The following is a 72,089-nucleotide window of genomic DNA, read 5'->3' as shown; positions in this document are numbered from 1 at the left end:
TGATTGTATTTGTTATTAGGTAAATTATTTTCTAAAGTGTTGTAATTTATATAGAATATGTTTATTTTTGTAAGAGTGTATTATTCCAATCACCATTGCTTAGAATAGTTATTCTTGTATCCGGTTAATGAACCATAGTAAGTTTATTCGTAATAATAATTACCCAGTTTAGTTTTAAGTGTACTTAAGAGACCTTTGGATATTCGGTGTTTTATAAATTGCTGTCTGGGAGTTATTTAACTTTCTCAGAATTCGTGTATTAATATTTTAAAATGTAACAGTTTTAATGAAAAAGGCAACAAGTGAGTTTGGAATTCGAGAGGTTGATTAACTTGCCAGTCGTAGTATATATGATATTATATGTATGGTTCCAAGTCAAGAGCCATATTATAATATACTTTTTTGGTGCCCACACTCAGGAGCCATGATCTTAAAATATATATATATATATATATATATATATATATATATATATATATATATATATATATATATATATATATATATATATATATATATATATATATAGCCAGAAGCTTGCTCCTTATTATATAGGGGAGATATGGGTGTTTATTTGCATGAAATAGTAAGAGGGGTCATCTTTATTTCAACAAAACCTGCAAAATATTATCTCTCTCTCTCTCTCTCTCTCTCTCTCTCTCTCTCTATATATATATATATATATATATATATATATATATATATATATATATATATATATATATATATATATATATATATGCGTAACAAGTACAGGTGCAAAAGAACCACAAAGTATAAGATTAAGTCCATACTAGTTTCGTGATACTTCTTCTGCAAATCCCATTTGCCAAAAGTCAAAACGGGTCATTTTGGATGACAGGTAAATATTTAGGCTTCGTTACAATTTCCTTAAATTAATAGTTAACCTTATCTGTTTAAATACATAACTAAAATAATGTGTATATATATATATATAAATATATATATATATATATATATATATATATATATATATATATATATATACATACATGCATATACATATATATATGCTCATAACATACACATATGCTCACTAGCATCCCAATTCATATACATAGATACTTACATCCCTCTAAAAATGTTTGCCCACATGATTAACATACATAGCCTATATGCATTTCTGTATATATAATGCTATCAACATAAACATATAATTACAAACACACACACTGTTCCTTTTCAACTGTCGAGTAGGCTCGCTGATGTTTCTTCAGCTTCGATGACATAAAACAAACAGGGTAAAGAATTCCTTCCTCATCTTCTTGCAAAGAGACAGATCAGATCCCGTTATCTGACGCATCCACTTGGATAAGGAATTTCTTGTTGCAATCAGGTGGTCGCAGTATCGGTTTCGAAGTTAATATGGCCTTTATCCTGTTGAAGGATTCTGGAACTCGCTGGTACAAATTTTTTCTTGGGGCTAGTTAAGTCCATCATGGGAGCAACTACAGCCAAAAAGTTCGAGCAAAAACGTCTGTAGAATCCTACCATCCCTAAGAAACGTTGTAACTGCTTCCTCGTTGTGGGGGGTGATGGTTTCATTATGACCTCGACATTAGCAGATACCAGGGCAATTAGTCCTCGTCCTACTTCAAATCCCAAGTATCGAAATGTTGCCTTTCCAAATTCGCTCTCTTCCAGGTTAATCGTCAGGTATACTCCTCGCAGCTTTTAAAATACCTCTTTCAGGATTCAGACATGTTCTTCCCAGGTCGATGAATATACCACAATATCGTCGAGATATACGCCTTCTCCTTCTATCGATCCTAGAAGGTTATCAACACACGTTGAAAAGTAGCGGAGCGTTCATTAGACCAAATGGCGTGACGGTGTCAGATATTGTCAAGTAATTGGTCGATGAGCGGCAATGGATAATTATCGGCTACACTGATCAAATTTAACTTTTGGTAGTCCCTACACGTCCTGAAAGATCCATCCAGTTTTTTTCACGAGCAAGCATGGAGAACTGTAAGTGCTAGAACTTTTTTCTGCTAATCCGTTTTGTAAAAAAAAAAAGTCCACTTCTTTTCTCATGACTTCTCAGTGATACTGCGACAATCAATAAGCGCATTGTTTGAATGGTCTTTCTGCTGTTTTGAGGTGTATCTCATACTTCGTCAATTTGGTTGGTTTCGAGACGTCCAAGACAAGTTCAGAGAAACTTCTAATTATTAGGCTTAATTCCTCTTGTTGCTCCTGGTCCAAATGAGTTAATTTATCTTCCAAGTTCCGAATGATAGACGAATTATTCAATTTGCTTACCGCCCCTACCTCATATCCGTTGTTATCTTCCATGGATGGTATGGTTTGCGCCATACACACTTGTGAAGCTTCCGTCTTGTTTTCGCTTAAGTAGGGTTTCAGAAGGTTAATGTCTACTTTCCTCTGACTTTTCCTTCTTCCTGGGGTTTCGATAACGTAGGTCAGGTCACTGATCTTCTCCAAAATCTTGAATGGTACTTGGAACTTGTCGGTGAGTGGGAATCTCCGTATCGGCAAGAAAACCAACACCTGTTGTCCTACCGAAAACTTTCTTTCCTTACTTTTCATATCGAACCTTTTCTTCATTTTTTCTTGACTCGTCTTAAGGATTCCTGGGGAAAATTTCTTTATCTCACCGATCCTTTTGTTAAAATTCCTGACATATTCTCCTTCCATTCCTCTTGGTCCTTCCATCTTTCTGCTAACATTTTAATCGGTCCTCATACTTCTCGTCACAATACCATTTCATTCGGGCTAGATCTCATGCTTTCTTGATAAGCATTACGTACCTCAAACAACATCAACGGCAGTCCAGTGTCAAAATCATTCCCCGTTTCATTGCAGAACTCCGTTAACATACTTTTCAAAGTTTGATGAAACCTCTCTAATGCACCTTGGGTCTCCGGATGATATGCAGTTGATAGTTGTTGTTTCACATCTAACAGTTTCATTACGCCCTGAAATAATTTTGACGTGAAATTCGTTCCTTGGTCACTTTGAATGATTTCCGGAATACCAAACTTAGTAAAAAAGTTGAGTAACTTCTCGGTGGTTATTTTGGCACTGATGTTCCCGAGACGTATGGCTTTTGTGTATCTCGTAGGTGGACACATCAAGGTTAACGCATATTCAAGGCCTTTTTTCATCCTTGGTAAAGGGCCTACAATGTTGATCATTACCTTGCTGAAGGGTTCTCCTCGCACTTCTATCGGGTGTAAGGGAGCTTTCTTAATGTAATCGTTTGGCTTACCAGCCATCTGACAAATGCGATATGCACGGCAAATCTGGCTCACGTCCTTATGCATGCCAGGCCAGAAAGTGTTTCATAATCTTCTCTGTCGTCTTCCCTATCCCCATATGCCTGGTCTCGTGTGCTACGGCGATCACCTGTCATCTCAACAGTGCTGGAATTAATATCTAACGGTATATCTCCTATTCGGTATTCCTAGGGATATCGGTGGGTCTATGCTTCCTCATAAGCAACCCATCCTTAAGATAATAACAGGCTGGAGACTGCTGTGCCTCCATCTTGTCCACCACAAGGTACAACAACTCTGTTAACGTTGCATCCTTCCGTTGTAATCCTATGAGCCTTTTCCTACTCACTTGTCCTACTTCTAACGCTGAGCTTTCTATTTCTTCCAGGTCCATTTCTTCTTTGTCCTCTTGTCCACTCGTCTGTCATTCTTCTTCTTTTGGGCTTACTCGGGAGTTTTCCTCTTGCATACCACCAAGGGAATCCTCTCCTTTGGTAAACAAATCCTCCAAGTTCGTCGCTCCTTCAATTTCTTTTTCTTCTTCAGCAGCCACTTCCTTCGTCATACTCCTAGTCGTCGCACAACTAGGAAGCAGATATGGATAGTCCTTTTCGAGTTCAGTTGTAGGACTATTCTTCAACGGTTTCTCTGTTACAATGGGACAAGACACAAATGGCGCTCCACCAACCTCATTACCAAGCAGGACGTCTAATCCTTCGACAGCTAATGAATCCTTTACTGCAAAATCAAAATTCCCGGTCACCAACTCACATGACAGTTTCATACGGCAAATAGGGGTAACCTCTTCATCTCCTATTCCCCTCAAAATAACAGTCTCCTGTGGGAGAATTTTCCACCAACGGCTGTACTCCTGGTTTCACCACAGTATGGTTACAGCCTGTGTCGCGCAATATCTTGACCAGGATTCGCTCACTCCCATCTATTGCCGCTAGCATACCTTCATAAATATATGGTTTAAAGGTATCCATGCTTTTTGGGTTTCTCCTGTTCTTCGTGTATACTTTGGCTGGTTTATTTTCCTCTTCGACCTTTCCCAATTGTTTCTTCATCTTTGCATTCTGTGAAGTCAAATTATCCTTATTCACTTGGGCGACTGCTTTCGGTTGGTTCGCCCAACATTCCTTACTGATAAGGCCTCTCATGCCACACTTGAAACAGACAATAATAACCTTCTGCCCATCTTTCACAATATTTGAAGGAGGATGATTAAATGATTGTTGCTGTGTTACTATCACATTCTGCTTAGGAACAGAACTAGTGCTACTTCCACTGTAATTGTTGAACTTGTTCACGTAGTTATTACTGAACTGGTTTCCATGGTTCGGCAAATACTTAACACTTTGTCGGAACGACTGTTAAAACTTCATGCCCAAGGAGGGTTTAGACAGATAATATTTTAATCTTCACTCAGCGAAGCAGCTTCATCAAGTTTCTTCACTTCTCTCTCACAAGTACATTCAAATATGTTCAGGAATTCCTCATAGATACTGTTCTAGTATTATCAATTCTTCTAAATCAGACATCTCCCTCACGTTAGCAGCCTCTGTGCATCTCTTAAAATATCGTCATACCTTATAAGCGTAATCCAGGAAAGTCATTTTCTCGTCCTTCCTCAAACTTCGGAACCTTTCATTATAATATTCAGGGTCATCTGATACAATTACAGCACGCTCCTTTTCACTTCTTGATACTCCTTTCTCTGGTCCTGAGATAAGGATAAGTAAGCACTGCGTCCTTTCCCAAAGGGCACACTCTGCAATAACAGAGACCATTTATCTTCAGGCCATTTCATTGTCGATGCGACCGTTTCAAAATGATCAAAGAACTCATCTGGAGACTCTTCTGTGAACCTTGGAATTAACCTCTGGGTATCTGACACATTAAACACGGGATCATGCATGGCAGAGGTCGCCTCTGTCTGCGTTGCCGACTGCGCATGAGCATTTAACAGCTCCAACTCCCTCGCATGTCTTGCAATCACTCTTGCCTCTTCCCTCACATATCTTGCGATTTCCCTCTCTTCTTCTTCTCGTCTTGCTTCCATTTCCTTCACACTTCGTTTTTCTTCTCTCTCTTCTTCTTCTCATCCTGCCATCATCTTCCACTTAATCAAATTCTCCTCCACTGCAATTCGTCAAATCTCAACCTCCACATCCCTATCTGCTTTCATTCCTTCCGTTTGTGGGTCAACTGGTCCTTGCTTCGCCACAAATTCTTCCTCAGCTTCCTCCAGCAGTTCACGAGCTGCAACAATATTTTCTTCCAACAGCTTCCCTGAGTTTATCAATGCTTCTAGGACTAGACACTTGATTTAGGCTTTAATCATTCCACTCGTTACATGGCCACCACATCCCATTAAAATAAGTCACCGAGCTTTAGTTACATTAGCTTCTGATAATTCCTGAAAATATGGCTTATTTAAAAACTCTTGGATATTAAACTGTACCATCTTGTATTTTACAATATTTAGTACCTCTCCAAAAAATATGTCCCAACAATACACAAAATCCTATGAACACTATATTGTTCCAACCTTTAATCAAACCATGACCCTGTTATGACCAATATTTAAAACAGACTCGCTTGATCCCAAGGGTCTGGCCACCAAAAATATATTATAAGATGTTCCCTTGTCTGAGAACAAAATATTCAATATCATATATATTATGGCTGGCAAGCTATACAACCTCTGGAGTTCCAAACTCACCTGTTTGTTTTTACATTAAATCCGCTATACTTGAAAATATTAATACCCGAGCTCTAAGACAGTTAAATAACTCCCAGACAGCAATATACAAAAACACTGAACATCCAAAGGTCTCTTAAGTGCACTCAAAATAAAACTGGGTAATTATTACTAAGAATTATTTAAACCACCTCTTACTTCGATTCTTTAACAGGATACAAGTGAGTATGAAATAAACATTGGTGATTGAAATAATACACTCTTTACAAAAATAAATATATTCTACATAAATTACAACACTTTGAAAGAATTTACATAAAAAGAAAAAGAAATCACTCGAAATAATAAGTCTGAACAAAACTTACATTTAGACAAAAATTTTATGCTCTGAAAATTGTATAATCACTTGACTCGAATTATTAAACCTGCATAAAACCTTAGAATAAGACAAAAGAAATAATACTTATGAAAATTATACAATCCCTTGTTTCACTAGAGATTAAATTTTACACCAACATTCAAGTTTGATACTTAATGAAGGTAGATAACCAGATCACGATACAAATACCTTTCATGTTTCTACACTACAGGGACAGTTACCAAATCTCTAAGAGAATTTTTATAAATACTCAATATGTTTAAACAAAACCTGTCACACCAAAACTTTGAGATTTCACGGAACAGTATTAAAACAATACACTGATCTAGTACGAGAGGGGTGTGAGAGAGAGAGAGAGAGAGAGAGGTGATGGCTATGTCTTATGGCTGGAAATATCTGTCTCATCTATGCATCCCTGGGATGGCTTATATATGAAACTTACCTACTTCCAGAGGATTCCAAATAGATCTGAAATGTGGATGGTTGGCCTAAGGATGTCAGTTATCAACTATATAAAAATGTCAAGAGAAGAACCTGGGTTTCAGGCTACTCTCCCTCTCAGCTGCTCCGCCCACCCACCGTTCTCTGAAAAAAAAAAAAAAAAAAAAAAAAAAAAAAAAAAAAAAAGATACAATCTAACACTAGGATTTTCGAGATCCTTCCAAAACACGTGGAAGACAAAGGAATTGTGCATTTTCTCTCAAGCATGAAGCAATAACTGATAAATATATAAAAAACATTTACATAAGCCCTTGTTCATATCTCGTATGGTCACATAACACTCTCAAACTGACTATGTAAGACTTCATAACCAAATATGTGAAATAAAAATTTAATTCTTAAAAACAGCGTAAATTTACATAAACTGACCTGAATGAAGAATAGAAATAAATTAACGACGAAAGTCTCACGTAATTTACATAACAAACATACCTACACGAGAGGAACTCCTCTGGCTATTCACCTCTTCAATGCACATATGAAAACAAATAAAATACATGAATAAACTACTGTATTTACTCTCCACTAGACCAGCTTCGTAAGACTACACATACACCGAGTAGTCTGGCCTATTCTTTCCACATTCTCCTCTGTCCTCATACACCTGGCAACGCTGAGATTACCAAACAATTCTTCTGTGCTCAGTAGGTTAACCATTGCACTATAGTTGTTCAGCGGCTACTCCCCCCCCCCCCCCCCCCCCATTACTCTCTAGTCTTGGGTAGTGCCATAGGCTTTGCAACATGATCTTCCACTGTCTTGGATTAGAGTTCTTTGGTTGATTGTACACTCGGACACAGTTCTATGTTTTCTCTTGTTTTTTTTTTCTAGTTTCATAGTTTATATATGAAAGATCTAGTTTAATGTTTTTACTGTTCTGAAGATATTTTATTTCAATTGTTTATTACTCCTCGCATAGATAATTTCCTTTTTTCCTCTCCTCACTGGGCTATTTTTCCCTGTTGGAGCCCTTGGGCTTATAGCATCTTGTTTCTCCAACTAGGGTTATAGCTTAGCATATAATAATAATAATAATAATAATAATAATAATAATAATAATAATAATCACAAAATTATTAATACTCAATCTATATCAATAACAAAAAGAATTACATATCAATTGTCAATATATATATATATATATATATATATATATATATATATATATATATATATATATATATATATATATATATATATATATATATAAAAGTGTGTGTGTATTAAAGTCAAAATACTGGGGAGAATCGTAGACTATCTTTTTCTAGATATAGATCACAGTCATATTAGATAGCACATCGACTATGCAGCACCTATGGTCACCTCACCGAGCGAGACTTAAAAAGCCTCCCTGGAAGTGGTACAAAAGGGTTGTGGTAGCCGATGAGGTAACGTCCCTGACTGGTGATCGCCAGACTGGGGTTCGAGTCCCGCTCAAACTTGTTAGTTACTTTGGTTGCTGCAACTTCACCATCCTTGTGAGCTAAGGATGGGGCTTTGGGGGAGCCTATAGGTCTATCTGCTGAGTTATCAGCAGCCATTGCCTGACCCTCCTTGGTCCCAGCTTTGGTAGAGAGGGGGCTTGGGCGCTGATCATATCTAATACGGTCCGTATCTAGGACATTGTCCTGGTTAATATGGCAATGTCACTGTCCCTTGCCTCTGCCATTCATGAGCGGCCTTTAAACCTTTAAACCTTTAAAACAATGCCATGAGACTCGTCAGCAGCTCTCCAATGTGGACCAGACTCTGCTTGTCAAGAGGCGAAATTAATCTACTTTCCCTTTCAGCTAGGATCGACGTCAGAAATTACAGCATCATATCCATGTCAATCAAAGCAGAAAGAGACTGCCCTCTGAACGACATACTCAAAAGACTCTTCCCCTTCGCGGAGGAGATTGATCCTCCAAAGACATATGCAAAGAGACTGCTGGATACCCTTAGAGAAATGCAAATGCAAAATCAAGCCTACAAGACAAAGGGGCAACGAAAGCATGATGGCTACATCATTACGGCCCCGTGGTCAACGAACCCCATCCAGTACATCTTTACCATCCTCCCAGCAGCAAGCAAAGCTCTCTGCACGCCAGAACAGCTCACAGCAGCGGCCAAAAATGCAATCAGCAACACCTCAGCCCCCAACATCTACTTTACTGATGAATCCCTTGATCGAAATATTCCTGTAGCAGCAGCAGCCGCTGCTCCATCAGGGTACAGAGAACACTGGAGTCTTTTCAATCATGCCTCCACCCTGCAAACCGAGCTAGTGGCGATTGCCAAAGACCTACAACACTCGGCCAGTCTACCTGGAGGAAATACAACAATCCACACAGATTCGAGAGTGGCCATTCTGGCTCTCAGCAACATAGAACCCACTGAAAATGTCTACCTAATCACATTTATACAGTATCTAGCCTTAGCTCACCAAAAGTGACAACAGGCAAATAACCTTGAATTGGATCCCCAGTCACACTAGAATCAGTGGCAATGACATGGCCGATCACATGGCCAAGTCTGCCCTGATGTGCCAGACAATCAGTATCACACTTCAACCCTCACTGAGAACCACCAAATGACAGCCGTTTGCAACATTATTATTATTATTATTACTATCCAAGCTACAACCCTAGTTGGAAAAGCAAGATGCTATAAGGGAAAAATAGCCCAGTGAGGAAAGGAAACAAGGAAATAAATAAATGAAGAGAACAAATTAACAATAAATCATTCTAAAATAAGTAACAACGTCAAAACAGACATGTCATATATAAACTATTAACAACATCAAAAACAAATATGTCATAAATAAACTATAAAAAGATTCATGTCCGCCTGGTCAACAAAAAAGCATTTGCTCCAACTTTGAACTTTTGAAGTTCTACTGATTCAACCACCCGATTAGGAAGATCATTCCACAACTTGGTAACAGCTGGAATAAAACTTCTAGAGTACTGCGTAGTATTGAGCCTCGTGATGGAGAAGGCCTGGCTATTAGAATTAACTGTCTGCCTAGTATTACGAACAGGATAGAATTGTCCAGGGAGATCTGAATGTAAAGGATGGTCAGAGTTATGAAAAATCTTATGCAACATGCACAATGAACTAATTGAACGACGGTGCCAGAGATTAATATCTAGATCAGGAATAAGAAATTTAATAGACCGTAAGTTTCTGTCCAACAAATTAAGATGAGAATCAGCAGCTAAAGACCAGACAGGAGAACAATACTCAAAACAAGGTAGAATGAAAGAATTAAAACACTTCTTCAGAATAGATTGATCACCGAAAATCTTGAAAGACTTTCTCAATAAGCCTATTTTTTGTGCAATTGAAGAAGACACAGACCTTATATGTTTCTCAAAAGTAAATTTACTGTCGAGAATCACACCTAAAATTTTGAAAGAGTCATACATATTTAAAGAAACATTATCAATACCGAGATCCGGATGTTGAGGAGCCACCGTCCTTGACCTACTTACAATCATACTTTGAGTTTTGTTAGGATTCAACTTCATACCCCATAATTTGCACCATGCACTAATTCTAGCTAAATCTCTATTAATGGATTCACCAACCCTAGATCTACATTCAGGGGATGGAATTGATGCAAAGAGAGTAGCATCATCTGCATATGCAACAAGCTTGTTTTCTAGGCCAAACCACATGTCATGTGTATATAGTATGAAAAGTAATGGGCCAAGAACACTACCCTGTGGAACACCGGATATCACATTCCTATAGTCACTATGGTGCCCATCAACAACAACTCTTTGAGATCTATTACTTAAAAAATCAATAATAATGCTAAGAAACGACCCACCCACTCCCAACTGTTTCAGTTTGAAAACAAGGGCCTCATGATTAACAGGGTCAAAGGCAGCACTAAAATCAAGGCCAATCATACGAACTTCCCGACCACAATCAAGGGATTTCTGTACAGCATTGGAGATTGTAAGAAGGGAATCACATGCTCCAAGGCCTTTACGAAAACCAAATTGCAAACTAGGGAGTAGATGATTACCTTCAGCAAACCTATTAAGACGTTTTGCCAGAAGACGTTCAAAAACTTTAGATAATATGGGAGTTATGGAAATTGGGCGGTAATCAGTGGGACTTGAGCTACCACAAACACATTTACATAGAGGAGTAACATTACCAATTCTCCAACTAGTGCTAAAAGCTCCTCTTCTTGCTAACTTGCGCAAAATAACAGATAACTTTGGAGCCAAGAAATCTGCTGTCTTTATAAAAAACAAAGGAAAAATACCATTTGGGTCTACACCTCCATAAGCATCAAGGTCCACCAACAGAGCTTTAATCTCACGAGATCGAAAAGCTAGACTAGTTAATTTAGCCTCAGGAAAACAGGAATGAGGAAGTTCAAGTTTTTCATTACTCTGTTTACTGTCAAAAACATCAGCCAAAAGGGTTGCCTTTTCCTTTGGACAGTGAGTGACTGAGCCATCTGGTTTAAGTAAAGGAGGAACTGTTGCATCTACACCAAAGAGTGCAGATTTAAGGGTAGACCACCATTTATGTTCCTGAGTTGTACCAGAAAGTGTTTCTTTTATGGTTAAATTGTACTCCTTTTCAGTTGAGGCATAAACTTTCTGAGCAAAAGCTCGAAGCTGAGTATAGTTGTTCCAGGTAAAATCTGATCTGTTACCCTTCCAAAGATGATAGGCCTCCTGTTTCTCCAAATAAGCACGTCTACAATCATCATTGAACCACGGTTTGTCCTTCACTCGGTACCTTAACACACGAGAAGGGATACGCCTATCAATTATGTTGACTAGATTCTCATTCAAAGGGACAACAGGATCTACACTATTATATAATTGTGACCAATTCAAGCACAAAAGATCATGTAAAATCCCATTCCAGTCTCCTTGAGATTTCATATAAATTTTACAAGAATATGATATATCAGGGACAGGCTGCTCAGTCTTCACTAATAATGAAATCAAGGCATGATCAGATGTCCCGACTGGAGAACCAACCTTACTAGTTATAACGCCAGGGGAGTCAGTGTATACGAGGTCCAAGCAATTACCAGACCTGTGAGTGGCTTCATTTATGATTTGCTCACAGCCTGATTCAGAGGCAAAGTCTAAAGCTCTTAAGACATGGCGATCGGTAGGAGAGATAGAACTTAACCACTCCCTATGGTGAGGTTTAAAATCACCAACAAAGACAAAAGAAGCCTTTCTATCATCTTCTTGTATCTTAGCCATAATGGTAAGAAGACAATCGAAGATAGAATCATCCATGTCTGGATTCCGGTAGATCGAACACAAATAAAAGTTGTTATGCCTGCCACAAACTTTTATTACCTGAATCTCATGACATCCACATTGATAGCAGGACTTATGAGAAGCAGGGTACTCGGTCCTAATATACATCGCCATTCCCCTGGCCCTAGGGATGGCATCACGTTTCAACATTATTGGCTTCTTAAAACCAGTTATAAGGAGCTCAGATGAGTGCCTCATATTAGAAACCAAAGTTTCTGAGCACAAAAGAATATCATACTATCTGGACGCAACTGTAAGGTCTTGGATATTTGCATGAAGACCACGAATATTGCAATACAGAAGACGACATTGACGAAATCTAGGATGTACTGGTCCCGGATTTTGCTCAATGTCTCCAGACAGCAAAAGAATTAATAGAAATAAAAAAGAGACATCATACTTAAAAACTAGATTAACAAGAATTATAACAAAAACAATACGTACAGAATTATAAACAAAGTGATTGATGATACCCATAGACTATAGTAAAAAGTCGGAAAACTGGTCAACATGGAGGAGCCGATACACCATGCAAGGCTAAATACCCTCCAGGATAGCCACTTCAACTGAAGGGAGGACAGTAAGGATGGTTTTCAGAAGAAAAAGAATCAGAAAAAGGAAAAGACAACCTCTTGATAAACCACCAGGCATCCATGGCCCTTCTATTAAGCCTTCCCAACACACCATTTCAAAAAAACAAGAGGAAGAAAAAAAAAATAAGATAGAATAGTGTGCCTGAGTGTACCCTCAAGCAAGAGAACTCCATGATGGATCCGGATCAGCCAAATGGTACATCGAAGCTACCAACCTAATTTTGTATCCTCTTGCAAGGAAAACTCCCCGCCAAGTTGCAGTTATTATTTGCAGACTGCTACTGGGATATCTGTGCATCTGGCAAATCATCATCGATAATGACGAGGCCCCAGCAGCACAACAGAGACCTGAAAGACCCTGAAACAACTTTTAGTAACTGACAGATGAACCTCTGCAACACTACTTATTGTATTGTCAAGAAACAAGCCTGCCAAGACAGGATTTCAACTCCAACATTCTTGTAGCTGCGACAACAATCGTAAAACACATTATTGCCAATGTTGATACATTCTCAGATTTTCTCCGCAGCTACCCTCACCCCAGATAACGCAATACCAGCACCAGTTTGAAAACTAAGTAACCCAACTTTGAATCATGCTTAGCATCTCTTTAGCTCTTCCTCTTGCAATTTCTCTTCTCTCTTTATAGAAGTTCAGGACTCCCAGCAAAACATTAAATCTGGTACAGGAATGTTTATTCCACCCTTTCTCTACCACTCATATCCGCTAACCCATTTCTCCTTTTCAGCTCTCTTCTACTCAAGCTGAAACTTCATACTATTGTTCATCCTAAAAACTTAAGCACAAGCTACTAAGGATGTTTTTTACTCGTTTTATAACAATATATCTAACTAAACTTTTCCTAACTCCTTCCCGAGCCCTTCAACTCATCAGTTCCAGGTTCCATGTTCCTCGTTCCTCTCTCCACAGCACTGTGATTGTGGGCACACTACTAGAAGAATAGTAGGTGCAAAGCGCTGCAAACTGCAGAAAATTCATTACAATTAGTTACCTCCTACACAGACAGCACAGCTTACATACTTTTACTTCTAAATACAAGGGCCTGTCTAATATACCGGGCAACATCTAAAGTTGGTGTTTCTAGATTCCCATTTCTGTTATTATTTCTCAATTTTCTTAACTCATTACAGCTAAAGATATGCTCTGTCGTATCCTCTACCTCTCTACACAACACACAGTCTATAAATATCATTCATGTTTCGATAATTTTCTTTTAATTCTAGCATATTCAACCTTTTTTTTCATAGCTATTACTACCTCATTAGAGTTAAGTTCTATGTAGTCTCTTCTGCCATTACTATTCACAAACCTCAGTTTGGTCATCTCGGCTTTCTTTTCATCTATTTTTCTTTTAATTCCATTTGCCCCTTTATTTTTTATTTATTTTTTGAGTTCTTGCATTTTATAATTTCTTCTTCAATTCTAATATCTTATTTATTTCATATTTCTATGATACTTTTCCCCTATCATTCTCCATGTGGTCCTCTTATTTGATCTTCCACTATCTCCTTAACTAGTCGTTTGTCATCTGATGTTATGATGTTATGATGTTTTTATACTCTATTCTATTTTTAACTGGCCAGATTCCTGTTTCTTCTATTAGCCCCCTGTAAGGTGTGGTAGCAACCTGTTCAAACATTCCTATCATAATTTTGTACTGTATACTCTCTATTATTTTAATTTCTTTTTCTTTTATTACACCCCATAACTCAATATTTGCAAACATTGTAGATACTATTAATGTCTCATAGATCTTTATTCTCACTAGCAATGCCAAATCTCCTACTCTGTTACTGTTTCCATGATTCCCAACTTCTTGTACCATGTATTCTATTTTTTCTAGTATCATTCACCTAAGTATTTATATTCCTTAACTGTTTCTATCCTTCTATTTCTAACCACTCCCTTCACCTTTTTAACGTCTTCTTTTTGTGTCTAATTGATAACACCGCAGACTTCTGTGGATTTGTGCTAAGCGTAAATTTCTTTAGTTCTTCCAAACTGTAGCAGTTGCTTATGGCTCTTTCTACTTTGTATCGATTGTTGCTAGGAAACATTATATCATCTACATAAATTAAGGCTTCTATTCTAATGTTTCTAATGAGGGTTATCGTTTTCTCACTTATTGAATTACCTTTGTCCGTGACTATTGAACATAATTTTGGTCAAAATACGGTTCCATGTTCTACGTTTCGTTTTATCCTAATTTACTCTGTATATCCAACAGGGCTCTTGATAATTGCATTAGCTCTCTCATTTAATTTATATATCATCATCGCATCATCTTTCCGTCCCATCATACTTAATTCCTTTATACAATCTTTCAAACATAGTTTATCAAAACACTTAGTGCTGCACCTCTCTCTCCAACTGAACGACGGGAGCCAGTGGATCCTCCCCTTTGTCACCTTCTTCCTTCCCTTTGACCTAAAAGAGGCAGGGGTGCCTCTAACAATAAAAAACGCTTATTGACAATAAATAAAAGTTGCTGATTAGCCTTAATGCACATCCTATCCCAAATCACCTACAAATTAAAGTTGCTGATTATCCTTGGCCCACATCCTATCGCAAATCAATTACAAATAAAAGTTGCTGATTATCCTTAGCCCACATCCTATCACATACCACCTACAAATAAAAGTTGCTGATTATCCTTGGCCCACATCTTATCAAATACCACCTACAAATAAAATTTGCTGATTATCCTTGGCCCACATCCTATCAAATACCACCTACAAATAAAAGATGCTGATTATCCGTGGCCCATATCCCATCACAAACCACCTACAAATAAAAGTTGCTGATTATCTTTGGCCCACATCCTATCACAAAACACCTACAAATAAAAGTTGCTGATTTTCCTTGGCCCACATCTTATCAAAAACCACCTACAAATAAAAGTTGCTGATTATCCTTGGCCCACATCCTATCACAAACCACCTACAAATAAAAGTTGCTGATTTTCCTTGGCCCACATCCTATCACAAACCACCTACAAATAAAATTTGCTGATTACCTTTGGCCCACATCCTATCACAAACCACCTACAAATAAAAGTTGCTGATTATCCTTGGCCCACATCCTATCACAAACCACCTACAAATAAAAGTTGCTGATTATCCTTGGCCCACATCCTATCACAAACCACCTACAAATAAAAAGTTGCTGATTATCCTTACCCCACATCCTATCACATACCACCTACAAATAAAAGTTGCTGATTATCTTTTGCCAACATTCTATCACATACCACCTACAAATAAAATTTGCTGATTATCCTTGGCCCACATCCTATCGCAAATCACCTACAAATAAAAGTTGCTGATTATCCTTGGCCCACATCCTATCACAAACCACCTACAAATAAAATTTGCTGATTACCTTTGGCCCACATTCTATCACAAACCACCTACAAATAAAAGTTGCTGATTATCCTTGGCCCACATCCTATCACAAACCACCTACAAATAAAAGTTGCTGATTATCCTTGGCCCACATCCTATCACAAACCACCTACAAATAAAATTTGCTGATTATCCTTGGCCCACACCCTATCACAAACCACCTACAAATAAAAGTTGCTGATTATCTTTGGCTCACATCCTATCACATACCACCTACAAATAAAAGATTCTGATTATCCTTGGCCCACATCCTATCACAAACCACCTACAAATAAAATTTGCTGATTATGCTTGGCCCACATCCTATCACAAACCACCTACAAATAAAAGATGCTGATTATCCTTGGCCCACATCCTATCACAAACCAACTACAAATAAAAGTTGCTGATTATCTTTGGCCCACATCCTATCACATACCACCTACAAATAAAAGTTGTTGATTATCTTTGGCCCACATCCTATCACATACCACCTACAAATAAAAGATTCTGATTATCCTTGGCCCACATCCTATCACAAACCACCTACAAATAAAAGTTGCTGATTATCCTTGGCCCACATCCTATCGCAAATCACCTACAAATAAAAGTTGCTGATTATCCTTGGCCCACATCCTATCAAATACCACCTACAAATAAAAGATGCTGATTATCCTTGGCCCACATCCTATCACAAACCCCCTACAAATAAAAGTTGCTGATTATCCTTGGCCCACATCCTATCACAAACCACCTACAAATAAAAGTTGCTGATTATCCTTGGCCCATATCCTATCACAAAACTCCTACAAATAAAAGTTGCTGATTATCCTTGGCCCACATCCTATCACAAACCACCTACAAATAAAATTTGCTGATTATCCTTGGCCCACACCCTATCACAAACCACCTACAAATAAAAGTTGCTGATTATCATTGGCCCACATCCTATCACATACCACCTACAAATAAAAGATTCTGATTATCCTTGGCCCACATCCTATCACAAACCACCTACATATAAAATTTGCCGATTATCCTTGGCCCACACCCTATCACAAACCACCTACAAATAAAAGTTGCTGATTATCTTTGGCCCACATCCTTTCACATACCACCTACAAATAAAATTTGCTGATTATCCTTGGCCCACATCCTATCGCAAATCACCTACAAATAAAAGTTGCTGATTATCCTTGGCCCATATCCTATCACAAACCACCTACAAATAAAAGTTGCTGATTATCTTTGGCCCACATCCTATCACATACCACCTACAAATAAAAGTTGCTGATTATCTTTGGCCCACATCCTATCACATACCACCTACAAATAAAAGATTCTGATTATCCTTGGCCCACATCCTATCACAAACCACATACAAATAAAAGTTGCTGATTATCCTTGGCCCACATCCTATCGCAAATCACCTACAAATAAAAGTTGCTGATTATCCTTGGCCCACATCCTATCAAATACCACCTACAAATAAAAGATGCTGATTATCCTTGGCCCACATCCTATCACAAACCACCTACAAATAAAAGTTGCTGATTATCCTTGGCCCACATCCTATCACAAACCACCTACAAATAAAAGTTGCTGATTATCCTTGGCCCATATCCTATCACAAAACACCTACAAATAAAAGTTGCTGATTATCCTTGGCCCACATCCTATCACAAACCACCTACAAATAAAAGTTGCTGATTATCCTTGGCCCACATCCTATCACAAACCACCTACAAATAAAAGTTGCTGATTATCCTTGGCCCACATCCTATCACATACTACCTACAAATAAAATTTGCTGATTATCCTTGGCCTACATCCTATCGTAAATCACCTACAAATAAAAGTTGCTGATTATCTTTGGCCCACATCCTATCACATACCACCTACAAATAAAAGTTGCTGATTATCTTTGGCCCACATCCTATCACATACAACCTACAAATAGAATTTGCTGATTATCCTTGGCCCACATCCTATCGCAAATCACCTACAAATAAAAGTTGCTGATTATCCTTGGCCCACATCCTATCAAATACCACCTACAAATAAAAGATGCTGATTATCCTTGGCACACATCCTATCACAAACCACCTACAAATTAAAGTTGCTGATTATCCTTGGCCCACATCCTATCACAAATCACCTACAAATAAAAGTTGCTGATTATCCTTGGCCCACATCCTATCAAAAACCACCTACAAATAAAAGTTGCTGATTATCTTTGGCCCACATCCTATCACAAAACACCTACAAATAAAAGTTGCTGATTATCCTTGGCCCACATCCTATCACAAAACACCTAAAAATAAAAGTTGCTGATTTTCCTTGGCCCACATCCTATCACAAACCACCTACAAATAAAAGTTGCTGATTATCCTTGGCCCACATCCTATCACAAACCACCTAAAAATAAAAGTTGCTGATTTTCCTTGGCCCACATCCTATCACAAAACACCTACAAATAAAAGTTGCTGATTATCCTTGGCCCACATCCTATCACAAACCACCTACAAATAAAAGTTGCTGATTTTCCTTGGCCCACATCCTATCACAAACCACCTACAAATAAAATTTGCTGATTACCTTTGGCCCACATCCTATCACAAAACACCTACAAATGAAAGTTGCTGATTATCCTTGGCCCACATCCTATCACAAACCACCTACAAATAAAAGTTGCTGATTATCCTTGGCCCACATCCTATCACAAACCACCTACAAATAAAAGTTGCTGATTATCCTTGGCCCACATCCTATCACGAAACACCTACAAATAAAAGTTGCTGATTTTCCTTGGCCCACATCCTATCAGAAACCACCTACAAATAAAAGTTGCTGATTATCCTTGGCTCACATCCTATCACAAACCACCTACAAATAAAAGTTGCTGATTTTCCTTGGCCCACATCCTATCACAAACCATCTACAAATAAAATTTGCTGATTACTTTTGGCCCACATCCTATCACAAACCACCTACAAATAAAAGTTGCTGATTATCCTTGGCCCACATCCTATCACAAACCACCTACAAATAAAAGTTGCTGATTATCCTTGGCCCACATCCTATCACAAACCACCTACAAATAAAAGTTGCTGATTATCTTTGGCCCACATCCTATCACATACCACCTACAAATAAAGGTTGCTGATTATCTTTGGCCCACATCCTGTCACATACCACCTACAAATAAAATTTGCTGATTATCTTTGGCCCACATCCTGTCACATACCACCTACAAATAAAATTTGCTGATTATCTTTGGCCCACATCCTGTCACAAACCACATACAAATAAAATTTGCTGATTATCCTTGGCCCACATCCTGTCACATACCACCTACAAATAAAATTTGCTGATTATCCTTGGCTCACATCCTATCACAAACCACCTACAAATAAAAGTTGCTGATTATCCTTGGCCCACATCCTATCACAAACCACCTACAAATAAAAGTTGCTGATTATCCTTGGCCCACATCCTATCACAAACCACCTACAAATAAGAATTGCTGATTATCCTTGGTCCACTTCCTATCACATACCAACTACAAATAAAAGTAGCTGATTATCCTTGGCCCACATCCTATCACATACTACCTACAAATAAAAGTTGTCGATTATCCTTGGCCCACATCCTATCACAAACCACCTACAAATAAAGGTTGCTGATTATCCCGTACCTAAATTATCTACAAACCAAACACCTACGGGCTACAAGTGTGCAAGAGCCCGTAAGGGCTAGGCAATCTGAAACAACAACAACAGCAAGTCATATCCTGACACATTAATATTCATTGAATTAGTTTTCTGTGAAGAGATATCACTTAGATTATGAAACTGTTGCACTTGAATTTGGGTATAATGAATACCAGTGTAGATTACATAGGTCTTAACTAAGAATATATATATATATATATATATATATATATATATATATATATAGAGAGAGAGAGAGAGAGAGAGAGAGAGAGAGAGAGAGAGAGAGAGAGAGAGAGAGAGAGAGAGAGAGAGAGAGAGAGAGAGAGAGAGAGTTTCTAGAAATATAATGGCAAATATCAATATTCAAAAAAAGAGATTTCATTTACAGAAAATCCGGACTACAACTTTATATGTATTATTACCATGGAGCTGGTAATGTTTTGAATTAGGGTTGTTTTTTCAATGGTGTATGTATGTGTATATATATATATATAGATATATATATATATATATATATATATATATATATATATATATATATATATATATATATACACATTATATATATATATATATATATATATATATATATATATATATATATATATACATCAGCTGTTGGTACTCCTCTGTAGGGTAAAGGTCTCAGACATGTCCCTCAACTCCCGTCTGTTTATGGTATTTCCATGCCAGACTATACCTGCAAATTTTCTTAGATTGTCAGTCCATCGTCTTCATTTCCTTCCCCTACTTCTTCAGCAATATTTGTGGACACGGCTGTTATTCCTAATGTCCATCTATTATCGGTCATTCTCGTATGCCCTGCCCATGCCTATTTCTTTTTCTTATATGTTTTAAAAATATCCTTTACGTTAAATTGCTCTCGTATCCTTGTTACTCTTTTTCTGTTTATTTTTGTTAATAACGTCATTATTTTTCCATAAATCTTTGAGTTGTAACGAATTTATGCTCTAAGTCTTTTGTAAGGCTCCAAGTTTCTGATACATAAGTTATTACTGCTTTGACCACCTGATGAAATATTTTGGTTTTTAGAGAAAGTGTTATTTTAATTTTCATAACCTCATTTCGTTTACCAAAAGCCCTCCGTGCTATACTTATACTTCTTTTAATTTCGGCCTCATGTCCTTGGGAAACATAAATACATCTATTCATTTACTATATCTAGAGTTTCTTCCATATCCCTTATATGTTGTCTCTTGGAATTTTCATTGAACATTATCATAGTTTTACTCATATTCATTTTCCGTCCTACATTTCTTCATTTTCTATTCAAATCTTTCTATCCCCTTTTGCAATTCCTCCCATGATTCACTCCGTGGAGAAATTATGTTATATCTTTATTTAATTGTTGAGTGGGAACTGGTTGTTCTGGGAAAGTCTCACTGCAGCAGGCAACAAGGATCAACAGGGGAGGATAGGAGTGCTAACATTCGAGGGCAAAGCACCCTGGCAATAACTTTGGTGCTGCATTTCACGAACCTTCACTCTGATAATGAAGACTTCTCTGTCCAGAGACCTAAAAACTCCACACGTGACTAAGTAATTGATGGATGGTCTACCTTAGCTTTGTCAATCTAAGGTCATATATATTCTTAGGCTTTGTTTTGGCTCCATCCCAGGGACCCCAGTGAGATGCTGGACAGGCATTTACGTTAATATAAAACTTTCCCGAGGCAGTGGCCTTATTCCAAGACCCACTGATTCCAAACTACGCTTATATACCGAACATGTTCCTAACTAAAATAGGGGAAGTACTATATCTATTGTTGTAATAATTATGATTGCATTACATTGTTCATGTGGTATTGGTCACAGAAAATCAACCTCTTGTGTAAGGATTTAATTTAAAGATTACCTAATTGTTTACAAAATTACTTGGATATTCACACCTTTTTTTTTTTCCTTTGCTACTTACTACTTCATTATCTCTTTGAATTCTTCTCTTTTAATTCTTGCTACCTCATTCTTCGGTTGCTTCCCCCCCCCTCTCTCTCTCTCTCTCTCTCTCTCTCTCTCTCTCTCTCTCTCTCTCTCTCTCTCTCTCTCTCTCTCTCCAAGTGGTAAATATTCATTATATATGAGCTGGAAATAAAGAGATTGTGTTTCTGATATGAATCAAGTTGTAAAAAAATGGAGAAACTAACTACAATTCGATGAGTCAAAGATTGTTGTTGGTTGAACAGAAGGATGGTGGCGCACTAATATTATTAATATTATTACTTGCTAAGCTACAACCCTAGTTGGAAAAGCAGGATGCTATAAGCCTAGGGGCCCCTACAGGGCAAATAGCCTACTGAGGAAAGGAAAAAAGGAAAAGTAAAATATCTTAAGAACAGTGACAATATTAAAATAAATATTGCCTATATAAACTATGAAAACTTTAACAAAATAAGAGGAAGAGGAATTAGATAGAATAGTGTGCCCGAGTGTACCCTCAAGCAAGAGAACTCTAACCCAAGACAGGAGAAAGACCATGGTATTGAGGTTATGGCACTACCCAAGACTAGGGAACAGTGGTTTGATCTTGGAGTGCCCTTCCCCTAGAAGAACTGCTTGCCATAACTAAAGAGTCTCTTCTACCGTTGCCAAGAGAAAAGTAGCCACTGAACAATTAAAGTACGGTAGTTAAACCGTTGGGTGAAGAAGAATTGTTTGGTAATCTCAGTGTTGTCAGGTGTATGAGGACAGAGGAGAATCTGTAAAGAATAGGCCAGACTATTCTGTGTATGTGTAGGCAAGGGGAAAGTGAGAAGGATCCAATGTAGTACTGTCTGGCTAGTCAAAGGACCCCATAACTCTCTGGTGGTAGTATCTCAAATGGTGGCTGGTGCCCTGGCCAACCTACTACCTATATCTAAACAAAACTGGGTAGTTATTCATAAGACCTATTCAAACAAACTCTTACTATGATTCTCTAACAGGATTTGACCGAATACTAATGCAAACACTGGTGATTGAAATAATACACCCTTTACAAAAATAAATATATTCTATATAAATCACAACACTTTGAAAAGAATTTACATAAAACAAATAAATCACTCAAAATATTAAGTCTGAACAAAACTTAGATTAACACAAAAATGTTACAATCTGAAAATTATGTAATTACTTGACTTGAAATATCATATCTGAATAAACCTTAGACTAAGACAAAAGAAGTAATGACTTATAAATATTATACAATCACTTGTTTCTCTTCACATTAAATCTAAATACAATATTTATGTTTGATACTTAAGGAAAATAGATAACCAGATCACAATACAAATATCTTTCACATTTCTACAGGGCCAGTTACCAAAATTTTACATAGTGACAACACTCACCCCGATACAATAAATTCAAAATCACTGTTTCGTCTTACGTATTGTTTCAACACACGATTTCCTTTGGGGCACAGAGTCACATAGGAGAGGACACACTATAGACACTTGGAGAGAGAGTGAGGGAGGTATTTTGGCTCTTTCACAGGACGGCTTCTTCTCTACTGCTGCTAAGCAGCCCCTGGTGGTCGCTTATATAAGATTTAGCTACTTCCTGAATGTTCCAGGTCTGAGATCTGGTAGCGTGGGGGCTTGGCCTAAGGGAGTCAGTTACAAAGTATTGCTCTCTCGAATGTGTATTCACGCAAAGCTAGACGGCTCTCTCTCTAAGCTAGCTCCACCCACCCTTCGTCCTCGAAATGAAAAAAAGATAAGAGCTAACACCAGGGCCCTCGAGAACCTTCCAAAGCACATGGTATATAGGAAGAATTGCGTATTTTCTCTCAAACATGACGCAATACCTAATAAAAATATAAAAGAACATTACATAAGCCCTTGTTCCTATCTTATATGGTCACATAACACTCTCAAACAGTTTACGTAAGACTTCGTAACAAAAATATATGCTGATCTCCAAAATCTTGAATGGTCCTTGGAACTTGGTGATTGGGAATCTCCTTAACAGCAGGAAAACTAATAGCTGCTGTAATATTAAAAACTGCCGGTCCTTACTTTTCATATTGAACCTTTTCTTCATTTTTTTCTTGACTCGTCTTAAGGTTTTCTAGGGAAAATTTCCTTATCTTGCTGATCCTTTTCCTCGAATTCTTGACATATTCGCCATCCGTTTCCTCTCGGTCATTCCATTTTTCTGCTAACATTTTAATTGGTCCTCGTACTTCTCGCCAAATACCATTTCATTCGGGCAACATCTCATGCTTTCTTGATAAACATTACGTACCTCGAATAACATCAACGGTTGTCCGGTGTCCCATTCATTCCCAGTTTCGTTGCAGAACTACGTTAACATGCTTTTCAACGTTTGATAAAACCTCTCTATTGCACCTTGGGTCTCCGGATGATAAGCAGTTGATAGTTGTTGTTTCACATCCAACAGTTTCATTACGTCCTGAAATAATTTTGACGTAAGATTCTTTCCTCAGTCACTTTGAATGATTTTTGGTATACCAAACTTAGTAAAAAAAAGTCTAGTAAGTTCTTGGCGATTATTTTGGCACTGATGATCCTGACAGGTATGGCTTCTGGGTAACTCGTGACTTTTTCGTCCTTGGTGAAGGTCCTACAATGTCAATTATTACCTTTCTGAAGGGTTCTCCTTGCACTTCTATAGGGTGTAAGGGAGCTTTCTTAATGTACTCATTTGGCTTTCCAACCATCTGACATACGTGACATGCATGGCAAAACTAGCTCACGTCTTTAGGCATGCCAGGCCACAAAAGTGTTTCATAATCTTCGTCTTCCTTATCCCCATATGTCCTTTCTCGTGCGCTACAGCGATCACCTGTCTTCCCAAAGGTGCGGGAATTATTATCTGGCAATATATCCCCTCTTCAGCATTCCCAGGGATATCAGCGGGTCTATGCTTCCTCATAAGCAACCCATCCTTAAGATAATAACAGGTCAAAGACTGCTGAGACTCCGATACAATAACTCTGTTAACGTTGCATCCTTTGGTTGCAATCCCATCAGCCTCTTCCTACTCACTTGTCCTACTTCTAATGCTCAGTTTTCTATTTCTTCCTGGTCCGTTCCTTCTTAATTTCTTGTCCACTCGTCTATCATTCCTCTTCGCTTGGGCTTACTCGGGAATACTCCTCTTGCATACCATCAAGGGGGTCCTCTTCTTTGGAAAACAGATCCTCCATGTTCATCGCTCCTTCAATTTCTTTTACTTCTTCACTAGCCACTTTCTTCTTCATACTCCTAGTTGGTATACAACTAGGAAACAGATACGGGTGGTCCTTCTCGAGTTCAGTCATAGGATTATACTTCAATGGTTTCTCCATTATAATGGGACAAGGCACAAATGGCTCTCCACCAACCTCATTACCCAGCAGGACTCCTACTCCTTCGACAGCCAATGAATCCTTTAATGCAAAGTCAAAATTACCTGTCACCAACTCACATGACAATTTCAAACCACAAATAGGGGTAACCTCCTCACCTCCTATTCCCTTCAAAATAACCGAGTCCCCTGTGAGAGACTGTTCCACCAACGGGTGTACTCCTCGTACCACCATACTATGGTTAAAACCTATGTCGCGCAATATCCTGACTGGGGTTCGCTCACTCCCGTCTATTGCCGCTAACATGCCTTCCTAAATATATGGTTAGCTTTTTCCTGTTCATAGTGTAAACGTTGGCTGGTTTATTTTCCTCTTCGACCTTTCCCGATTGTTTCTTCATCTTCGCATTCTGTGAAGTCGAATTATCCTTAATCACTCGGGCGACTGCTTTCGGTTGATGTGACCAACATTCCTTACTGATATGGCCTCTCTTGCCAAACTTAAATCAGATAATATCAACCTTCTGCACGTCTTTCATGATACTTAAAGGAGGATGATTCTACGATTGTTGCTGTGGTACTATCGCATTCTGCTTAGGGACGGTACCAGTGCTACTTCAGCTGTAAATATTGAACTTGTTCACATAGTTATTACTGAATTGGTTACTATGGTTTGGCAAATACTTGACACTTTGTCGGAACGACGGTTGAAATTTCATGCCCGATGAGGGTTTACAACTGATAATATTTTAATCCTCACTCAGCGAAGCGGCTTTATGAAGTTTCTTCACCTCTCTCTCTCAAGTAGGTTCGAATATGTTCAGGAATTCCTCATAAATATTGTTCTAGTATTATCAATTCTTCTAAATCAGCCCTCTCTCTCACATTAGCAGCCTCTGTGCATCTCTTAAAACATCGTTGTACCTTATAAGCATAATCCAGGAAGTCATTTTCTCGTCCTTCCTCAAACTTCGAAATCTCTCTTTATAATATTCAGAGGTCATCTTATACACTTGCAGCACGCTCCTTTTCACTTCTTGATACTCCTTCCTCTGGTCCTGAGATAAGGAAAGGTATGCACTGCGGCGTTTCCCAATCAATACACTCTGCAATAACACGGACCATTTATCTTCTGATCATTTCATCGTCGATGCGACCGTTTCTAAATGATCGAAGAATTCATCTGGAGCCTCTTCTGTGAACTTTGGAATTATCCTCTGGGCATCCGACACATTAAACATGGGTTCGTGACTAGCATGAGTCGTTTCTGTCTGCGTTGCCGACTGTGCACGGGCATTCAATAGCTCCAACTCCTGCGCATGCCTCGCTTCTTCCATTTCTTTTGCTTCCTGTCTTCTCTCTTTTTCTTCCTGTCTTCTCTCTTTTTCTTCCTGTCTTCTCTCTTTTTCTTCCCGTCTTGCGATTTCCCTTGCTTCCATCTCTCTCGCATGTCTTTCAATCTATCTGGCTTCTTTTTCCCATCTTGCTTTCATTTCCTTCACATGTCGTGCTTCTTCCATCTCTTTTTCTTCCTGTCTTGCCATCATCTTCAACTTAATCAAATTCTCCTCTGCTGCAATTCATCGAATCTCCGCCTCTACATCCCTATCTTCTTTAATGTCTTAAGTTTGTGAGTCAACTGGTCCTTGCTTTGCTAAAATTTCTTCCTCAGCTTTCTCCAACCATTCACGAGCTGCTACAACATTTTCTTCCGACATCTTTCCAGAATTTATCAATGCTTCTAAAGTTAGACATTTGATTTAGCTTTTAATTATCCCACTCATTGCATGGCCAGCACATGCCAGTAAGGTAGAGAGCCACTGAGCTTTCGTTACATTAGCTTCTGACAATTCCTGAACATTTGGGTTATTCAAAATCTCTTGGATATTAAAGGGTGCCATCTTGTAATTTAACAGTAGTGAATATGTCTCCAGAAAATACATCCTAACAATACACAATACACAAAATCCTATCAACACTGTTATCACCAATATTTAAAACAGACTCGCTCGAGCCCAAGGGTCTGGGCACAAAAATATATTGTACGATGATGGCTCCCGGGTCTAGGCACCAAAAATATATCATAATATGGTCCCGTGTCGGGGAACCAAACATATAATATTATATCTATTATGGCTGGCAAGTTATACAACGTCTCGAGTTCCAAACTCAATTGTTTGTTTTCACATTAAATCTGTTACACTTGGAAATATTAATACCAAAACTCTGAGACAGTTATATAATACCCAGACAGCAATATATATAACACTGAATATCCAAAGGTCTCTTGAGTACACTCAAATAAAACTGGGTAATGGTGGAAATTCTTTCCACGCTTTATTTTAGTCAACCCCGTTATTCCATTTTTTATTTTTTGTTTGTTATTTTCTGAGTTTTACGCATCTCTTTTTTCTTTTGTTTCCTTTGTAACCTTCATTATTATACCCTTAAATATTCATTGCTGCTAACATGTCCATCATTCCCCTGTAATGCTTTACCTTTCATAACCTCATTCCTCTGTAGATGATTTTATCTCATTTCCTGAGCTCACAGTACATTGTTTGACGATGCAACCGACCGTCGACAATTTTTAAGAAAAAACAGCACTTGGTTGCGTTCTGTTCCAAATGCTCTTGAAGCTTTGGATGTTTAACCACAATTGGTTTGTATTTAAGTAACTCTTTAATTTACGTAACTCATTGATCTTAGCTTATTGCTATTTACATCTCAGTACCTATTTATAAGTCTGTTTAGCTAGGATTGTTTTCTGTGTTATTGAACATCACTAAACGTCACTTAATTTTTTTGTATGTATATTAATTTTTATAAACCAGACAGTAGGATTTCTTTATGATTACTTTCCCCTGGAGTTTCAAGAATGATCCTTGTATTTACATAAAGCACCTGTCGGGAATTTTCGAACTGGCCATTCGAAAGTCCCGCCATTTGACTTCACGAACGTTTCGTCAAATGAGGGAAGGCTGGGGAATCTCGCGGGCGAAAGACTGAGGTTTGATACACAACTGTATTGGGACCTAAATCTTGACCACCTGGTGGGGAAGGAGCGAGTGTTGTGGAAATTCTCTGTCTATAATATATCAATGATGAATCTGACGTAAAATTGAGGCAACATAACAAAAATGTCTTATGTATGTGTTTAGTGGAAAGTCATTGGATATGGACAAATTCTGGCCCTCAGCCGAAGCCTTAAGCCTTCCCTTGTATTTAAAGAAAAGCCTTAACTGTTTTACGATCCTGTAGTAAATAAAAAGGCATTGTCAAACCCCTTGCAAATGAATAAACTAAGATTTCCCTCCACTTTGCTAGGAAACTTTAGATAACGCAGGAAAACGAAGTTTTCTTCGAAGCTGCCGACCCTCACTCGGCCTCTTTGCTTCATCGTCCCCCCTAAAGATAAGTAGTTTATTAAGTTGTTCTCCTCTCTCTACCTCGTGTACCAGGTTGGTTGTAGAGTAAATTTGTGTGAAAGACATGTAGTTTTTATATCGCAGTTTAATGTAGAGATCCTTGTGATTGGGGATCTGAATCCTGGGTTAAATTAGAATAGGGATATTTGGTGTGTGATTCGTTGTGTATTGAATTCGAATTGTCACTATTTTCAGTTTTCTAATGAGTCCGGTGTGGACTTTGTGCTTGAAGAGCACGTGTTACATTACCAAGAGTCAGCCTTGTTTTTCATTAAGTCTTGTGAATGCTTAAGGATGTTGTTTTTCTTGTATCAGAGTTTATTTTTGTGATAAAATTGTAAATTTTATCGCCGTATTTTAGTTAACTCCTGGAAGGTTTTGGGAATCTCGCCTCTTTAAGGCCTTGCGATCCGCCCAGAACATCGGGCAGATTTAATAAACTGGTGAAAATCACAACATTTGGTCCTTCGAACCGGATCGCAAGCGCTTCCCAGAGCCGGACAGGACTAAATTAAAATATGAGCTTTTGAGAGAGAGAGAGAGAGAGAGAGAGAGAGAGAGAGAGAGAGAGAGAGAGAGAGAGAGAGACGGACAATTAAGGTCCTCAACGTCCCGATGTGCGATCGACCACGTGGGTCAGTTTTTTGAGTCCCTTCCTAACGTAAAATTACTTCTCTTTCCTTGCTTTGCCAAACCCCCCCCCCCCCCCCGAAACGTAATGTAAAGTTAATCAAAATGGCGGTGGCCACGATCGTGCACATCGAGGCGTCGATGGGCCTACTTAGCGAAACGCAAAGACCGCTATTAGAGACCTATTCTGAGTCTGTTTGCCAGAATTTGGTAACGGAGTTGCAGGTAGAGGTCCGACAGCTAAGAGAGCTATACAAAAGCCAGCGTGTGAAACTAGAATCTAGTATTGAAGCCCGAATCAGGCACACGTTGGGTGAAGCTACACACGCTTTTACCCTACTGTATAATAGAATAGACAAAGTGAAAAGCACTTCAACGGGGAATGTTGCCCTCCCCAGGTTGAAGCCGCTGCCTCTCCCCACGTTTGAAGGGGAATTGCAAGAGTACGCATCGTACCGTGAGCTCTTCACAATCCATGTGGATCGAAGAGCGGATTTAGACGAAGTGTCTAAATTTACGTATTTATTGGGGACGTTAGGCAAAGAGCCACTTAGAATCATAAAATCTCTAAGTGTAACCGCCACGAACTATAGTGTAGCATTAGACCTTTTAGATAAGCAATATGGCAACGTACACCAGACACTCGTGATTCTGCACCGCAAATTAGCCAACATCTTTGTACCGTCACTAAACCCAGTAGAACTCAAAAGGTTCCATTTTGAGTTGACCATCATAATCGAACAAATCAAAAGACTGAGTACCAATGACATAAGCCAGGGCATGGTCATGAGCCTCATAAATCAAAAATTATCTCAGGGAAAGCTCTACCGCAAAGTGGTCGAACATTTGAGAAAATGTGACTATACGTTGGACGAGTTTTTTGAGGCAGTAGACTTTATTGTGAGAATTCTAGAAGACGATGCGTTGCAGAGAGGTGACAGTCTTGAGAGTGACAAAAGACTAGACAGTAGTGTAAGACCGAAAACCCATCCCATCCACAATAATTCCTGCCCATTTTGTAGCGAACGGCACCCGCCTCACGGATGTCGGCAAGTGACTGACGTAGCTGCCAGACGTCGTATTTTGCTAAAAAGGGGTCTTTGTTTTAATTGTACGAAATCAGGTCATCGTAGCGATAAATGTCCCGTCTCAAATTTCTGTAGAAACTGTAAGGCTAAGCACCACACTGCGATTTACGATGCGGGTAGACTACCGCAATCGATCCCTAGTCATAGTAGTAGTCAAACTACGACGTCCCGCCCCGTAGTGAATGCGACGCCTCAGCAGCCCGAAACTTTCCCCCGACCACCCAAGACTAAAGTAGAGGCTAAACCATGCACAAGCGCAAAGATCGCGCAGAGGTCTGATGTGGACCTCCCATGCACTATCTTGCCAACAGCCATGGCAGGTATCCAACAAAAGCAAGGTAGTAAGCGAGTCCGCCTATTCCTCGACTCAGGAAGCCAGAGGAGCTTCATCTCAGGAAAAATTGCCCGTCAATTAGGCCTACCGGTGGTAGGATGAGTATCCTTAAATATAGCTCCGTTTGGTTCCGAGGAAATAAGCGGACAATACGATGTAGTAAGTTGCAGGGTTGAAATGGGCAAAAGAATCGTGCGTATGAAACTAGTAGCACATGAGAGCGTAGACGTCCCGATACATAACGCTGGTTATGGTAAAGTCAGACAGCATCTGTTGACCAAGGGAGTCACGTTAGCCGATCCAGCCAACAAGTCGGATGTGTTGAAAAATGTCCACGTATTAGTAGGGGCTGACTACTTTAGTTATTTTGTAATAGGCGTGGAGAGAGTGGATGGGATCAATCTTTTCCTGATGCATGATGGCATGTCGCCATATGGGAAGGTGCCGCAGTGGCTAATGCAAGGGGAGAGGATTGAGCAGGTGAGAACGTTGAGAGTGTGCAGAATCACGAACGAGCCATATCTGTGTGATGTAGACGAGTGGTGGCATTTGGACCGAGTTGGCATCGCCCCATCTGAGCAATACACTGTTCGCGAGGCCGAGGCCATGCGAAAGGTATCGCAAAGCGTTGTGAAAAAACCTGAGGGATATCAGGTTAGCCTACCATTCGGGTTGGATGCTAGGCCAGAAACAAATTATCGTAACGCTGTGGCGCAGTTAGAGTCGTTGCAGACCAAATTCAGAAAGGATAGGAAATATTTTGAACAATATCAGGGAGTGATAGACAAATATATCGAAGCAGGTTTTATATCTGAGGTGAAAGATCCCATAGTGGAAGGTTATTACATGCCACACTTTGGAGTCAGGAAAGACAGTCGTACCACCCCCCTTAGAATCGTGTTCAATGCCTCAGCAAAGTCAAAGGGTTGTAAGTCATTGAATGAATGTCTCTTACCTGGGCCCAATTTGGTACAGTTAGCATATAGTTTAATCATAAGGTTTAGGTTGAACCGATATGCCATGTTAGCCGACATAAGTAAAGCATTTCATCGTGTTTTGTTAGATCCTCGTGATGCCAAATACACACGATTTCTGTGGCGCGAGGCAGCTGGTCGAGCGCTTACCTTCGCCTTTAGAGTCGTGGTGTTCGGCATCACAGCGAGTCCATTTCTGCTACAACAGATATTAAATTGCCATATTAAAGAGGAAGGCCGGCCAGATTTAGTAAAATCCTTTTATGTCGATAACTATCTGGCCACATTTGAGGATTTAGAACACATGAGGCAAGAGCATGAGTCTGTTAATAACATCTTAAAGGGGGTGGGTATGCCCTTGGAAGGGTGGGCAACCAATCACTTGGCCTTCGATAGCGAGAGACAGTGGAGTGAGCCTGCGAGTGTGAACGTGCTCGGGCTGCGATGGGCCCGGGACGTAGACAGATTGTGTGTGAAGGCAAGTAAGGGGATTAGTGAATTGGGGGAGGGATGGGTGCCTACGAAGCGTAGGGTACTTTCCCTGTTGGTCTCGATTTACGATCCAATAGGTTAGATCAGCCCATTATTTGTAAAGGGAAAACTTTTCCTCTAACAACTATGGGAGGATAATGTAGGTTGGGATGACGTGTTAGGAGAAAAGGCTAAAAAGGCAAGTGAATTGTTGAATGATTTGAAAGCGGTGAGCGACATCACCTTTCAAAGATCGATAGGTAAAAAGGGTTTAGAACTACATGTGTTCACCGATGCCAGCAGTAAGGCATACAGAGCAGTGGCATATACCAGGGACGATTGCAATCGGGTAAACCTAATAACAAGTAAAATGAGGATCACTCCAAAAGGGATGAGCAAATTGACGATCCCCAAGCTAGAGCTGCTGGCCTTGTTGCTAGGCAGCAGGTTAGCAAGAACTCTCAAAGAACTGATCGAGCCATGAGAAATAGTAATGTGGACTGACAGCAAGGTAACGTTGGCATGGGTAGCATCTCCCGATGCCAGGTCTCATAAAAATGTGTTTGTTTCTAACAGAGTGGCGGAGATTGTTTTTATTCAGCAGGTTTGTAGCTTCAGTCAGAACCATGTCCCTAGTCATCAGAACCCTGCTGATATCCTATACAGAGGTGCAACGACTCGACAACTGCTAGTTAACTCCCTGTGGAGGAACGGTCCAGAATTCCTCAGGACCACGGGAAAGCCTGTTCCTTGCAAGGAGGAAGATCCGCTACATCAAACTCACGTAGTAGCGGCGGTACAAGAGTTAAGGGAGGAGATGTGTCCTAACCCCCCAGGCGAGATTTGGGAACCCCTGAAAAGGGAAGTAGGATTCCAATTCTTGTTGAGAGTAGTCAGACTAATTTTAAAGTTTGCAAAGATAGAACGGAATCCGTTCAGTATTGTTGTTCTGGTAGAGCAGAAACATTATTTGCCTTCAGTTTATGCTTACTTGGACGGTGGAGTCAGACCCCCTCGTGAAGCTGTCAATTTAGTAAGACAGTTGAATTCAGTAATGAAAGATAGACTCATTTGTACTAGAGGACGAGTGTCCAAGTTAGAAGAAGTTAATCAGTTAATTCTCTTGCCAGCCAAAGGGCGTTTAGTTAGGGTTTATTTAAAATATTTACACTGTTTGCATTTACATTGTGGTGTGAATACACTAATAGGTATCTTTCGACAGAAATGCTGGGCAGCGGGTCTGCGTTCTATTGCCAAGCGGGTGATAAAAGAATGTATTGAGTGTTGGCGCGCCTTCCAGTCTTCGTCGAAACAGCCACCACCACCCCCCTACCGAAGGAAAGAACGACCCTCGAGAGACCCTTTACAGCAGTTGGAGTGGACCACACAGCAGCCATACAAACTGAAACTCAGCCAGGGTACATCCTGATTGTAACATGCATGGCCAGTAGGGCCGTGTATCTCGACTTCTGCCCCTCCTTGGAAGCGGAAGAATTCGTCTTGGCCCTAAGGCGATTCTGCACCACGCATGGCGCCCCCCAATACATCACCTCTGATAATCACCAGACGTTCAAAACCGCCAGCCACCTCCTGCAGGGACTCTACGAAGAAGATGAAGTTCAGCAGTTCCTGAGGAGAACGGGAATACAATGGAGGTTTCAGACACCCAGAGCACCTTGGAAGGGTGGATTCTTCGAGCGGCTGATAGGGGTGACGAAGCGAACCCTCCAAATAGCCCTCGGCCAAAAGTATCTACCGAACGCCCACGTGTTGACACTGGTGAAAGAAGCAGAAGCCGTAGTGAATAATCGCCCGCTTATGTACAGCGGCGACGGATGCGAGGATGAAGTCCTCACCCCTTCCCATTTATTAAGAGGACACCCAGTCCTCATGGCACCGCTCTTACCGGACGAGCACCTCAACACGACCTTCACCTCCCGGAGGCTACGTGATCGTTATTTGAAACTAACAGACTCTTTGAAGGCATTCCGGGAGAGGTGGAGAAAGGAATATTTGAGTGCCCTGAGAGCCCGACACGACTGTCAGTCCGGGGAACCCTCCAAGCTGCACCCTGGAGACGTCGTGTTGGTGAAACAAGAACATCAAAGAAGAGCTACGTGGCCCCTTGGACGTGTTGTAGAAACGTATCCGGACGACGACGGCGTCGTACGTTCTGCCAAGGTGTTGTTCGAGGGTGCCGAGTCACAGCGAGCTGTTAGCCATCTGGTTCCCCTGGAAATTACCCCCTCTGTGGATGATGATGGAGACGGGGATGACGACGATGGAAAAGAGGGTGTGTACAGTTCGACAGACGGAATGCCAGGGATCGTGGAGACGTCTGGGGACAACCAGGAAATGGCTCCGGCTGCGGCATCCCAACAACTGGCCACAGAGACCTTCAACAGTGACACTAATGACGAGAACAATACGTTTAGTGCGAACAGTGAAGGTGAAAAGGAATCGAAGCAGACGAACGTTAAAAAACGTTCTGCACGCCCATTGAGAAGGGCGGCCGCGAAGCAACGAGAAATGATGGACCGTCTGCTAAAGGGTGACAGTCTGTGAAATGTAGCTGCAAACAGTAAGTGAGAGAGGGAGTGTCTCCCTGGTAGGTAGGGAGGGTGAAGTGAGAACGTTTGTAAGTGGCATGAATCCACGGAGATTGGAAGTGCGTAGGTGTGGGAACGGGGACGGGATAGTCTCTCGTACTTACGAAACGAGCGTTGTACAGAGCCAGGCCCCTCCCTCTTGTTCCCCTAAGGTGGTAGCCCACATGTGGCAGTGTGAAAAGTGATTTAATCAATGTAAGAGGGCAGGTTGCCTTCTGATGGAAATGCATGATTATATTGTGTATGAATACATTTTTTTTGTTGTATATATATATGCTGAAAGTGAATATTTTAGGCCCATTGCCTAATTGCTTTTCCAATTTTTCGTAATTATATTCTGTATGTGAATGCATTTTTTCTTTCTGTTCGTATATATGTATATGATAACTGATTTCTGGCACATTGCCTAAATTGCCTTTACATTTTCATGATTGCATTTACTATTTGGGTACAAATTTTTATTGTTTTTTGCATACCTGTGAACTAATTGCCCCGGGGTAACATTGTTGTTTATGAACATTGTATATGTTGTTAGAGTCGTTGCGGAGCGCTACGCAACGAGCCGAACAGAGTTAAGGAGTGGTTACTCCCCACCCCCCTTACCCGAGTCCAGTCTTGCCTGATTTACTGACGTTTTGACGCCCCTTATTTTGGGTGTGGAGGATGTCGGGAATTTTCGAACTGGCCATTCGAAAGTCCCGCCATTTGACTTCACGAACGTTTCGTCAAATACCATACCACTCAGCCTTCGTCGCTGAGTGGTATGGTCACTGGCATACAGATATCCTGGACGAGGGTTCAAATCCCCGCCGGTTCGATATTATAGTCTTTGGGCGGTTCCGCCTGGGGCTCTGATCCCGAGGTCGTTAAGAGAATCCAGACTTCAATGTATTAGTATATATGGCTTATTTGAAATATGAAAGAAACACTTTTAAATGTGCAAAAATTTATATATATATATATATATATATATATATATATATACGTATATATGTATATATATATGTATATATATATATATATATATATATATATATATGTATATATATATGTATATATATATATATATATATATATATATTGTACATATATAATTTATATATATATACTGTATATATAAATATTTAAATGTATCCAGTATCCAGACTTCAATGTATTAGTATATATGGCTTATTTGAAATATGAAAGAAACACTTTTAAATGTGCAAAAATTTATGTATATATATATATATATATATATATATATGTATACGTATATATGTATGTATATATATATATATATATATATATATATATATATATATATATATATATATATATATATATATATATATATATATATATACATACATATGTATGTATATGTATGCATATGTATATATATATATATATATATATAAATAAAATATATACATATATACATATATATAAATATGTATATAATTTATACATATATATATACTGTATACGTATATATACATATATATATAAACATATATATGTGTATATAATTTATACACACACACATATATATATATATATATATATATATATATATATATATATATACGTATATATGTATATATGTATATATATATATATATATATATATATATATATGTATATATATATATATATATATATATATATATATATATATGTGTGTGTGTGTGTGTGTGTATATTGTAAGGCTGTCCAATTACATAAACTCCCGAGCTCCAAACTCACCTGTTTATTTTTACATAAATCTGTTATACTTGAAAATACCCGAGCTCTGGGAATATTACGCAACTGCCAGAGGTTAATATATATGAACACTAAATATCCAGAGGTCTCTTACGTACACCCAAAACAAAACTGGGTGATTATTTAAGTGAACTTTTCATAAACCAACCTCTTACTTAGATTCTTATTCAGGGATTACTAGCAAAGCACTGATAGAAAAGATTGGTGATGGAAATAATGCACACTTCACAAAAAATAATATATTCTATAAAAATTAACAATAATACAAAAGAATTAACACTTAAAACAAATCACTCGAAATATTAAATGTTTTATAAAAATTATAATCACTTCTTGTTTAACTGCAATTAAGTTTTACATATATATTTAATTTTGAGAGTTAATGAAAAGAGTTAACACTTCAACACTCTAATGAACCTAAAATAATGAAATTTACATATATGTAACTGTTACATTTATGTCTCTTGGTTCACACAAGGTCACAGACATTTTTTTTAATCCACTTTACAATAACCTACTTTCACAGGGCCTTTTACAAATAATATTTAAGATAATTTCATGTAATACTCACTCGATTCACAAAAGCCCGATACAAAATATTACTATTTCTCGTTCACTGTAAACTTTTGAGAAAGACACAGACACAGAGAGGTGCTTGAGATAGGGGTTTGAGAGAGTGTTGATGGCATTCAAATCAAAGGCTCGAAATTATCTGTCGCTGTCGTGATAAGCCCCCTATATATATATATATATATATATATATATATATATATATATATATATATATATATATATGGTAATTCTTAAAAATAACACAAATTTACATGTACTGAATTGAATGAAAATACAATTAAATGAATGACGAAAGTCTTATGTAATTTAGATACATTTACTTAAATCTGCATGAGTAGAACTCACCTTACGAGCTGGCTATACATCTCTTAAAAATACATGAATAAAATATTTACCCTGTAAAGACAGTGAGACAAGCGTCACCAAGATCAACTGATACTTTATTCAAATGTGCATGGGAGTATATTACAAGGTGCGGACAGAAAGGTAGGATGGCGCTGGCGCCAAATCAGATTGAAGTGCCCGCCAAAATATATGTGTTTTCTTACACTTACAAATATACGAAATATGAGTTAACAGAAACACGTAATGAAATGATACATATGTCTAAATGTAGCTCTGGTAGAGCGGAATATATATCTATGGGAAACCACAGTGTGGCGAAAAGAGAATTCAAATAAATAAGTAGTTTGTCGATTTTCTGGACGACGAAGGGATCGGTGTCCTTACAAGTACTCCCCCCCCCCCAAGACATCGGGCGGCGTAGAGGGCTGATGATCAATCTTCATATCTTTTCGGGCGTCGGAGGGTTCCTCTTGTTTTTGAACGGAGGGGCGCGCTGGCGGTCGGTGTAAGGATCTCTTCCTCTTGTCGTCGTTTGATGATTTTTCTTTCGTTGGGCGCCTTGTTTTGAGGTGGAACTCTGGATCTGCCAGGTCCGGCGGAGGCAGTGTCGCTTCCTTCGAGAAACGCTGGTTTCACGCGGTCTATTGAGACCCAGTCCTCTTGGCCATGCACGTCGAGAAGGAAGGCTTTCGTTGTCTTTTTAATTACCCGGTAGGGGCCTTGATAAGGTCTAGTCAGTGGTTGTCGATGAGCGTCGACACGGACGAAAACGTACCCGCAGTCATCCAGGCTTTTTGGCTTGAAGTGCTTGGTTCTGTCCTGGTAAGTTTTGAGACACGGCCTGAACTTCCTGGCGATGTCCCTTAGGTGATCCAGCTGCATGTCGTCGGTTGATGAGGGAAAGAATTCGCCAGGAACTGCGAGCGCTTCCCCGTAAACCTTTTCGGCGGGCGAAGGTTCGCCGTCTGCGCGAGGGGCAGTGCGAAGGCCGAGGAGTACCCAAGGAAGTCGTGATTTCCAGTCGCCGTCGGTGCAGCTCGCCATCAGGGACGCCTTGAAGGCGCGGTGAGGTTTTTCGACCATGCCGTTTGCCGCGGGGTTGTATGCCGTGGTGCTGTGGAGCGTCGTCCCTATCAGGTTCACCAAAGCGAGCCATATTTCTGAGAGGAAAGCGGGGCCTCTGTCTGTCGTGATGTCGTCAGGAATGCCAAACCTGCTCACCCAGCTTGACAGGAGGGCTTCGGCGCATGCTTGAGTCATCGCTTCGGTCATCGGCGATGCCTCCAACCACCTCGTGGAGCGATCGATGATCGTAAGCAGGTAGCGAGCAGATCCAGAAAGGTGCAATGGTCCCACGACGTCGATGTGTATATGGCTGAAACGTCTTTTTGGCTGGGGAAAATTGCCTACACCCGATTCGGTGTGACGGCTGACCTTGCTTGACTGGCAGTTGATGCATGACTTCGCCCATTCCCGGGCGTCCTTTTTTATCCCTGGCCAGACAAACTTTTCAGACAGAAGGCGAGCGGTGGTTCGTCCTGAGGGGTGTGAAAGTCCACGGATGATATCGAATATTTTCCTTCTGCAGGGGGCTGGTATCCAGGGACGTGGGCGGCAAGTGCTGGTGTCGCAAAGAATAGTTACTCCTGCTGGTCCGAGGGGAATCGCACTTATCTTGAGCGCGGATGGCCCCGTCAGGTGATCCTGTGCTTCTCGGTCGGTGCGTTGTTTGGTTGCGAGATTGGCGTAGTCGATTCCCAGGTGGATCGCGTCAATTTCAATCCTTGAAAGGGCGTCCGCGACTGGGTTTTTCTTTCCTGGGACGTAACGTATGGTGCACCCGAATTCGGCGATTGATGCGAGATGACGTTGTCGGGAGAACCATGCGTCCGTCGATTTCGTGAAGGCGTGTACGAGGGGTTGATGGTCTGTCGCGATTGTGAAGGGGGTACCCTCCAAGATGTGCCTGAAGTGGCGGACGGCGAGGTAGACGGCGAGGAGTTCCCTATTGAAGGTGCTGTATCTTGTTTCGGCGGGTTTCAATTTCTTGCTGAAGAATGCCAGCGGTCGAGGAGAACCATCGACGAGTTGCTCCAGCACAGCCCCACAGGCGACATTGCTGGCGTCGGTCGTTAGTCGCAGGGGCGCGTTGTCATCGAAATGAGCCAGGGTGGTGGCATTCGCAAGGGCATCCTTCGTCCGAGCGAATGCCTGTTGCTGGGGCAAACCCCACACGAGTGTTTTTGCTTTTCCTTTCAGGACGTTGTCGAGGGGTGACAGGGTTTGTACGATGTTGGGGATGAAGCGCCTGTAGTAATTGACCCTTCCCAGGAACTCCTGAAGTTGGGGGATGGTCGTAGGCATCGGGAACTTCCTGATGGCGTCGACCTTGGTTGTCATGGGTTTTACCCCGCGCGAGGATACGTGGTGACCAAGGAAATCCACTCCCTCTGCACCGAATGTGCATTTGTCGAAGCGTACGACCAGGCTATTCTCCTGTAGGCGTTTGAGGACGGTGCGGACGTGCCCCCGGTGTTCCTCCTTGGTTTTCGAGAATATCAGGATGTCGTCGACGTAGCAGACGCAGAAAGGTAGGTCACCCAGAATGCTATCCATTAGTCGTTGGAAGGTCGCCCCGGCGTTGCGTAGACCGAAGGTTGAGTATGCGAAGGTGTAGGATCCAAACGGTGTTACAATGGCAGTTTTCGGGATGTCTTCCGGGAATACGGGGACCTGGAAGTAAGACTTGAGGAGGTCCATCTTGGTAAAATACTTCGCGCCGTGCAACGCATTCGTTAGGTCCTGCATGTTGGGCAGCGGGTAATGATCGGGCGTTGTGATGAGGTTGAGGCGCCTGTAGTCGCCGCAAGGTCTCCAGGACCCGTCCGGCTTTTTAACCATGTGCAGGGGTGATGCCCAGGGGTTCGATGCTTTCTTACAGATACCCATGCGTTCCATGTCCTCGAAGGCACGTTTGGCATCCTTCAGTTTCTGGGGCGGGAGGCGGCGGAATTTGGCGTGAGTGGGAGGTCCTGTCGTTGTGATGTGGTGGTAGATTCCATGCTTGGATGGGGAACCTGGCGAGTGTCGGAGCTCGGGCTTGAAAACCTCGGGAAATTCTCGTAGGAGGTCGGCGTAGGGGTGCGTCGTTACGGCGGATACGGACATTGTTGCAGGGCCGTGTTCTAGGGTGCGGGACTGGCAGGTTCCTGTGTCGATGAGACGTCTGTTAGCGACATCGAGGATGAGTCCATGGTGGGCGAGGAAATCCGCACCGAGGAGGGGGCGATTGACGTCAGCGATAGCGAAGGGCCAAGAATACGAACGGCCCATGATAGATATCTTGAGGGTCTTGATCCCATAGCACCGTATGGGAGATCCGTTGGCGGCGATGAGTGAGGGAGCGTTTTTGTTGGGACCACGGTCTAGGTCGGACTTGGAAGGTGGGAACGTTGACTGCATTGCGCCGGTGTCCACCATGAGTCTACGGTTGGAAATGGTATCGAGGATATAGAAACCATTCTTGTTTTGGTTAACTGCGGCTGCGATGGTGGCAGGTGGATGTTTTCTGGCGTCATCTTCTAGGGAAACTGCATGGTGCTCTACATTTCTTGGCGTCACTGCCGAACTGTTGGTGGTAGAAGCACCATGCTGGGTTAGTCCTAGGGTTCAGTCGCGTCGGTTGCGGTGGTTTCTTTCTTGATAGAATGTTGATCTCGTCGTCCTCAAGGGCCATTGCCGAGGAGTCTATGGAAGAGCAGCTGCTGAAGGAGGAGAACGGAGGCGGTGTTGACGATGATGCTCCGAGGCGAGATGCTTTGGAGGCCTCGTGGAGCTTCTGAGCCTTCGACAGGAGTTCGTTCATTGGGAGCGTGTCGGCGTCTGTCAATTGAGCCCGTACGTCCTGTGGTAGGCGTCGAAGAAAGATTTCGCGAGATAAGGTAATCTCACGTCGTCGGCCGTTGCTGTCTGTTTCGGGGAGCATAAGCAGGCCGGTTAGCTCGTCCCATGCCTCGACAGGAGAGGTGTCACCCATGGGCTTGCCGGCGAGGTCCAGTACTTTCTGTGCCCTTGCTGAGACGGAGAGGGGGTAGATACCGATGAGTTTCGTTCTCAGGTCGTCGTATGAAACTTGGCCGGCCTGGGCGTCGAGCCATGGGGAAATCTTGTCGAATACCTCTTCAGGTATGGAGGTGAGAACGATGTCAGCCTTGGCGCAGGAGTCGTTGAGTCTAGCGACGCGGAAGAGTACGTCTGCTCTCAGGAACCAGGAAGCGGTGTTGTGTTGAGAAAAGGGCGGCAGTTTGACTTTGAGCGTGGAGGCGAGGCCATTGGGTGCGATGGGCGTGTTGCTTCCTGCATCGTGGCCAGACGATTAGTCGGCGAAGAGGTGAGAAGTTGATATGTCGGTTAAGCTCATCCTACTGCCTTACGTTCACCGAAGTGTGGGAGAACCAAAGGCAGGCTTGTGCCTAAGGTAACGGAGTATGGAGAAGGTAGCACGGCCGTAATAAGTCCGTTAATGGCAAAGCCAAAACCGCTGATGCTACTTTCAACTCAGGGGTCACCAGTTGTAAGGACAGTGAGACAAGCGTCACCAAGATCAACTGATACTTTATTCGAATGTGCACGGGAGTATATTACAAGGTGCGGACAGAAAGGTAGGATGGCGCTGGCGCCAAATCAGATTGAAGTGCCCGCCAAAATATATGTGTTTTCTTACACTTACAAATATACGAAATATGAGTTAACAGAAACACGTAATGAAATGATACATATGTCTAAATGTAGCTCTGGTAGAGCGGAATATATATCTATGGGAAACCACAGTGTGGCGAAAAGAGAATTCAAATAAATAAGTAGTTTGTCGATTTTCTGGACGACGAAGGGATCGGTGTCCTTACAAGTACTCCCCCCCCCCAAGACATCGGGCGGCGTAGAGGGCTGATGATCAATCTTCATATCTTTTCGGGCGTCGGAGGGTTCCTGTTGTTTTTGAACGGAGGGGCGCGCTGGCGGTCGGTGTAAGGATCTCTTCCTCTTGTCGTCATTTGATGATTTTTCTTTTGTTGGGTGCCTTGTTTTGAGGTGGAACTCTGGATCTGCCAGGTCCGGCGGAGGCAGTGTCGCTTCCTTCGAGAAACGCTGGTTTCACGCGGTCTATTGAGACCCAGTCCTCTTGGCCATGCACGTCGAGAAGGAAGGCTTTCGTTGTCTTTTTAATTACCCGGTAGGGGCCTTGATAAGGTCTAGTCAGTGGTTGTCGATGAGCGTCGACACGGACGAAAACGTACCCGCAGTCATCCAGGCTTTTTGGCTTGAAGTGCTTGGTTCTGTCCTGGTAAGTTTTGAGACACGGCCTGAACTTCCTGGCGATGTCCCTTAGGTGATCCAGCTTCATGTCGTCGGTTGATGAGGGAAAGAATTCGCCAGGAACTGCGAGCGCTTCCCCGTAAACCTTTTCGGCGGGCGAAGGTTCGCCGTCTGCGCGAGGGGCGGTGCGAAGGCCGAGGAGTACCCAAGGAAGTCGTGATTTCCAGTCGCCGTCGGTGCAGCTCGCCATCAGGGACGCCTTGAGGGCGCGGTGAGGTTTTTCGACCATGCCGTTTGCCGCGGGGTTGTATGCCGTGGTGCTGTGGAGCGTCGCCCCTATCAGGTTCACCAAAGCGAGCCATATTTCTGAGAGGAAAGCGGGGCCTCTGTCTGTCGTGATGTCGTCAGGAATGCCAAACCTGCTCACCCAGCTTGACAGGAGGGCTTCGGCGCATGCTTGAGTCATCGCTTCGGTCATCGGCGATGCCTCCAACCACCTCGTGGAGCGATCGATGATCGTAAGCAGGTAGCGAGCAGATCCAGAAAGGTGCAATGGTCCCACGACGTCGATGTGTATATGGCTGAAACGTCTTTTTGGCTGGGGAAAATCGCCTACCCCCGATTCGGTGTGACGGCTGACCTTGCTTGACTGGCAGTTGATGCATGACTTCGCCCATTCCCGGGCGTCCTTTTTTATCCCTGGCCAGACAAACTTTTCAGACAGAAGGCGAGCGGTGGTTCGTCCTGAGGGGTGTGAAAGTCCACGGATGATATCGAATATTTTCCTTCTGCAGGGGGCTGGTATCCAGGGACGTGGGCGGCAAGTGCTGGTGTCGCAAAGAATAGTTACTCCTGCTGGTCCGAGGGGAATCGCACTTATCTTGAGCGCGGATGGCCCCGTCAGGTGATCCTGTGCTTCTTGGTCGGTGCGTTGTTTGGTTGCGAGATTGGCGTAGTCGATTCCCAGGTGGATCGCGTCAATTTCAATCCTTGAAAGGGCGTCCACGACTGGGTTTTTCTTTCCTGGGACGTAACGTATGGTGCACCCGAATTCGGCGATTGATGCGAGATGACGTTGTTGGGAGAGCCATGCGTCCGTCGATTTCGTGAAGGCGTGTACGAGGGGTTGATGGTCTGTCGCGATTGTGAAGGGGGTACCCTCCAAGATGTGCCTGAAGTGGCGGACGGCGAGGTAGACGGCGAGGAGTTCCCTATTGAAGGTGCTGTATCTTGTTTCAGCGGGTTTCAATTTCTTGCTGAAGAATGCCAGCGGTCGAGGAGAACCATCGACGAGTTGCTCCAGCACAGCCCCACAGGCGACATTGCTGGCGTCGGTCGTTAGTCGCAGGGGCGCGTTGTAATCGAAATGAGCCAGGGTGGTGGCATTCGCAAGGGCATCCTTCGTCCGAGCGAATGCCTGTTGCTGGGGCAAACCCCACACGAGTGTTTTTGCTTTTCCTTTCAGGACGTTGTCGAGGGGTGACAGGGTTTGTACGATGTTGGGGATGAAGCGCCTGTAGTAATTGACCATTCCCAGGAACTCCTGAAGTTGGGGGATGGTCGTAGGCATCGGGAACTTCCTGATGGCGTCGACCTTGGTTATCATGGGTTTTACCCCGCGCGAGGATACGTGGTGACCAAGGAAATCCACTCCCTCCGCACCGAATGTGCATTTGTCGAAGCGTACGACCAGGCTATTCTCCTGTAGGCGTTTGAGGACGGTGCGGACGTGCCCCCGGTGTTCCTCCTTGGTTTTCGAGAATATCAGGATGTCGTCGACGTAGCAGACGCAGAAAGGTAGGTCACCCAGAATGCTATCCATTAGTCGTTGGAAGGTCGCCCCGGCGTTGCGTAGACCGAAGGTTGAGTATGCGAAGGTGTAGGATCCAAACGGTGTTACAATGGCAGTTTTCGGGATGTCTTCCGGGAATACGGGGACCTGGAAGTAAGACTTGAGGAGGTCCATCTTGGTAAAATACTTCGCGCCGTGCAACGCATTCGTTAGGTCCTGCATGTTGGGCAGCGGGTAATGATCGGGCGTTGTGATGAGGTTGAGGCGCCTGTAGTCGCCGCAAGGTCTCCAGGACCCGTCCGGCTTTTTAACCATGTGCAGGGGTGATGCCCAGGGGCTCGATGCTTTCTTACAGATACCCATGCGTTCCATGTCCTCGAAGGCACGTTTGGCATCCTTCAGTTTCTGGGGCGGGAGGCGGCGGAATTTGGCGTGAGTGGGAGGTCCTGTCGTTGTGATGTGGTGGTAGATTCCATGCTTGGATGGGGAACCTGGCGAGTGTCGGAGCTCGGGCTTGAAAACCTCGGGAAATTCTCGTAGGAGGTCGGCGTAGGGGTGCGTCGTTACGGCGGATACGGACATTGTTGCAGGGCCGTGTTCTAGGGTGCGGGACTGGCAGGTTCCCGTGTCGATGAGACGTCTGTTAGCGACATCGAGGATGAGTCCATGGTGGGCGAGGAAATCCGCACCGAGGAGGGGGCGATTGACGTCAGCGATAGCGAAGGGCCAAGAATACGAACGGCCCATGATAGATATCTTGAGGGTCTTGATCCCATAGCACCGTATGGGAGATCCGTTGGCGGCGATGAGTGAGGGAGCGTTTTTGTTGGGACCACGGTCTAGGTCGGACTTGGAAGGTGGGAACGTTGACTGCATTGCGCCGGTGTCCACCATGAGTCTACGGTTGGAAATGGTATCGAGGATATAGAAACCATTCTTGTTTTGGTTAACTGCGGCTGCGATGGTGGCAGGTGGATGTTTTCTGGCGTCATCTTCTAGGGAAACTGCATGGTGCTCTACATTTCTTGGCGTCACTGCCGAACTGTTGGTGGTAGAAGCACCATGCTGGGTTAGTCCTAGGGTTCAGTCGCGTCGGTTGCGGTGGTTTCTTTCTTGATAGAATGTTGATCTCGTCGTCCTCAAGGGCCATTGCCGAGGAGTCTATGGAAGAGCAGCTGCTGAAGGAGGAGAACGGAGGCGGTGTTGACGATGATGCTCCGAGGCGAGATGCTTTGGAGGCCTCGTGGAGCTTCTGAGCCTTCGACAGGAGTTCGTTCATTGGGAGCGTGTCGGCGTCTGTCAATTGAGCCCGTACGTCCTGTGGTAGGCGTCGAAGAAAGATTTCGCGAGATAAGGTAATCTCACGTCGTCGGCCGTTGCTGTCTGTTTCGGGGAGCATAAGCAGGCCGGTTAGCTCGTCCCATGCCTCGACAGGAGAGGTGTCACCCATGGGCTTGCCGGCGAGGTCCAGTACTTTCTGTGCCCTTGCTGAGACGGAGAGGGGGTAGATACCGATGAGTTTCGTTCTCAGGTCGTCGTATGAAACTTGGCCGGCCTGGGCGTCGAGCCATGGGGAAATCTTGTCGAATACCTCTTCAGGTATGGAGGTGAGAACGATGTCAGCCTTGGCGCAGGAGTCGTTGAGTCTAGCGACGCGGAAGAGTACGTCTGCTCTCAGGAACCAGGAAGCGGTGTTGTGTTGAGAAAAGGGCGGCAGTTTGACTTTGAGCGTGGAGGCGAGGCCATTGGGTGCGATGGGCGTGTTGCTTCCTGCATCGTGGCCAGACGATTAGTCGGCGAAGAGGTGAGAAGTTGATATGTCGGTTAAGCTCATCCTACTGCCTTACGTTCACCGAAGTGTAGGAGAACCAAAGGCAGGCTTGTGCCTAAGGTAACGGAGTATGGAGAAGGTAGCACGGCCGTAATAAGTCCGTTAATGGCAAAGCCAAAACCGCTGATGCTACTTTCAACTCCGGGGTCACCAGTTGTAAGGACAGTGAGACAAGCGTCACCAAGATCAACTGATACTTTATTCGAATGTGCACGGGAGTATATTACAAGGTGCGGACGGAAAGGTAGGATGGCGCTGGCGCCAAATCAGATTGAAGTGCCCGCCAAAATATATGTGTTTTCTTACACTTACAAATATACGAATTATGAGTTAACAGAAACACGTAATGAAATAATACATATGTCTAAATGTAGCTCTGGCAGAGCGGAATATATATCTATGGGAAACCACAGTGTGGCGAAAAGAGAATTCAAATAAATAAGTAGTTTGTCGATTTTCTGGACGACGAAGGGATCGGTGTCCTTACAACCCTTATACTAAACCAGCTTCGTAAGATAGCTCCCCCCAAAAAAGATCATTTATTCCGGGCCTGAATCCACTGATTCAGCCCGAGATAATCAATCTGCAACAACGATATCCTTACCTGATATATGCTTTCATTAATACAATATGGTTGCAAACATAATGACCATCTAGTTAACCTTGGATTATTATTCTTCATTTTATGAACAAAAGTTAAAGGATTGTGATCCGAGTTAACTGTAATTTCTTCATTCTGTGGTCTGTTCACATAAACCTCAAATTTTCTTATCACTGTGATTTGCGCTAGTAATTCCTTTTTAATTGTCGAGTAAGCTCGTTGATGCTTCCTCAGCTTTGAGGACATAAAACAGACTGGGGAAAGAATTCCTTTCTTGCCTTCTGACAATAAGACAGCTCCAATCCCATTATACGACGCCTCCACTTGGATAAGGAACTTCCTGTTGGCCTTTATTTGACTTTTCCATCTTCCTGGTATTTCGATTACGTGGGTCAGGTCACTGATCTTTTCCAAAATCCAGAATGGTTCTTGGAACTTGTTGGTGAGAGGGAATCTCCTTATCGGTAAGAAAACCAACACCTGTTGTCCTACTGCAACCTGTCTGTCCTTACTTTTTATATCAAACCTTTTCTTCATTTTACCCTGACTTGTTTTCAGGTTTTCAGGGAAAATTTCCTTATATCACAGATCCTTTTCCTCTAATTTTTGACATATTCTCCATCCGTTTCCTCTTGATCCTTCCATTTTGCTACCAACATTTCTATAGCTTCTCTTACATCTCGTCCAAACACCATTTCATTCAGGCCATATCCCATGATTTCTTGATAAGCATTGCATACTCAAATAACATCAATGGTAGTGTGATGTCCCATTCATTTCCTGTCTCGTGGCAGTACTTTGTTAACATATTCTTAAGGGTTTGAGGAAATCTCTCTAATGCACATTGGGTCTCCAGCTGATAGGCAGTAGACAGTTGTTGTTCCACATCCAACAGTATCATCACGTCCTGAAACAATTTTGACGTGAAATTTGTTCCTAGGTCATTCTAAACAATTTCCGGAATACCAAAAAATGTCTCGTAACTTCTTGGCAATTACTTTGGCACTAGTGTTCCTGATGGGTATGGCTTCTGTGTATCTTGTCACTGGACATATCAAGATTAACATATATTCATGACCTTTCTTCATTCTCGGTAATGGTACCACAATGTTGATCATTACCTTGCTGAAGGGTTCTCCTCGCATTTCAGTCAGGTGTAATGGGCTTTCTTGATGTACTCGTTAGGCTTTCCAGCAATCTGACAGATGTGACTTGCACGGAAAAACTGGCTCACATCCTTATGCATGCCAGGCCAGAAAGTGTTTCATAATCTTCTCCTTCGTATTCCTTACTCCCATTTGTCCCATCTCATGCGCTACGCCGATCACCTGTCTTCTCAGCGGTGCGGGAGTCAATATCTGACAGTATATCCCCCTTTGGATATTCAATGTTTGATATATTGTTGTCTGGGAATTATATAACTGTCTCAGAGTTCAGGTATTAATAGTTCCAAGAGTGACACATTTAATGTAAAACAAACAGGTGAGTTTGCCACTCGAGAAGTTGTATAGCTTGCCAGCCGTGATATATATAATATTATATGTTTGGTTCCCAGACACCAGACTATCTTTTATATTTTTTATAGCCCAGACCCGGGAACCATCATCGTATAACACACACACACACACACACACACACACACACATATATATATATATATATATATATATATATATATATATGTGTGTGTGTGTGTGTGTGTATGTATATTTGTATTTATAAACACACGCACACATATATAAATTATATATAAATATATATAATATAAATATATATATGTATATATATAGATATATATACATATATATATATGTGTGTGTATTATATATATATATATATATATATTATATGTATATATATAAATATATATATATTTATATATATATATATATATATTTATATATATATATATATATATATATATATATATATACATATTTGTATATGCATACATATCTGTGTATAAATATATATATATATATATATATATATATATATATATATATATATATATATATATATATATATATATAATATATATATATATATATATATATATATATATATATATATATATATATATATATATATATATATATGTATATATATACATATATATATATATATATATATATATATATGTGTGTGTATGTATATATATATTTGTATTTATATATATATATATATATATATATATATATATATATATATATATATATATATATATATATATATATATATATCTTACAAAGCTGGTCTAGTGTAAAATGAATACTTTATTCATGTATTTCATTTGTGTATTTAAAACATGAATAGCCTCAAAACAACTGGGTAATTGTTATCAAGAAATATTCAAAACAACATATTACTTCGATTCTTAAACAGGGATACGAGAGAGCTATGTAAGAAATACTAGTGATCGAAATAATACACCCTTTACAAAAATAAATATATGCTATAAAAGTTACAACACTTTGAAAGAAATTACACCAAAAATAAATCACTCGAAATATTAGATATGAACAAAACCTTAGACTAAAACTAGAAAAAGATACTTATGAAAAGTATATAATCACTTGACTCGAAATATTAAATCTGAACAAAACCTTAGACTAAGACAAGAGAATATTACACTCTGAAAATTACATATTCACTTGTTTCACTGGAAATTTATTTTACACAAAAATTTAATCTTGATAATTAATGAAAATGGTTAATACTTTAACAGTCTAATGATTAAACCCTTAAAGAAATTTACCTAAAAGTTACTGATACACTTACGTGTTTTAGCTCACACGAGGGTTACAAACAGATAAGCAATATAAATACACTTCAGTGTTTTACCATATAGAATAGAATAATATTACCCTAAATTTCACAGGGCCAGTTACGAAAATTTATATTAAACCAGTATTAATATTAACACAACACACTTGAAATATTATTCAGTTTCATTAACGTTTGAACACACTACACACGATATATGTTGGGTAAAAAACTTACTCACTTTGGAGAGGGCACACACTCGAGGCCTTTGAGGAGAGAGGATGTTGGCTCTTTCACAGGGACAGGCCAGATCTCTTTTGCTGCTCATGATTTTCTAGGGACACATATATATTAACTTACTTATTCTAGATCCTTCTAAATAGAATCTTCTAGTGGCGTGGAGGGCGCAAGGCTTAGCGGCGTAAGGTTACCACTGAGACAAAAAACATGGGAACAAACCTTGCTTGCAAGGTAATCCTCTCTCAGCTAACTTCGCCCACCTCCCTTTCGAAACAATAAAAAAAAAAGATAAAACTAACTTTGGGGTTTTTGAGAACATTCCAACCACATGGAAATATAACATAACGCAATACCCCGTGAAACAGAAAATTACATAAGCCCTTGTTTTCAAACCTCGTATGGTTCGTACAGCATACTTAGACGAGATTTCAAAAACCTTTGTAACAAAATAAAAAACTGTTAATTCTTAAAAATAACTAAAATTTACATATGCTGACTTGAAGGAAATATCCAATTACATAAATCACATAAACCTACACGAGAGGAACTCCCCTTATGAGCTGTTTATACACCTCTTAAATACACAAATGAAACGAGCTGTCTATACACCTCTTAGATACACAAATGAAATACATGAATAAAATAGTTACTCTACACTAGGCCAGCTTCATAAGATAGCTCCCACCCAAAAAAAATTTTATTTATTCCGAGCCTGAATCCACTGATTCAGCCCGAGATAAATAATCTGTTACCATGTTATCTTTACCTGATATATGCTTTACAATAATACAATATGGTTGAAAACATAATGACCACCTAGTTAACCTTTGATTATCATTCTTCATCTTATTAACAAAAGTTGAATTATTGTGATCCGAGTAGACTGTAATCTCTTCATTCTGTGGTCTGTTCACGTAAACTTCAAACTTGTTTATCGCTACGACCAGTGCCAGCAGTTCCTTTTCAATTGTTGGGTAGGCTCGTTACTTCTTCATCAGATTCAAGGACAGCTCCAATCCCATTATCCAACCCATCCTCTTGGATAAGGAATTTCTTGTTAAAATCTGGTTTCGAAGTTAATATGGCCTCCCTTTGATTTTTCCTTTTTCCTGGTATTTCTATAACGTAGGACCGGTCACTGCTCTTCTTCAAAATCTGGAATGGAACTCACTGGTGAGAGGGAATCTCCTTATCGGTGAATAAACTAACACCTGCCGTATTACCGCATACTCTCTGTTCGTACCTTTTATACCGAACCTTTTCTTTGTTTTTCCTAAAGTCGTTTTCATGCCTTCTAGGGAAAATTTCCTCAACTCGCCAATCCTTTTCCTCAAATCCTTGCCATTTTCTTCATTCGTTTCCTCTCGATCTTTCCCTTATTCTGCCAACATTTTAATCGATCTTTTGCTGAAAGGTTCTCCTTGTACGTCAATCGGGTGTAAGGGAGCCTTCTTTATGTACTCGTTAGGCTTTCCAACCATTTGACATACATGACATGCAAGGCAAAACTGGCTCATGTTCTTATGCATGCCATGCCAGAAAAAGTTTCACAATCTTCTCCGTAGTCTTCCTCATCCCCATGTGTCCCGTACTGTGCGCTACAGCGATCAGCTCTCTTCTCAACGGTGCGGGAATCAATATCTGACGGTATATCATCCATTCGACATTCCCAGAGATATCGGCAGGTCTATGCTTCCTCATAAGCAACCCATCCTTAATATGATAACAGGTGGGAGGGGAGACTGCTGCACCTCTGCCTCATCCATCAAACGGTACAATAACTCTGTTAACTTTGCATCCTTCCATTGCAATCCTATCAGCCTTCTCAGACTCACTTGTCCTACTTCTAATGCTGAGTTTCCTATTTCTTCCAAATCCATTGCTTCTTTGTCTTCCTGTCCACTCGTCTGCAGTTCCTCTTCTCTTGGGCTTTCACGGGAGTTCTCCTCTTGCGTACCATCATGGGTATCCTCTTTATTCTGAAAATAGTTCATCGCTCCTCCGGTTTCTCTTTCTTCTTTTTCGGCCACCTTTTTCATCATTCTCAGAGTCATCACAAAACTAGAAAACAGATATGGGTGGTCCTTCTCGAGTTCAGTCGTAGGACTATACAATACTTCAATGGTTTCTTCGTTACAATGGGACAAGGCACTAACGGTGCTCCACCAACCTCATTACCCAGCAGGACGTCTACTCCTTCAACAGCCAATGAATCATTTACTGCAAAATCAAAATTACCTGTCACCAACTCACATGACAGTTTCAAACAGCAAATAGGAGTAACCTCCTCACCTCCTATTCTCTTCAAAATGACCAAGTTTCCTGTGAGAGACTATTCCACCAACGGGTATACACCTCGTGTCACCATTTCATGGTTACAACCTGTGTCGAGCAGTATTTTGACCGGGGTTTGCTCACTCCCATCGATTGCGGCTAACCTACCTTTATGAATATACAGTTTAAAGGCATCCACGCTGTTTGGGTTTGTCCTGTTCGTCGTGTAAACTGGTTTATTTTCCCCATCGTTCTTTCGCAGTCATTTCTTCGTCTTCCTATTCTGTGAAGTTGAATTAAGGCCGATTCACACAACCCGTTTTCTTTCCGACAGGCAGACTGTCGGTTAAGTGGCGTCTAGCTTTCTTACGTATATTCAAATGCAACTGATCACACGACCCGTCTGGTTGACAGCAGCCCTCGGTCGTCAGCCGTCCGAGTAGGCTCGTCTTCTTTTCCAAGAAACCTTGTCTGGTTTGATGACCATTAGCCACCCGTCCCAACAAACAGGTTGATGATGTTTCCTGTGAACGAGGACCTATATTGTACCCATTCATTTCGTGGCCTACAACCTCGACTTTTCCTCATAGAATAGTCATAAAAATTAGAGTTAATTTGTTGTTGACACCATGTATGAGAGGTTAATTCAACTTGTTCAAGGGTATGAGATGTTTGACATGCCAAACAAGATGTATAGAAATAATTTACTTAAAGAAAAGATATAGAAAATGACTGGAGAGGCATTAAATAAAACAGGTGAATTTATCATAATTTTAATACTCTTGGCATGGTGCATAAAGTATAATGAAGTTGCATAACTTATTTTATCAACACAGTTATCAACCAGCATCCTATAGTGTCAAAATTATCGTAATTTACTCTGTCCTCACGTGACAGACTCTAAGTAAACAATGAAAACCGCGCACGGGTAAACGGATAAGGAACACCTCATGTGAATGTACAACATTTCGACGGCGGTTAGCCAGTGGCCAGCCTGTCGGAAAGAAAACGGGTCATATAAATCGGCCTTTATCCTTAACCACTTGGGCGACTGCTTTAGTTTGGTTTGACCAACATTCCTTATTGATATGGCCTCTCTTGCCACACTTATAATAGACAATACTAACCTTCTGCACGTGTTTTCATGATACTTGAAGGAGGACGATTCGACGATTGTTGCTGTGGTACTATCGTATTCTGTTTTGGAACAGTACCAGTGCTACTTCCGCTGCAACTATTGAACTTGTTCACATAGTTATTACTGAACTGGTCTCCATGGTTCAGCAAATACTAGACACTTGCTCGGAACGACGGTTGAAACTTCATACCCGAGGACGGTTTACGACTGATAAAATTATGATCTTCACTCAGCGAAGCGGCTTTATCAAGTTTCTTCACCTCTCTCTCTCTCTCTCTCTTTCTATCTCTCTCTCTCTCTCTCTCTCTCTCTCTCTCTCTCTCTCTCTCTCTCTCTCTCTCTTTCTCTCTCTCTCATCACTTAAAACATTGTCGTACCTGATAAGCGTAATACATGAAAGTCATCTTCTCGTCCTTCCGCAAACTTTGGAATCTTTTATTATAATATTTAGGGGTCATCTGATACACTTGCAGCACGCTCCTCTTTACTTCTTGATACTCCCTCCTTTGGTCCTGAGACAAGGAAAGAGATGCACTGCATCCTTTTCCAATCAAGACACTCTGCAATAACACAGACCATTTATCTTCTGGCCATTCCATATTCGACGCAACTTTTTCGAAATGGTCGAAGAAATCGTCGGGAGCTGCTTCTGTGAATTTTGGAATCAACCTCTGGGCATTCGTCACATTAAACATGGGGTCATGCATAGCAGAGGTCATCTTGTTGCGGGATGCACAAAAAACAACCTCCACACCCTTGATCACTCTAAACAGACAAATTGTCCCACAACACAAACTTTAGGCTACCCTTACATTATCAACTGGACTATTGAACAGAGGAAACAGAAAGACTCAACATGGCCTTAAAATTATATTTCTTACAAGCTACAATTAAATCAACCAAAATAATAATCACGCTTAAAACTGTTTTTTTTTTCCACACTAAACCTAGTCACCAAACCAGACAAAAATAACCATAACATAGAACAACATAAAAAATACACAACAGTGCGTGTGCATACTGAAACTATCACAAAAATAAAAAATACACTTGAATATTTGTTTATGTGTGGACACCTTTGTCCACACAAGGGCCAACAGTCCTTTCAGCACAATGTCACAACTTCGTGGCAGACGCAACACTTTTTCGGCACAATAACTCGGTGGCAGACGGATAACTTTTGGCAATCTGCTACACTTGACTCAATCGATTTGGGCAGTCAATATCATCACCATCACCATCATCATCCTTATCATCTTCGTCTTCATCATAATCTTACAGAACAATCAAATCAGGTCCTTCAACACAATCCAGGTTATCAACAATTGGTCAGCATTCAAAAAATAGATTTTATCTCTCCAAAGGAGGAATCACAGCTGTTGAAATAAGTATATCACTTCCAAGCAGGTAAAAAATAATAATAATAATCCAGCATTCACACACACAACTACCTGTGGCTGCAGTCAATTCAAAAAAAGCATTCGGCCAAGACATTTACCACCGCCCTAACCTAGCTATAAAAATATAAACAAAAAACCTCAATTATACCAACAGGCTTTCTCACAACAAACAAACATTACACTAACTACCTCTCTCTCTCTCTCTCTCTCTCTCTCTCTCTCTCTCTCTCTCTCTCTCTCTCTCTCTCTCTCTCTCTCTCTGTGGATTTAGCAAACAACAACAAAAGTAAAACAAAAATTTATCCTCTACATTCCTCCCCCCATACTTTGCCAAATCCTTCACAATCCCTGTCTGTGTTGCCGACCTTGCACGAGCATTCAACAACTCCAACTCCCTCGCATGTTGTGCAATCTCTCTTGCCTCTTCCTTCTCCTTTTCTTCTCATTCTCTCTCTCTCTTCTCTCTCTTTCTTCTCGTCTTGCTTCCATTTTCCTCGCATGGGTTACAATCTCTCTGGCTTCTCTTTCTTTTTCTTCTCATTCTCTCTCTCCTTCTTTCTTCCCGTCTTGCTTCCATTTCCCTCGCACGTCGTGCTTCTTCTCTCTCTTCTTCTTCTCGTCTTGCTTCCATTTCCCTCGCACGTCGTGCTTCTTCTCGTCTTGCTTCCATTTCCCTTGCACGTCATGCTTCTTCTCTCTCTTCTTCTTCTCGTCTTGCTTCCATTTCCCTCGCACGTCGTGCTTCTTCTCTCTCTTCTTCTTCTCGTCTTGCTTCCATTTCCCTCCCATGGGTTGCAATCTCTCTGGCTTCTCTTTCTTTTTCTTCTCATTCTCTCTCTCTCTCTTTCTTCCCATCTTGCTTCCATTTCCCTCGCACGTCGTGGTTCTTCTTTCTCTTCTTTTTCTCGTCTTGCTTCCATTTCCCTCACACGTCGTGCTTCTTCTCTCTCTTCTTCTTCTCGTCTTGCTTTTATTTCTCTCGCACGTCGTGTTTCTTCTCTCTCTTCTGCCATCATCTTCAATTTAATCAAATTCTCTTCTGCTGCAATTCGTCGAATTTCAGCCTCTACATTCCTGTCTACTTGCATTCCTTTGGTTCCTAGGTCAGCTGATCCTTGCTTCGCTACGAATTCTGTTACAGCTTCCTCCAACAGTTCACGAGCTGCTACAATATTTTCTTCCGACAACCTTTCCGAATTTATCAACGCTTCTAAGGCTAGACACTTGATTTGGGCTTTAATCATTCTACTTGTCACATGGCCACCGCATGCCATTAAAATAGAGAGCTACTAAGCTTTACTTACATTAGCTTCTGAAAATTCCTGAACATTTGGGTTTTCCAAAAATTCATGGATATTAAACTGTGCTATCTTGTACTTTACAAAAAATTTATACCTCTCCAAAAATATATCCCAACAATACACACACTCCTATCAACACTAAATTGTTCAAACCTTTTATGAAAACGGCCCTGTTATCTCCATTATTTAAAACAGACTTGCTCGATCCCAAGGGTCTGGGCACCAAAAATGTATTACATATTACGGCTGGAAAATTACGTAACCTCCCGAGTTCCAAACTCACCTGTTTATTTGTACATAAGTCTGTTATACTTGAAAAATACCCAAGCTTTAGCTAAGAAATTATGCAACTCCCAGATGGGAATACATAAAAACACTAAAGGTCTCTTACGTACACTCAAAACAAATCTGGGCAATTATTTTACTTGAACTATTCAAAACAACCTCCTCCTTCGATTCTTAGTCGGGAATATGAGCAAGGTCTATAAGAAATATTGGTGATCGAAATAATACACACTTTTGCAAAAATAAATATATTCTATAAAAAACTTTACAACAATAATACAGAAAATTATTACCAAAATGAATCACTCTAAATATTAAATCTGAACTAAACCTTGGACTAAGACAACAAAAAAGATACTTATGAAAATTATACAATCACTTGTTTCACACGAAATTAATTTTACACAAATATTTAATCTTGATAACTAATGAAATTAGTTAACACTTTAACACTAATAATTGAACCCTTAAAGAAATTTACATAAAGTTACTGATACACTTACATGCTTTAGCTCACACGTGGGTTCCGAACAGATAAGCAATATAAATACATTTCACTGTTATAACCTAAATTTCACAAGGCTAGTTACAAAAATTTATATAAACCAGTATTCATGTTAACATAAAAAACTGACTGATAACCTAAATATCACAAGGCTGGTTACAAAAATTGATGTTAAACCAGTATTTATATGAACACAACACGCTTGAAATATTATTCAAAGTTTCATTAACGTTTGAACACACTACACAAGATATATGTTGGGTAAAAAACTTATTCACTGTGGAGAGGGCACACACTCGAGGCACTTGGAGAGAGAGGATGTTGGCTCTTTCACAGGGATAGGCTGGATCTCTTCTGCTGCTTACCATTTCCTAGGGGCCCATATATACTGACTTGATTATTCTCAATCCTTCTAAATAGATTCTTCTAGTGGCGTGGGGGTCAAAGCTTAGCGGCGTAAGGTTGCCAACGAGACAAAAAGCAAGGGGACAAACCTTGCTTCCAAGGTAACCCTCTCTCAGCTATCTCCGCCCACCTCCCTCCTCGAAACAATATAAAAAAGATAAAACTGACTCTGGGGTATTCAAGAACATTCTAACCACGTGACACTCAAAAAAGTTCGTTAAAGGACAGTTTGGGCATTGGCGTGGGCATCGGAGTCACTAAACTCCCTCCCGATTGGTTCTCGAAGAAAAATCAGGTAGAACAACCGATCATGATAGGCATAGCCACGCCAATGTATGGCCCTTTGAGTAAAAAGACACATAGGACAGTTAGTCTTGTTCGGAGGCCGATAGAGAGTGTCACGAAAGTAAGGGCAGGTGCCAATATGTGCGCCGAACCGAGTACCATTTTTCTGAGAGCTTCTTCTTAGAACTTAACTTAATCATATTTAAGGGCACCCTTGTAAACTTAAGAGAATATAGTCTGTGTAAAACGATCCCCTCGGGTATTATTTGTGCATGAAAACCTTCTACATTCGTGTTTTCCTAAATTGATTGAACCCCAATACGACAAAGATTGGGTCATATTAAATTGTGTCAGCTGTGAGGTTGGTATTATTGATATAATGCCTGTGCTAAGTGATTCTAGCCGATGTGTGATTATTGTAAAAGTGGACACAAAAAAATAGTAATAATAATGATTAACACGAGAAATTCAACGTCGAGTGGTGATGACGGAGAGAGGGGTGAAACAAATCCCGTAGCTATTGTAGATACGGTATTCGGTAAACAGAATTATGAAACAGGCACCATCATTCCTACAAGGAATCAGGAGTGAACTAGCAGAATTATGTAGAGACATACAGAAAGGTGAAAAAAGTGGAAGTGACATTACAACCTCAACCTGATTGGGAATTGACTCGTGACCCCCTATGACAAACTGCAGACATCAGATTATACAGACCGACCAAAAGATAATGAGAGCAGCAGCTGGCAAGTTAGTAGGATAGAGGGCTCGGCCAACGGATTGGGAGTCATACAAGAACGTACTCCTGAACGGTTTGCCCTCTCTGAAAACTTATGGCAGAAGTACCAGCCGACCTTGCCGGGGTAGGAGAATCACTCTCGTATTTTGTCAAACGGATATCTGCAGACTTTGACAAATTTGCTCTTGAAGGATGTAAGTACCCCTAGCAGCGAGAACAGTATTGCAAACGGAGACTGATGGGAGCGCCACCCTACAAGTTCCTGGGCAGTCCTTGAATGCTGTCATTCCTGTCGTACAAGAAGCGCTGGGAGTATACAGAGAAAAAAGGCAGGGGGAGGGGTGAACAAATTGCCCCCATACTTGATAGCCGCAACCCAATCATCAAGGCAGCCTGGCACCCAACCGGCTTTGATCACCTGCCAAGGATGGCGTGCCCGTAGCAGTGGTCCTCGAAGAGGTATAAGTCCGAGAGGTGGAAATGTGGCATTTGGCATTTGTTGGACCTGTGGGGGAAGGGGGCACCTAAGGGCTCTATGCCCGTACGATGATCAGCAGCGGTGTTTTGGATGCCATGCCACAGACCATCTACTGAACAGCTGTCCAAAAAAAGGCGTTGGCACAAGAAACCACGTCCCCGCCCCACACCAATGAGAGGAAGGGGAAGACAACAAGGGAAGGGGACCAAGGATAGATGTACCAAGGAGTCAGCCAGCAGTCCCTGGCCCAGTGTCGGGGAAAGTCAGTCAGTTTCCCAGCCAGCAGTAAGGGGTACCCCCTGGTCAGGGAGTGCCTGAGGGGGGTATTGGGGTAGAGCAGCCGCCTCTCACTGCCACTCCCACACATCACGAGAGTAGGAATGCTGTTCTTGGAATAGAGTTGGAATCATGTGTGCAACACGCTCTGCTTGATTCCGTGGCCAGCATATTCCTAAAGGAAGAACATTTGGCAATAGACGCCATCCAAACATCGAAGTAGTGCCTGGTGTTGAACATGACTGATGATCACAAACTGATGACCTGACGTACCGTCAGACAACAATTCAACCTTCAGTGTTGAGAAGTGACCCATGCCTTCTATGTCATCTCGACATTAAATAAGGGCGATATTCCCATTTTCCTCGGAATTGATTTCATTAAGGAGAACCAAGTGACCATGCGGGTCCCCATTGGGGAGGGGTTAGAAGTGAGATGAAAAGTGGGACCAGGGAAAGAGACAGAGATACCCGTTGTGGGGGAAACACGACCTCGAGTTAGGGTCGCCATTGCTGCTAAGGGGATAGCGGGGGCAGTTCCTGCTGGGCTGGAGACAGGTGTATCAATTTCCCCCTCCACCCTCTACTTCCTATCAGTGGCACATGCACCGGAAATGTAAGAAGGCGACCTAGTGTACATAATACTATGTCAAAGGTGACAAGATTCCATGTCTCCAGGAGTCACCACCATCACTGAAGGAAAGGTCAAAATTCCCTTTATAAATGTAAGTACCCAATGGTTGCACTTAGGCTCTGAGTCAGTCTGCGACCTTGAGTTATGTTCGCTTGTGACAGCTGAACAGACACTGGTGGGCTTGTCTTTTCATGGTCAAGGTCCCGGTGGGGACAGGCTGAGAAAGCTTCGTAAAACAGCTGTTGGAGCGACTCCAATTAATTATCACAAAATAGTGAGAAATATTGTAGGGGATTTTGTGAACGTAATTGCAGTTGGAGATGAACCCCCAGGGAGAATTACTAAGTTTCCATTTAACATCGAGACTGGGAGTCACCCCCAAATTCGTTCCAAACGTTATAGGACTCATGTCTATTATGTAGAGGCAATTGAAAGAGAAATTGATAAATTAAAAGAGCAAGGTACGATTCGAGAAAGCGAGTCCCCCTGGGCCTCTCCAATTGTGATGGTTCGTAAGAGGGATGGTTCTCTTCAATTATGTGTAGATTATCATATGATAAAGGCTGTTACCAAGGACAACGCATACCCCTTGCCCGCTATCAAGGAACTGCTCCTTAAAGAAAGGGAAAGCAGGTTTTTCTACGTCAGATTTAAAGTTCAGGTATCATCAAATTCCCTTAAATGACGGAAGTATAGAGATAGGACCTTTATAGCAAATGATCAATTGCTTGGGTATAGTTATACCTCTTTCGGATTGAAGAAGGCTCCTGCCCATAATTGTAATTGGGGTTACGGCAGACAAGCATGAAAAATATCTTATACAAGTGTTAGAAGCCTTGAGACGTCAGGGGACAAAGATCAATTTAGACAAATGTAAATTTTTTCAACAAAAAGTAGAACTTTTGGGGCACATAGTAACACCCAAGGGCCTAAGCCCTTGTGCCAATAAAGTAGCTGCAATTAGAGAATTTCCAGAGACAAAAAACACTACGGAAGTAACCAGCTCTCTCAGGCTCGCTGGGTATTATCGTAAGTTTATACAGAACTTCGGTCACATAGCACGACCGCTAGATTCATTGAGGAAGCGGCCCGAATTTCAGTGGGGAGAAAGAGAGAAAGCTGCTTTTCAGACATTAAAGTATGCACTCACGAGCGATGAACTGTTGGCTTATTCAAGGTTAGACTGGCATTTTTGGTAACAACCAACGCAAGTCAGATCGGTGGAGTCATTTCTCAAGTTGATGATAATGAGAATGAGAAGCCTATTTGTTTTGCTTTACGAGCTTTACAGAGACCACAGGTTAGATATAGTACCTTCGACAGAGAGGCATTGGAAATTCTATGGATGCTGGAGAGGCACAGCTACTTTTTGCTTGGGCATAAAGTTAAAATAAATACCGATCATAGGCCATTGCGGAATCTTTTTCAAAAGAGGAGAGTTAAACACTCGACAAGCTCGGTGAATTGAGAGTTTGTTAGAGTTTGGTACTGTGAATTTCGAGCATGTTGCAGGGAAATCAAATAAAGTAGCTGACACTCTCTCCAAGACCGCCTTAGCGGCAGTAAAAACTAGGTCTGTAAAGCAGAAGGATAAAAAACAGGAGGGTTCAGGTTCAAATACATCTGTGGGAGAAGCTCATAGAAAACGGGAAGATCTTGACAACTCCAGAGAGAGAGAGAGAGAGAGAGAGAGAGAGAGAGAGAGAGAGATTGTCTGGAGAATGTGAGTGCTGTGAGTTCCGTGGGGGGAACTCAGTGTTAATGACCCATGAACGAGTGTGTGGTTAATTTGTGTGGCTGGCTGGAGTGAGCGTGAGCTTATTGCGGAACAAATGTCCGAAGCTTGGAATGAACAGGTTAAGGCTTGTGTGAGGGATGCAAGTAGCAAGTTCCAAGATTTCTTGCGCATGTGAAGGGATGTGTTCTTCATCGAAGAAGATATTTTATTTTGTAAATGTGAGAAGAGACTGGGGGATATCCGATCTCGCGTTGTTTTTCCTTCCCCTTTGATAGAGAAGGCCATCCATGTAATTCACATAAGTCCTTACACACGACATGTAGGTATAGAGGGTACTTGAGAAGGACCAGAGAGTCATTTTTTTTGGATAGGGATGAAGAAAGACATTGTGAGACTTATTAATAAGTGTCATGTGTGTAACTCTGTGCAGTACCACAAACATGTGGTACCAAAGGGCAGAACATGGTTGGTAGTGCCTATTAAGTTTAATAGAGTGCATATGGACGTCCTGGGTCCATTTCCCCAAGGGGATGGGCAGTTTAAGTATGTGTGTGTGTTTGTAGATGCATTCACAGGCTTCACATACACGTATGCAATGGTGGACAAAACCGCAGTTTCGGTTGCAAAGGCATTGTGTTCCTTCATAGTGACGTTTGCATGTCTACATAAGTTGATAAGTGACAATGGCCAGGAATTTGTGAATGAAGTGTGCAAAGGGATAGCCAATATCATGAAAATAGATAATATATATATATATATATATATATATGTATATATATATATATATATACATATATATATATATATATATATACATAGATATATATATATATATATATATACATAAATATATATATATATATATATACATAAATATATATATATATATGTATATATATATATATATACATATATATATATATATATATATACATATATATATATATATATATATTGTGGAGAATTTTTTATGGTGTTCTGAGTGGGAACTTAGTCCGGGAAAGCCTCCTTATGACAGTTACATAAAGTTCAACAGGGGAAGATAATGAGCACTTACTCTCGGGGCACAAACGCCCTGCTAATACTTTACTGTCACAATTTACTAACCTTCACTCTTAAATACAAAAGGGGGAAATTTACTGTCCAGAGGCCGAAGAACTCCACACGTAGAATATATAAGTAATTTATGGCCTACTCTAGCTTTGTCAGGTCTATAGTCATCTCATTCTCAGGCTCTGTTCCGACTCCGTCCCAGCTACCCCAATGAGATGCTGGACAGGTATTTTACGTTTATGTAATTAGACAAAATCCAAAATGGGAGCAGTGATGTAAAGTAGTTCAAAAGTTTAAAGATAAGGATCTTTACCTTCGAAGCAAATATATTAATGCAAAGTTCCTCGCTGTTACCACCTATAGACTTACTTAGGTTTACTCTTCAAATATTCTCAGTTTAAACATTAAAAAAATGAGGGAGCAAAAATACTAAGGAGGTTTAATTAACCCAATATTGATTTATTTCACAAATTTACATCAAAACAAAACTGACATCTTAACAACACAAAAAATGGTATCAGAAGAAATGCAATTCAAATAATGAAAAATAGTTGATTAGACTCGTGGTCTACAATAATCAAAAATTAAAATTGGGTCGGACACGTGGCCCATGTGACCCAGAGACTGTGTTAGTCTCAAAAGGCAAAAAATAATAACGGAAAAATATTTACACACAATCCCACCGCACACAGTCCGAATAGTGTAAAAGCCAGGTTCCCTATAAAGTTAAAATTAGTCTAAGCTAAGAAAAAATGAGGGGAAACTAAATGGCCATTGTTGTAGTACCTGCACTCCTTTGAGATTAGTCCTATGCCCGTGATAGCTGTTGACCTGGTTGCACTTTGCACTCTTTACTGGCCCACCCCAAGAATCCTTGTTTGTGGCAATAAGGTTCCAGGTTCCACTCCTTCACTGTCTCCAGCCGGCAGCCACAGAACTCCTTGGTGAGTCACGTTTTGGGAGAGGGGGTGAGCCAGAGGTGCACAGGTTCACTGACCAGGCAGGTCAGTAGGCCAGGGCGGCTTCTCGTCGAATGGGCCCGACACTAAGGTCGAGGAGATCACCTGGCTTCACCTTGCCAAACAAGTGACGGTCATGATGCACGCGGTAATTCATTGGGGATGCCATATCGGGACTTCAGGACAGGGCAATATATTGTTGCAAGGAGTGCAGAGGAGGCAGGATTTTGTACTAAATACTTTAGAGAAATCTTGCTGCTCTAAGGGAGTTTATATATACAACAATCCTACCTATTCTGGCTTGCTAAAAATTAATAGTTTAAATGACTGGTGCGATGGGCATACATCTTAAAATTAACAAACCTTAATTGGTATTGAGAAATATAAGATACACTAATTCAGCAGTATTGAAATTTATATCAAAATTAAGTTTAGGAAATTAATCTCAACCCACGTAGTTTAAGGAAAGAACCAACATACGCCGGGGTTACCACTAAAGACCTCTGTTGTGCGTATCTACGCTGTGACGTCACGAGCATGGCGTGCTCCACTGTCAACAAGTTTAAGTTTAGATTAGTTCTCCCTATATTTCGTTAAAGAAAATTGAATGTAGAAGAGAACGGTTAAGGGGTAGCTATAGTATTAGTAGAAGAGAGCTAAAAATACGATTGAAAGAAGAAGTGAAGAAAATTCTTCACACCCTGGGGATAAAGGGGAGAAAAAAGGGAGAGGGGTTAGTTCTGGCAAATGTGATTCAACTATTTGTTAGTATGAGCGAGATAAGCTTACTGGCTGAATGAAGAGTGAAGTCGTTCTTCACATCAACGTCCGTTTAAAGTTAACAAAACGCTATTGGCGTTAATTAAAATCAATTGAATCAAAAGTTATGCTTTCACGTGAATTTGGGGAGAATTGGACCCGCAGGGAATGCTTCACGGAAGCGTTAAGTTAAGCATATGATCAGTTTTAACTTTAAACGTACGATGCAATAATAATAGAACGATTAAAAGTACTCAATTCTTCCCACCCTAGGGGTACGGATAGAGCAACCAAAGCGTAAGCCAATAACGGTTGAGTTCAGCAACAAGTCCAGCCAATGACAAATTAAAAATTATGGGGGTTGTTATATGGTACTTTGGTAGGAAGTTCTATTAACCATAATAATTACCTGGAACATAGATGAACAATTGTTAGTAATTATTTCTCAGCTGATCCCATCTCTTGTCGTCAATTTGGCTGCATGGGTAATAAGACGTTGGTATTCTTAAAATACACGTTTAATGTATAAATGACTACATTGTTCTATGACAGCTGACTCCCAAGTGTGTGTGGAGCGTCATACACAATCTGACAAAACCAAAACATTGCTAAACAAAAGAGCATCGCTCTGAAAAGACTTAAATCCTACTCCAGTACAAAACCATAAAGAATCACATCCTATCTTTCAGGTAATCAACAAATGTTTGAATCCTAATACCAAAAAAAATTAGTACTCTTACTCTTGGTTAATATTTGACTCATTTGATCTAACTACTTCTTTAAGTTTCCCATCTCTAACATTCACATGCTCTACTGTCTTTCTGTTTAACGGCTGTAATTGATCAACATGACGTTTTACAACATTATCACCAACACGAACATCATAATGTAAATTTCCTATCTCTCTTACAATCTCTCCTGGTACCCACTTCTCTGGAGTGTTGTACGATCTTACCATGACATCAGACAAAGGTAAAAAATGTCTTACATTAGGAAGCTTTGCTACTTGTTTATACCCTTTATCTTCTAAATCACTTTGCAAACTTGGAAACAACAAATCTAACTTACACCTTATCCTCCTCCCCATCAACAAATTTGAGGGTGCCACGCCTGTTGTGCTGTGCGGCGTTGTTCTATAAGACAATAAGAATTTTGACATGCAAAAATATATTACCTGAATTTGCTTTTCTACACTTCATATTGTGTTTAAACGTTTGGACAAATCTTTCAGCCTCTCCATTAGTAGATGGATGATATGTAGCTGAAAATGTATGCTTTATACCATTGACATTACAAAATTCTTTAAACTCTTGTGAGGTAAACTGTGGACCATTATCTGTAACAATTCTTTCTGGAATACCGTGCGTTGAAAAAATTTGCATTAACTCTTTTATTGTGGCGTAAGACGTTGTTGTCTTCATTGGGATAATTTCTGGCCACTTACTTTAAGCATCTACTACTATCAAAAACAAATAATTTAAAAAAGGACCTGCAAAATCTATATGCACTCTTTGCCATGGATACCTGGGTAACTCCCACGGGTGCATTCTAGCAAATTGAGGATTGTTCTGTTGCATAACACAATTCATACAATTCTTTATATAACATTCCACATCTTTATCTACACCTGGCCACCATACAAAAGTTCTCGCAATTGACTTTGATCTTACAATACCTTGGTGATCAGCATGTATTTCAGACAAAACCTTATTTCTCAGTGAATTAGGAATAACTACCCTTGAACCTCTCATCACTAGTCCTTGTGTTACACTCATTTCATACCATATATCCTTATACGGTTTACAATTTTCCTCTTTTCCACATAAGTCCCTACCTGTCATTAAACTCTCCAAAACCTTACTAAGTACTGGGTCTCTCTTGGTACTGTGTGCTACATCTTTTGCAGTTATTGGTACATCATATACAGAAATTAACAGAACACTGTCATCATACTCCCGTGGAGCTTTGTCTACGGGTAATCTGGATAAAGCATCTGCATTACCCATGTTTAATGTTGGACGGTATTCTATATCATAGTGGTACGCTGCTAACGTAACTGCCCAACGTTGTAGTCTTGCAGCTACCAACGTAGGTAAACTTGCTTTTGGACCCAATATTGCTAATAAAGGTTTATGATCTGTAACAAGTGTGAACTTTTTCCTACCATAAAGATACATATGGAATTTTTTAACTCCATAAACTAATGCTAAACCTTCCTTTTCTATTTGAGAGTAATTCCTTTCTGCCTTGTTCAATACTCTAGAAGTGAATGCAATTGGTTTTTCTGTTCCATCTGGCATTACATGCGATAATACTGCACCTAAACCTATGTTTGATGCATCACATACTAATTTAACTGGTAAATCCATTTGATAATGTACTAAGAATGTAGGTGATGTTATTTCCTGCTTGATTCTTACAAAAGATTCCTGACACTCTTTTGTCCACTTCCATTCTACCCCCTTATTCAACAGATTATACAATGGATGTGCAATTGTAGACAAATTCTGAATGAAATTCCCATAAAATGTTACTAAACCTAGAAATGATTGTAATTCCTTAACATTTTCTGGCACTTTTGTTGATTGTACAGCTTTAATCTTCTCTTTAGTTTTGTAAATACCCTTGCCATTTATTACAAAACCTAAGTATTCCACTGAATCAACTTCTAAAATACATTTGTTCTTATTTACTCTAATATTATGTTCCTTCAACTTCTTCAGAACTGTTCGCAATCTTTCTCTATGTTCTCTTGTGTCTTTACCAGCAATTAAAATATCATCTATAAAAATGAATACTCCTTGCATTCCTGAAAAAATCTTATCCATAGTTTGTTGCCATATAGCTGGACTACTTGCAACTCCATAAGGTAATCTCTTTGGCCTAAACAAACCTAAGGATGTATTTACTGTACATAATTCTTGTGAAGTTTCATCCATGGGAAGCTGTCGAAATGCTTGTCTTAAATCTAATTTAGAAAAAACACTGCATCCTGACATAGTTGCAAACATGTCTTTCAGATTTGGTAAGGGATGTTGAGCTACTTGCAGTTGTGGATTTAACGTTACTTTGTAATCTCCACATAACCTAACCTGTCCACTTTCCTTCACAATAGGAACTAATGGTGTAGCCCAATCTGAATATGTAACCTTTTCCCAGGAACCTTCATTTTCTAATCTCCTGATTTCTGTTTCAACTGCACTTTTCAATGCATACGGTACTGGTCTCAGAGCAAAAAATCTAGGAGAACTATCAGGTTTCAAAACTAAAATTGCCTTTGCGTTCTTTACTGTACCTATTTTATCTTCAAATACGTCTCGAAACTCTGATATGATATTATCCATAGATATTTCATTTTTGTTTTCATCTTGTCTACCTGTAACCTGCAAAATACTAGGCCAATCTAACTTCAAATACTGTAGCCAATCTAAACCTAGCAAAGTTTGTCCATTACCTTTTACTACTGTTAATGGCATTCTCTCTAATTTCTGTTCTTTGTACTGTACTTCTACGTTTGAAGCACCTATTACCTGAATATCAAAACCATTATAACTTTTCAAAACTCTATTTGTACCTTCTAATAACAAATTAGGAATGCTTTTAGCCATTTTCTCAGACATAATTGATACATCGGCTGCTGTGTCAACTTGCATCAAAATTGGTTTACCATTTATGATTACTTCTACCATGATATGTTTCTTTGCACCTTTGTTGACTGAATTTATGCGAAACGCAAAATCAGTTTCTGAACTAACCTGATTATCATGAACATTTTCCGCATTATTCTCTTGACCAATAGTATCAACTGTAGCATTTATTTTCTTTGTGTACTGTTTAGGGAATCTACAAGCAGTTGCAAAATGACCCATCTTTCTGCAATTCTGGCATGTCTGTCCAGTAGCAGGGCATTTCTTTGCTTCATATGCAAGATGATCAGTTTTACCACACCTATAACACTTGGGTTTTTCCTGTTGTTTCTGTGTATAAGCCTGATTCTGATATTTATGAACATTAGTGTTAGGCACTTTTCTATGACTAGGCTTTGACATATTCCTTCTCTGATTCTCATTGGTTTTCCACTTAGAACCTACTGTATTAATTTTAGAATTTTCCATTCTATTGCTTGTAGAACTACCTATTATGTTACTTTGCCTATTTGATGTTTCTAAAGCTCTGCCTGTTATCAATACCTTTTCTAATGTTAAATCTTTATCTTGCAATAATTTCTTTCTTAGCTCTTCTGATGTGCAATGTGCAATTACTTGATCTATGATAACATTTCCTAACTCTAGAAATTCACATGAAACGGCTAAATTCTTTAGTCTAGTCACAAATGCATCTAAACTTTCATTTTCTTTCTGATAAGCCTGCGCTGAAAACTGGTATCTTTCAAAAAATTTATTGACCTGAGGAGCAAAATATGTGGTAAGAGCCTTAATTGCAGCTTCACTTGTGTCATCTGTAGGCTGCAAAGTCTTAAACACTTCCCGAACTTCCCTACCTGCTGTATGAAGTAATAATGCCTTCTTTTCGGCATCCTTCATGTTCCCTAATGCTTCTAAATAAATCTTAAATTCCTCACACCACTGTTGCCATCGTGTTGCAACAGAATTGGGCTCAGCAGTGATGCTGAAACTTTCTGGGTGTTCTATATTAAGAGGCATTTTGATTGCTTACCTTAATACCTATATTAGGTTAAACTACTGTTCTGCAGTCACAAGTTTACTTCCTACCTGTTTTGTAGCCTACCCAACTTTAAATTTCACCCTTTGTTTGTTTGATGAAATTCCTGTTCTGCTGCTTGTACAATCTTCATTGGGGGATTTTACTCTTGTCCCGTAATGTAAAAACGGACCTTCTCTTGTGCTGGCCGTCCTTGTACATAAGATCCAATGTTTTTCCCTGCTTGTGTCCGTCGTCCTCCTGATCGTCGCCAATTTGTTATATGGTACTTTGGTAGGAAGTTCTATTAACCATAATAATTACCTGGAACATAGATGAACAATTGTTAGTAATTATTTCTCAGCTGATCCCATCTCTTGTCGTCAATTTATTATATGGTACTTTGGTAGGAAGTTCTATTAACCATAATAATTACCTGGAACATAGATGAACAATTGTTAGTAATTATTTCTCAGCTGATCCCATCTCTTGACGTCAATTTGTCTGCATGGGTAATAAGACGTTGGTATTCTTAAAATACACGTTTAATGTATAAATGACTACATTGTTCTATGACAGCTGACTCCCAAGTGTGTGTGTGGAGCGTCATACACAATCTGACAAAACCAAAACATTGCTAAACAAAAGAGCATCGCTCTGAAAAGACTTAAATCCTACTCCAGTACAAAACCATAAAGAATCACATCCTATCTTTCAGGTAATCAACAAATGTTTGAATCCTAATACCAAAACAAATCATTACTCTTATGTACAAAGCATAACATGTCTTATTCATGCAATATGATGCAATGTTGCGCAATACCTGCAACACTTGAAATAATATAGTACATTATTACAATAATACATAACAGGGGTGAATCCCAATCCAAGTCTGACACCCAACGTTTTACATAAAATGTTTTTACAAATAAAATTACTGGCGTAATGAAAACTTTGTATTCATCGAGTGGCAAAAGGAGAAAAGTGACTTCCTTCTCGGCGTTTGAAGGTGAAAAGTTGTTTGACACTAGCTTGAAAGACAAATCGAGACAAACTAGGTCTATGGGGACATCGTATTTCTGACTGTGAAAATCTTGGATGTCGGTTTTAAGAAAAACGTTTGCAAGGGGAGCATTAAAAGTAAAAGTTATATTCAGCGCGAGCTGAGGGATGTCAGGGGGATTATAGTAACATGACAAGTTATCAAGGTAAAAATCAAATTTACGCTTTGAGATTAAAGTAAGTGATTGACCTGGAAAATGCTGCTGTACGACTTGGCAATAATAATAAAGGCTTAATGCGACGTCATATATAACTGCATGAAAATAGTGAATGGTGTTCAATGTACCATGATCCTTAAGCAAGGTGAATTGTAAACAGGCTCTAAGCTCCGGTGCTAGGTCTACCTGTGTGACCTTCGCTAAATCCACCGTCAGTGCACAAGGTTCCTTTCTAACTGCTAAGGTCTTAACCTTGCGATCACGCGCCTCATTCTGAGAGCAGGTTTCAAATTTCGACATGGATATTTTAGCGTCAACACGGGTTGGAGCGGATGTTACGGGCTTAAAGATAGGACAATCAGGCAACGTGGGCGCTGGTCCTTCGGATGGTACGGTTTTAATGACTGACTTTACCGGTGTAGGCCTCTGCTGGCCTTCAAGCACACGGTTAGGTTGAGTGGTATTTGCGCTACCAGGAGGGGGGTCCATTTTAAGACAATGAATGGTTTCTCCTCCGGGACGAACTGTCACCGGCGGTAAAGACAAAGGGGCTTGAGGGCGATCAAACGCTGGTGGCTTAAGGTTCGGAGATGAGGACGGAGCACGTGGGACTGACACAAACTCACTAATCGTATGCCGTGTTGGCAACATAGTACTGGAATGTGAAGATTGAACAGGTTGAGGAGTTGATGCAAAGTTAATTACATTGTGCTTTACTGCCAAGACATTAAAAGGATTAACTAGGGGATCATTAATAACATTTACAACGGGACGTGTCACTGAAGGTGTCGTCCTCGTTGAAGAACAAGACTGATTAGGTTTAATAGTTAAATTGGGATGAGCCATGAGGCTATTAAAAGCAATCTCAATTTGACTTGAGCAGGCAGCAAGCACGGGATAATTTAATTTAACAATGGGATGGTCGTAATGACGTCTCCAAAAATTCTTGTAATTGCAAAGCTCGTCTCTTACTTTACCAATAAGTGTTTTAAAATGACTTACGGCTTCTGGACCCATGCTGGGAAAATCTACAGAAGCGAGAGCATGAAGTGCTAGGTCTGCGTCCTCACAAACAAAGGCGAATGTTAATTCCTGTTCCTTAAGCCTAGCGTTAATCTCCTCGGGGCTGAGCGTTTCCGCCTTAGGCAGTGGAGGGATGTTTACGTTACAAGTGAAGTCCGCCATCTTGGAATGACCACGTTTGATGAACGGATTCGTAAAAGCAAACAAAGGGTAACTGAATTTCCAAAGGAAGGTGAAAATGAAACGTTACAAATTTACAAGCTTGATAATTGAACATTTAAATTTACTCATGATGGGAGGAAAATGGTTAAATGATGAAAAACATATAAATCATGAAATTACTTTAAAATTCAAAGTGACCGGGTCCAACAAAGCAGACGATGCCCAGGTCACGCGACTTTAGATTTCACTAAACCGAATTATTTACGCACATGGCGATAATGACTAATTAAGTTACTTTAAAATAGAACATATTAGAAAGCACATGGGCTTATGAATGCAAAGATTCAAGTTAAAAGTTAAAATAACAGGTCGAGGCTGACACTGTGGTGACGATTTCACAATTACGGGCGCACTAAGGCAACCACTGAACTATTCAAAATGTAGATAGGCGCACGAGGCAACGACTTAGATTTTAAAGTGCACTCTCTTGGAGGCTAAACAAAATGAAATTTCTCTCACGCGGAGGTAAAGCAAAAATATCCTCGCTAAAGGACAAAGATAATATCTCCTCGCTAAAGGAAATTAAATGAACTACACGCAGTAATTTACTTACGGTAGAAAACAATTACGCACCCTTAGTTTGGGCTGTAAACAAGATCCGCCATCTCGGAACAAACATGTGGAAGGAAACGGACTTGTTTAAATTAAGTTTCTACGTTACTTGTAAGAAGACTTAAAATTATGTTACGCCAATTCGCTTTTTAGAACCAGGACACGTGCTAGGTATACGGGAACGTTAGTTAGAAAGGTTAAGGTTGGTTAGGGAAGGTAAACGACACAAAGGAAGGTAGACCAAGGTACAAAATGTTACAAATTAGATGCTTAT

The sequence above is a fragment of the Palaemon carinicauda genome, chromosome 38 (assembly GCF_036898095.1).
Source record: "Palaemon carinicauda isolate YSFRI2023 chromosome 38, ASM3689809v2, whole genome shotgun sequence".
Classification (NCBI taxonomy): domain Eukaryota; kingdom Metazoa; phylum Arthropoda; class Malacostraca; order Decapoda; family Palaemonidae; genus Palaemon; species Palaemon carinicauda.
Note: the sequence above shows the minus strand (reverse complement) of the source record.